Here is a 72,089-nt window from a genome sequence, read left to right as displayed (position 1 = left end):
TTTATGCACTTTTGCACACTGGGCTGTAACAGATACTGGTGGGTGTGGTACACCTGGGCATGTACCACACACCTCCCCCTGCTAGGAAGACCTTCTGCCCAAAATGGAGAGTACATTCTTCCAGGTCTACCTGAGCTGCAAAGCAGCCTTGGCCAGTAGCCCACATCTGGGGAGTGGTCAGATAGGTGTATATATATAGGTATACATGGCCTGGTCAGGATATATATAAAGACCTGAGGCAGGATACTCCTGGGCAACACTTGCCCCCAAACTCTCCACTCTCTTGGCCAAAGCTTCTTCAGAGCTACATCACAGTTCAGCTTCTTTCTCTGCTCGGTCCTGCTTCCTGCACCTTCCCTTAATAGGAATTGAACCCTAATAATATCTTACACTTCAAACCTTGTCTCAGCTTCTGCTTCTGGAGAGCACACATTTCGGCAGTTGGCTGTTGTTGGAGAACCACGCACATATGGATGTGTGTGTGAGATTTTTTTCACAGAGACACTTTTGCCCAACTTGACTTGGAAGTAAATCCTGATTAGCCTGTAGCAGTAAATCCTGATTAGTCTGTAGCACTAAGTAGTCAGTTCATGAGCCCATTCACCCCACTACTGACTGATTTAGGAAGGGAGTATGATCCACTCTTGACCAATGAGTTGACACATGAAGTCTGCTGAGAAGTCTCTAGAAGAATTTCCTCAATAATAATTTTCTTCTAATAAAAAGAGCTGGACAGGAACTATCAGTTCAGTTCAGTAGCTCAGTCATGTCCAACTCTTTGCGACCCCATGAATTGCAGCACGCCAGGCCTCCCTGTCCATCACCAACTCCTAGAGTTCACTCAAACTCACGTCCATCAAGTCAGTGATGCCATCCAGCCATCTCATCCTCTGTCATCCCCTTCTCCTCCTGCCCCCAGTCCCTCCCAGCATCAGAGTTTTTTCCAATTTAGCATCAGGTGGCCAAAGTACTGGAGTTTCAGCTTTAGCATCATTCCTTCCAAAGAACACCCAGGACTAATCTCCTTTAGAACGGACTGGTTGGATCTCCTTGCAGTCCAAGGGACTCTCAAGAGTCTTCTCCAACACCACAGTTCAAAAGCATCAATTCTTCAGCACTCAGCTTTCTTCACAGTCCAACTCTCACATCCATACATGACCACTGGAAAAACCATAGCCTTGACTAGATGAACCTTTGTTGATAAAGTAATATCTCTGCTTTTTAATATGCTATCTAGGTTGGTCATAACTTTCCTTCCAAGGAGTAAGCGTCTTTTAATTTCATGGCTGCAATCACCATCTGCAGTGATTTTGGAGCCCCCAAAAAATAAATTCTGACACTGTTTCCACTGTTTCCCCATCTATTTGCCATGAAGTGATGGGACCAGATGCCATGATCTTAGTTTTCTGAATGTGAGCTTTAAGCCAACTTTTTCACTCTCCTCTTTCACTTTGTGTCCATTTCAATGCCACAACTCTGCAGTCATCTTGGTACCAGAAAAAGGTACCAAGCTCATGGAGAAGGGCAAAATGGAAAGAATGTGAGACCTTGGTGATGTTTCTGAAGTGCTGGTTTTAGAACCCTCTGTCAGGTCTTCTTGTTAAGTAAGATGACAAATTATTCATATTGTTTATTGTTTAAACCCTTCTGACCTGGGCTTTCCATAACTTGCAGTCAAAAGCATCCTATCCAATGTACAGGCAATCAAGTACAGCCTAGTAGAGATTCTTATAGGGTCTTTTTTTGCTGAACACCTAAAAAATTTAAATACCATGCCAATTTTTTGGTATGTGAGGTAATAAAGGTTTGTCATCAAAACTAATGTAAACATGCCTTTGAAATTCCATTTTGCTTGTAGTATCTTAGAAGAATTTGCCAATTTCACCCCATACCTTCTAATTATAATAGATTGTCAAAGTATTTCAAATTCAAAGAAATGACCTTGTAATTAAGGCTGCCAGGCAATGGCAACCCACTCCAGTACTCTTGCCTAGAAAATCCCATGGACGGAGGAGCCTGGTAGGCTGCAGTCCATGGGGTCTCTAAGAGTCGGACACGACTGAGCGACTTCACTTTCACTTTTCACTTTCATGCATTGGAGAAGGAAATGGCAACCCACTCCAGTGTTCTTGCCTGGAGAATCCCAGGGACAAGGGAGCCTGGTGGGCTGCCGTCTATGGGGTTGCACAGAGTCGGACACGACTGAAGTGACTTAGCAGCAGCAGCAGAGCAATATCCAGCTTCCCAGGTGGCGCTAGTGGTAAAGAACCCACATGCCAATGCAGGAGACACAAGAGATGAGGGTTCAATCCCTAGGTGGGGGAAGATCCCCTGGAGGAGGGCATGGCAACCCACTCCAGTATTCTTGCCTGGAGAATCCCATGGATGGAGGAGCCAGGTGAGCTATGGGTCACAAAGTTGGACATGACTGAAGCAACTTAGCATGCACAGTACAATACTGCTGAGTCTTTGGATATACATTTATGCCCTGGAAGTCTATTGGGCTTTTGTGGTAGCTCTTATCCCCTTCATATCTCCAGAGGGCCATCTCTGGGCATAGAGTCACAATTCACTGACCAATTTCCTAATTATTCCATGGAAAGAACCTCTTCTACAAACACAGAGTAGCTCACCCCTGAGAGAGACACTGTCTCTGCTATATTTTACAAAGACAGAATTTGTTCATGACAAGCCATTAAACTACTTGCGGGCTAACAGAAAGCCAAACTCTAAATGGAAAGAAATGCAAATTTCTGCATGAGGCCAGGTGTGCAGGCCAGAGAGTCAGTTCACTTGTGATCTGGTTGGGTCAACAGAATTCCCGCTCTCTTACTGGACGTGGATAATCTGTCTTTGGTCTATACAGCTTGCAATTTCCAGCATTTGGGCTCAGAGACTCTTCCTATGCCAATTCCCTTTGGCAGGAAAGACACCTTCTGGCATCGTCATTGCTATTCCCAGTCCTTTACCCCTGCCAAGCTCCTCATGTTTTATCTATTTTTATTTGAATTGGTGATCAAGGGATTAACCCAGCTTATACAAATTCCATCTTCCAAAAGCGATTATGGTGTAGCTGCAATTGTGATATTTCACTCTCCAAATGAATCGAATTGGATTTTAATGACAGTAGACTCCATTAAGCAACACCTGATTGGGTTATTTCCTGGAAATTTTATCTTCATTGTTTTCTCCATTTGTGTTCCCAAAAAAAACTCAGCAGGAGAGCTATCAAGAACTGTTGCCAAGCTATACTGGATCATCCTTGAAATCATGGTCACATTTTCTTCCGTTTCTAACAAAGTCAGATGTCCCTGTAGTCCCCATTCATTCCACAGGACACCCGCAACACAGTGTCAACGTCTACTGAAAAGGGGGGAAAATGTAAGTAGTGTTTTGATAGGTTACTTAATAGTTGTGGGGGACTGCAATTCTTCACAAGAAGCTCTCATATGGGATTGTAATTTATATGTAATTTTCTATATTTATTAGAATTTATTTTTTTAAAATTACTTTTAAGGCATTTTTCTTCTTAGACTGGAAAAGCCAAATTGATTTTGTATTTTTTTATCTAACCTGAATTAAGTTTAAGTTAAACTGAAGAGCAACACAATTACTCTGTGAATCAGTCTGCAGATGTCTAATTTTTCCTCCGACACCACTAGGCTTTAAGCAGTTCACATCCTCTCTGTAACGGAGTTTATTTAAGATCTTGACAGCGCCCAACAGTACAAGTCCCTGAAGGGCTGGGTGTGTTTGTCTTGTCCCCACTGTAATTCTAGGCCTGCACAACTCCTGCCGTAATAACAGGTGATTAATTCAGACTTGGCAGAATGAAGAGATGAATGTCTGAGAGTAACTGAGGAGTGTCCGGGCTATGAATCAAGTACCCGGATGGTGAGTTCAGCCAATCTGCCATCCATTTTTCCCTAGTACTCAGTGCCTGTGGTTAGAAGGGAGAATGGTGAAACCATCCCGCATAAAGGGTCAAACACATATAAGAGAGGATGAGACAGATGAGAGACTCTAAAAGAAATAGCAGTTTAACCTTTTGCATCCTTATTCCAATCTAAATACCCTGATTTTGTTTCTCCTCCTCCAAATAAAATTTTTGTAAAATGAGATCTTGAACTGAAAATGAAATCAGCATTTTCAATTAACCAGAATTTAAAAATTCTTCCTGAAGATATAGCAAAACTACAAATGAATCAGGAGAGAGAAAACGTTTCTGCCACCCCCATCTATGCCCAAAGGCAATATTAGGGGCTATGTCCCTAGGTAGCAGATTTGAACCAATCCAATGCTAATCTGTACTTCTAAAAATTTATTTATTGAGCACCTACTGTCCGTAATACCCTTTAAGTACCACAGAACACAGAAAACATAGGCTTCAGACTTACACTACTTAAAATTTAGCTGAGAAGATAAGATACTTGTGAAAATAGCTGTAAAGCACCACAATGACTGATTCAACAAGGCAAAGCATTAAAACAGACAACTTAAGGGGCAGAAAATAAGTGCCCACTTTAGAAGACTGCATTATAAATGTCCCTCTTACTAAAGAGAGCAAACCAAAATGCAAAATATGTTCAAGAGAATCCTAAATAATAAATTATATTTTTAATGGGCAGCTGCAAAAGTAATCATAAAAAAGGCTAACTTAAAGGTATTAGCCATGAAAAGATAGATTCGAAAATTTCTTACAGAGGAGAGATTTTTCACCCAAAGCTGGTAAGTACTAAAGAATGTATTGTTTGCTTTTTATGTTAAGTATCTGTTCATGTATTACTTTTATAGCTTAAATAAATATTTTTAAAATATTTACGAACAAAGCCTGATTTAGTTTTCTAATTGCCTCCTGAAGTCTATTTGGGATCCTCTTTCAACATTCTTCATGTTAATAGAGCACATTAAATTGCATTTGGACAAATGTTCAGAATGGAATATTTGAATAATAACCTTCTTATGTTTTGATAAGTACTCATTCACATACGTAAGACAAAGCATTACAAGTTGGAATATAAATGAATTCTGACACATCAAAAGCATTTTCTTTCCTCTGATATTTTATCTGTTTGTGGTCTGGATTTTGAAATACAGGAGAATGTTATCATGAATTCCAAATATAATTATGTGTTTCTAGAAAAGAAACGTCATTATTTGATAGTACAAATGGCTTTGGTATGATATCCAATGCCATTTCCCCACTTTGTTCTCGTAAGTCATTCTAATTGAACATTTGGAGGAGACTCAGGCCCTGTCCACACAGGCAAAATCAGAAATGGCATTAAAGCCATGATAGAACATCCTACTAAAAGATTACTTCCACAGGATAATTAAATCAAAAGCCAGACTTAAAGGTGAGGGACAAATACTAATCTTATACTCTTCTACCAAAAAGAAAATGACATCACCCCAAAATACAAGGGTCTTTTTTCTCATTTACAAGATATAGAACAATTTAAAAAAAAAAGGATCAGGGCTTATGTCCTAATCTTCTTGATTTCACTCCAAATGGAAAACAGGCCTAGGGAACTCAGAGTATGGCAACATATCAGGTTAATACCAATTCACTCCTTCAACTACAAGATTAATACATGCACGCCAGGCAAAATGTGACATATAGAAAAATATCCCTGGGCACTGACTTTGTTTAAATAAGTATTCTACTTGGCTACTTACTAACACCCTAAACAGAGTTTGTGGAATGTTTTATATCTACTTGCATCCATTCTGGCTTTCACAGGGGTGCAAACAGCTGGAAAACAGGTGCCTCAGAAAGCTGCCATCTGCCTGGGCCTGTGACCAGCATACACATTCTCCCCTCTTTGAGCTGTAGGCTCAGGAACAATAAAAAGGATATTTTCCCATACCTGTTTCCTCCTTCCTAAACAGAAACTTCCCTCTCTTGGGGAAGAGCCATTAGCAGAACTGCCAGCAAAGGCCAGTCAAAAAGTGAGTTGAAATGGTTCCTGTAACAGTAACAGTAATGTAACAGTACTGTAATAGTCCTCACACTTCTCTCGCCGCCACAGTTCATAGGGACTCCTAGACCGAGAGAGTGTACTAATGGAAATCCATTCACCCCTGTCACTTTCACAGTGACATATACTCAGAGCACCCTCACCCACATGGGTTATAAACACCAGTATAATAAAATTCCACGTCCTCTTGGAAGATTGTGATCCACACCAACAGAGTTAAGCAAACCAGTCAAAACAGGACAATTTACAAGCAATGTCAGTGGGACAATGAAAGATTAAACGTAAATGATGCAATCCATACAATTATGTATCACAAGGTCATACTAGGGCCACCTCAGGAACAAATGGGGCATCCTATTCCTAGCTGATTTGAAGATCTTTTATCAGAGAACTAGACATTGGAATCAATGTCTATACACACACATACACATGGTGATAATGGCTAAAAGACCTGGAATTTACATCAAGGGGAAGAGACTAGAATCTAATGTCCAGTTTTGAGTCACAGATTCTGTGGAGGAAACACAGCAGAGAACCAGGGTTAGCAGTTTACTGTCCAGCCCTAAGAGGACTCAAGCAAATCTTTCTCAATAAAGTTTTTGTAGTGAAAAGAAAGAGGCGACAATGGAAGAGCCAGATGACCTAATGTAGGTGAAAACAGCAATTGCTGAATTAAAAAAACAAAGACCCAACTACATGCTACCTACACGAGACTCACTTCAACTTTAAGGACACACATAAACTCAATGAGATGGAAAAAGATATTCCATGCAAATCAAAATGAAAGAGAGTAGGGGAGACTATTCTATCAGACAAAATAGACCTTGAGAAAAAACTGTAACAAGAGACAAAGAGGGTCACTACGTAGTGATAAAGGGGGTCAATTCATCCAAAAGATACAACAGTCATTTGTGTGTGGGGGGGTGTGTATCTGCAAACATGAGAGTACCTAACTATATTAAACAAATGTTAACAGATCTGAAGGGAGAAATGGGCAATAATACAACAATAGTGGGGAACCTCAATGTCGAATTTTCAACAATAGATAGATCATACAGACAGAAAATCAATAAAAAGGAAACTTTGGGATTACACTACACTTTAGACTAAATAGACTTAACAGACATATATAGAACATTCCAACCAGTAACAACAGAATACACATATTCTTGTCAAGCACACACAAAACATTCTCCAGGATAGATTATATGACACAAAGCAAACCTTAGCAAATTTAAGAAGATTGAAATCATACCAAGTATCTTTTGACCTCAGGGGTATGAAACTAGAAATCAATACAGGAAAAGTAAAATTAGAAAATTCACAAATATGTAGAAACTAAACAGCACACTGTTAAACAACAAATGGGTCAAATAAGAAATCAAAATGGAAATCAAAAAATATGTTGAAATAATAAAAAATGGAAACACAATATACCAAAACTTAGGGAAACAGAGAAAGCAGTTCTAAGAAAAAAGTTCATAGAAATAAATGCCTACATTTAGGAAAAAACAAAGATATCAAATAAACAATGTAACTATACATCTCAAGGAACTAGAAGAAAGAAGAACAAACTAAGCTCAAATATAGTAGAAGGAAGGAAAATTTAAAAGATTAGAACAGAAACAAATGAAACAGAGATGAGAAAGCAATAGAAAGGTTCAATGAAATAAAAACTGATTTTTGAAAATATAAACAAAATTGACAAACTTTTAGCTAGACTGACTAAGGATAAAAGAGAAAAGATTTAAATAAACAAAATCAGAAATGAAAAAGGAGACAGTACAACTGGTACTACAGAAATACATAAGATAATAAGAGACTATTATGAACATTTATAGGCCATCAAATTGGATAACCTAGAAGAAATAGATATACGCCCCAAAACATACAGCCTAACCAGACTAAATCATAAAGAAACAGAAAATCTTAACAGACCAATAGTAAGGAAGGAGACTGAATCAGAACAGAAAAATCTTCCAACAAAGATAATCCCAGATCCAGAGGATTTCCCTGGTGAGTTCCAGCAAACATTTAAAGAAGAATAAACGCTGATCTTTCTGAAACTCTTCCAAAAGGCTAAAGAGGAAAGAACAGTCTCAAACTCATTTACTCAAGGCCAGCATTACTCTGATACTGAACCCAGGTAAAATACTATTAGAAAACTATTTTTAAAAAGATGTCCTTTTCATTATAGGGCACTGGAATGCCAAAGTAGGAAGTCAAGAAACACCTGGAGTAACAGGAAAATGTGGCCTTGGAATACAGGATGAAGCAGGGCAAAGGCTCGTAGAGTTTTGCCAAGAGAACGCACTGGTCATAGCAAACACCCTCTTCCAACAACATAAGAGAAGACTCTACACATGGACATCACCAGATGGCCAACACCGAAATCAGATTGATTGTATTCTTTGCAGCCAACGATGGAGAAGCTCCATACAGTCAGCAAAAACAAGACCAGGAGCTGACTGTGGCTCAGATCATGAACTCCTTATTGCCAATTTCAGACTTAAATTGAAGAAAGTAAGGAAAACCACTAGACCATTCAGGTATGACCTAAATCAAATCCTTGAGATTATACGTGGAAATGAGAAGTAGATTTAAGGGCCTAGATCTGATAGATAGAGTGCCTGATGAACTATGGAATGAGGTTTGTGACATTGTGCAGGAGACAGGGATCAAGACCATCCCCAAGAAAAAGAAATGCAAAAAAGCAAAATGGCTGTCTGGGGAGGCCTTACAAATAGCTGTGAAAAGAAGAGAAGCGAAAAGCAAAGGAGAAAATAAAAGATATACCCATTTGAATGCAGAGTTACAAAGAATAGCAAGGAGAAATAAGAAAGCCTTCCTCAGGGATCAGTGCAAAGAAACAGAGGAAAACAATAGAATGGGAAAGACTAGAGATCTCTTCAAGAAAAATAGAGATACCAAGGGAACATTTCATGCAAAGATGGGCACAATAAAGGACAGAAATGGTATGGACCTAACAGAAAAGAAGATATTAAGACGAGATGGCAAGAATACATAGAAGAACTGTACAAAAAAGATCTTCACGACCCAGATAATCACGATGGTGTGATCAATCACCTAGAGCCAGACATCCTGGAATGTGAAGTCAAGTGGGCCTTAGGAAGCATCACTACGAACAAAGCTAGTGGAGGTGATGGAATTCCAGTTGAGCTATTTCAAATCCTGAAAGATGATGCTGTGAAAGTGCTGCACTCAATATGCCAGCAAATTTGGAAAACTCAGCAGTGGCCACAGGACTGGAAAAGGTCAGTTTTCATTCCAATCCCAAAGAAAGGCAATGCCAAAGAATGCTCAAACTGCCGCACAATGAATCTCAAGTGCATTATGCTAAGTGAAAGAAACAAGACTCAAGGCAACTTTCTATATGATTACATTTAGATTCAGACATTCTGGAAAAGGCAAAACTATAGAGTCAAAGAACAGACCACCAGTTGCCAGGGGTTGAGGGTGAGACAAGAGTGCCTTCAAAAGCACAGCATGAGGGTAGGAGGAGTGACAGGACCACATCTTGATTGTAACAGTGGTTATATGGCTGCGGATTTGTCAAAATTCATTGAACTGAATACGAAAAAGAGTGAATTTTATTATATGTACATTTTAGAGAAAATTTTGTTTAAAAAACTGTGTGATCAGAGTCGATCAGAGTCTGAAGTCCAAAGACAACAGACCAATTAAAATAGAATCTCTGAAGGCAGGACACAGGCATCCATAGTTTTAAAAAACTCCCCAAGTGATTCAAATGTAAAATAAATAGGGAGAGACACTGTACCCAGGAGCCAAGTCACTGGGAAAGACCCTGATGCTGGGAAAGATTGAGGGCAGGAGGAGAAGGGGGCAACAGAGGATGATGTGGTTGAATGGCATCACCGACTCAATGGACATGAGTTCCAGTAAACTCCAGGAGATAGTTCAGTTCAATTCAGTTCATTCACTCAGTCGGGTCCAACTCTTTGCAACCCCATGGACTGCAGCACACCAGGTCTCCCTGTCCATCACCAATTCCCAGTGTCCATGGAGTCAGTGATGCCATCCAACCATCTCATCCTCTGTCATCCCCTTCTCCTCCTGCCTTTAATCTTTCCTAGCATCAGGGACTTTTCAAATGAGTCAGTTCTTTACATCAGGTGGCCAAAGTATTGGAGTTTCAGCTTCAGCATCAGTCCTTTCAATGAATATTCAGGACCGAGTTCCTTTAGGATGGACTGGTTGGATCTCCTTGCAGTCCAAGGGACTCTCAAGATTCTTCTCCAACACCAAGGGCAGGAAAGCCTGGCATGCTGCAGTCCATGGGGTTGGAAAGAGTTGGACATGACTTAGCCACTGAACAACTGTACTCAAAGCGTGGGCCCCAGATGTAGCATCAGAATCACCTGGACTCATGTTAGAAATGCAAATTCTTGGAAGCCAGGCCAACCCTACTGAATCAAAAACTCTGGGGGTGGAGCACCGCAGTCTGTGGTTTAACAAGCCTTCCAGGTAGTTCTGATTCTTGCTTCAGTATGAGATTGACATCTCTGTTTCCTGCAATGTTATGAGAATCCCCTCTGGGTGACCTCAGTCCTGACAAGGCCCCGTCTTCTTCTTCTTCTTCCCCATTGGAGCCCTTGATCCCCTGCCTGCAGGGCTAGTCCTGTCTCAGTATCCAGTCTAAGCCTAAACTTAGACACAAGAAATTCAAGAGTCCAACATGGTGGACCCTCACCAGCACTCCTATTGTGTAGCTCTGATCTTGAACCTCAGCTCCTAGTTTATATTTTGTTCATGCTTCCTGCACCCTCTCTTGGTGCTGTGAATCCTCTCTAGAACAAAGGCCTTACCTAGGTTTTCCAGCCCAAAGACTAGAAGCCTATTTTGAAATTCAGTCCAGCAATTAGAGGTTCTGGAGCATGCAAAACAGTCTCCAAAACTGATGGCAACAAACAACAGATATCTGCCTGGACTTCCAGGTACGCTCTGCTGCTACATGTTATCCACCTGTCAAGACCCCTTGCCATTTGTTTGAAGTCACCATCAGGCCATCAGTTTTGCCTAAAGACACTTCTCACAAACAAGTACATTCAGAGTCAAACATCCTTAAGTCAGATCAGCAGCAAGAGTGATCATCTTTTAAATCTACATTTCCTGTACTCCTCCCAGTTTTTTGTTTTAATAAATCATCAGGAACTTCAGATGTTATGATAAATTCAAAAAGATGCAAGTCAACATAACTCACTGTTGATGAATTATCCACTATCAAAGAAAGGGGAGAATGCCCAGACCATTCCTGTTCCTGTCATAAATTATGTTGAGTTCTTAAGTCTGATAGGAAAGAGATAGAAGGGAGGAGAGGGGAGAGGAGAGGAGAGGACAGAAGGAGAGGAGAGGAATGGGATGCAGATTGAAACTGATACAGATCAGCTGGCATTGGGATGGTGTCAATATCTGCAATATAAATACCATTCCTTACAATAGTCATTTAACAGCATATTAAACATCTCCTGGCCCCTCAACAAACAAAACTGATTTAACACAGTCAGATGGTTCTATTTGGCAGGGAGGAATAAAGAAACTTATTTGGGGGGATGAATAATAACTCAAGGCTACTAGTTTCCCTGGAGAAGGAAATGGCTATCCACTCCAGTCTTCTTGCCTGGAGAATCCCACGGACAGAGAAGCCTGATGGGCTACAGTCCATGGGGTCCCAAAAAGTTGGATGTGACTGAGCGACTTTAGCCCACATGTTCTTTTCTTTTCATTCTCATTGCCACTAGCCTAATCCAGACCCATAACACTACCCACTTGAAGAAGGTCACAGCAGTCCCTGGATGGTGTCCATGTTCTCTCTAGTTCTAATCCATCATCTTCTATCCTAGGACAATCTTCTAAAAGGCAGTTGGAATTGAGTTACTCCTCTGCCAATAATCATCTGATGCTCCCAGTTCAAGGCCCTCAACAATAAGATTCCAGGGACTTCCCTGGTGGTCCAGTGGCTAAGACTCTGTGCTCCCAATGCAGGGGGCCTGGGTTCAATCCCTGGTCAAGGAACTGCATGCCACAACTAAGACCCCATGCAGTCAAATAAATAAATAAATTTTTTAAAATATTTAAAAAACAATAAAATTCCAACCAATCTCACCACATACTACTCTTCTTCTCCAGCAACACCCAGCTCCATCCATCTGGCTTTTCTTCGCAGGGGTTAGAACAGCTTCTCCCAACCTCCTCCAACCCCTCCCCATTCCCCCACACAAGCATTTTTCCCAGTAAATCTCATGAATGTGTCTGATTCCGTTTTGGTGTCTGCTTTTCAGATCATCTCACATAATGCAGAGAGTGAAAATTAGAGCAAAAATTTTTCGGACAAGTTTGTAAATTCACCCTAGACTGTGAAAAGTTGAAAAGCACCTCCCCAAATGAAATTTTCCCACAGAACACTCCAAGATTCTCAAGTTGTCCAGAATCTAGCTAAATTTTCCCATTGATCACAATAGTCCCCCAATTTACAGATGGGAATACCAAGCCTCAAGAGTTTAAATAAGTTGCTGAAGGACATACAGATTGTTACGTGATGAAATCAGAGCTCTTGATCCGAAGTCCTAGAGCTCCTTTAACTATACTTTAATTGAAATTCAGGGAAATTGAAATGTCATATGTGTTGTAAATGGCATATCACCATCTAATAAAAGATTGTTATAAATCATCACCATCATCCTCATTTCTCCTTGAGGATCTCTGCAATTAAGCAAAAGCTGGGGCAAATCTGTCACAATGAATATGGAAGACAGCATAATGGTCCCCAAAGATGCCTATATCCCAATTCCTAAAATTATGTTGAACCTGTACCTATGTAACTTTACACAGCAGGAGACTTTGCCAATGTGATTAAGGACCTGGATTATCCCAGCGGGCTCAGTGTAGTCACAAGAATTTTTATAAGAGGAAAGCAGGAGCATTCGAGTCAGAGAAGATGTGACAGCAGCGGAGGTCAGAGAATCAGAGAGGTTTGAGGATGCTGCTCTACCAGCCTTGAAGATGGAAGGAGGCTACAGGCCAATTCATGCGGGCAGTTTCTAGAAGCTTGAAACAGCTAGGAAACAGCTTCTTCCCTAGATCCTCCAGAAGGAATCAGGCCAACTGACAACTTGATCTTAGACCTCTGATCTCCAGAACTGTCAACGCCTTGATTTTAGGACATCTGACTTTCGTGACTGTAAGAGAGAAATTTGTGTTGTGCTAAGCCACCAAGTTTGCAGCCATTTGTTACAGCAGCAATAGGAACCTAATACACCGAACACCCTAGACACTCGCTACTGTACCAGTCATCCAAAACACACCATTACAGAGTATACATATCATCACCTCCCCAAGCCCCAGGTCTTAACTGTAGTCTCTACCTGGATTTGGAGCCTCATGGTCCTTGCAGGTAGGATTGCCCTGAAGATCTCCTCCCAGTCCTCAGTTCTGTGGCTCTGATTCACTTATCAGTGGACCTGTGCATTTTTAAGCAATTAAGAGAAAAAAACCCAGATTTCCAGTTAAACCTGGAAATGCCACAGAGGGTCCTGATATGCAAGATGTAACGTGCATATCAAGACCTGCAAATATCACAGCTTCCTTAAAAATAAATACAAAAGTGAACATGAACTTTCTCCAAGGGAGCGTGCAAGGAAGGTTTATATAAAAGTAAACCATTCACAGGATCTTTCTGAGATGGATATTTAGAAACCCTCAAAAGAAGAAAAAAAAAAAAACCATCCCTGGCCTCTTTTGAAGCCACACCCCTGCCTTTGGGGAGCTTGGGGACTTCAAGTATGCCAGGACTTGTGTCTGGAGCATCTTTGGAACTTAATAAGGAGAGCAGAGACACCCCCACATGATATCCTGGATACAGTAACCATCTTTGACAGCTGTAGACATAACAGAAACTAAGGGACAGCTGACAAAATTCCAAAGATATTTCACAGGACCCAGCTTGAAGGCCTCAATGACAATATAGTATCTATTTACAGGATCACAGGAGTTAGTTGCAATAGTTCTGAGAAACTATCAGCCTCAGCCAACCATCCACTGCCCTCTTTCCAGTGCCTGGTTCCCACCAACCTCTGCGTGTGCAGTGCTGATCATTGTTAAGAAAAGGAGAAAATAGCTTCAGGATAGCCCTGGCAATCTCTACCTTGGTATCTAAACCCATCATTCTTCCTGAGAAGAAATCAGAGAATCTGTTGCCTTATGCAATTAAATGAATGAATTAATAAACCACCTGAGTGTAGGATGCTTAATATCTTATTGGAAAATTAATGTTTAAACTCCTTACTACATCTTCAGTTGGTGATCAGTTTTAAATCAGAAATATAGAGAACTGAATATTCATTGGAAGGACTGATGCTGAAGCTCCAATACTTTGGCTCTGATACCAAGAGCCAACTCACTGGAAAAAACCCTAATGTTGGGAAAGATTGAAGGCAGGAGAAGAAGGCGGCGATGGAGGATGAGGTGGATGGATGGCATCATTGACTCAATGGACATGGGTTTGAGCAAACTCCGGGAGTTGGTGATGGACAGGGAGGCCTGGAGTCCATGGGGCCGAAAAGAGTCGGCAGGACTGAACAACTGAACAGCAACAACATGAGAACTGAGAGGGAGAACCGTGCAAACTGTGTGTATATAGTCAGTGCTAACTTGCAGCTCTCAGAGATCCTTTTCCACAACTAAAGGAAAACAAAAATGTTTATGAAAGCTCTGGAAGAGAAATTACGTGGTAGGCAAAGGTACAAAGTATTCAGACAAAGCATATTGCTCCATATTTAGAGCTTCATAGAGATTTGATATCCTCTTTTTAAAAAGCTATAGGGAGGGGGCTTCCCTGGTGACTCAGTGGTAAAGAATCCTCCTGCCAATGAAGGAGACAGGGGTTTGATCCCTGATCTGGGAAGATTCCACATGCAGCTTAGCCCGAGCATCACGACTATTCAGCCTGTGCTCCAGAGCCTGGGAGCTGCAACTACCGAAGCCCTCAAGCCCTAGAGCCCAGGCTCCACAGCAAGAGAAGCCGCTGCAGTGAGAAGCCCATGCACCGAAACTAGACACTAACCCCAGCTCACCGCAACTAGAGAAAAGCCTGTGCAGCCAACAAGGACCCAGCACAGCCAGAAACACCCCCAAAACTATAGGGAGGGACTTCCCTGGCGGTCCAGAGGTTAAGAATTTGCATAGCAATGCAGGGGACTGGGATTCAATCCCTGGTCAGGGACTAAGATCCCACATACCTCAGAACAACTAAGTCCGTGCCCAGCAGCTACTAAGCCTGCATGCTCTGGAGCCCGTGTGCCACAACTAGACAGTCTGTGCGCCACAACAGAAGATCCCGAGTGATGCAGTGAAAATCCTGAGTGCCACAGCTAAGACCCAGTGCAGCCAAATAAACAAATAAATATATGAATATATATATATACATTTTTTTAAGCTATTTTTAAAAAATATATAGGGAATTCCTTGGTGAACCAGTGGTTAGAACTCTGAATTCTCAGTGCCAAGGGCCCAGGTTCGACCCCTGGTCAGGGAACTAAAATCTCACTAGCAGTGTGGTGCAGCCAAAAAAATAAAAATTAAAAAATTAAAAATTAACTAATTTTAAACTATAGTCCCCATAGTCACAATATCAGAGAATCATAACGGATAAAACTTACAGACTACACAGGTTCTTTAACTTTTTAGGTCAAAGATATTAAATAAAATTAAAACATACACTACAAATGGGGGAAATACTTGCAACATATTTGACAAGCAATAGGTTAATCTCCTTACCATACGAAGACCTGTTTACTCAACAAGAAAAAGAAACACCACTCTAAAATTAAGTAGAATGAATGATAAATATATGGGTACATAAGTAATGGTCAACTTTATTAATCAAGAAGTACAAATTAAAGCAATATGTTTTTCCCATCAAATAAGGCTTTTAAAATAAGCAGAGATTTTCTCACAAGCTACTGGTAAAAATATAATTTAACACAATGTTTTTCAAAAAAAATTCAGGAAATACACTAAAACCCTTAAAATATGCATTTCTTTATACTCAATAATCACTTGTAACATTAATAATCTCATGTAATTAATAATTTATGAATATGTTTTAAGGAAATAATCAGAGATGTAGTCAAATACATGGAAAGTATTTTTAACGGTGAAAAATTGGAAAATAAATATTCAAAAAGATGTAAATATCCTTAAAAATGATGCTGTGAAAGTGCTGCACTCAATATGCCATCAAATTTGGAAAACTCAGCAGTGGCCACAGGACTGGAAAAGGTCAGTTATCGTTCCAATCCCAAAGAAAGGCAATGCCAAAAAATGTTCAAACTACCACACAATTGCCCTCATCTCACACACTAGTAAAGTAATTCTCAAAATTCTCCAAGCCAGGCTTCAGCAATACGTGAACTGTGAACTTCCAGATGTTCAAACTAGATTTAGAAAAGGCAGAAGAACCAGAGATCAAATTGCCAACATCCACTGGATCATCAAAAAAGCAAGAGAGTTTCAGAAAAACATCTATTTCTGCTTTATTGACTATGCCAAAGCCTTTGACTATGTGGATCACAATAAACTGTGGAAAATTCTTCAAGAGATGGGAATACCAGACCACCTGACCTGCCTCTTGAGAAATCTGTATGCAGGTCAGGAAGCAACAGTTAGAACTGGACATGGAACAACAGACTGGTTCCAAATAGGAAAAGGAGTACATCAAGGCTGTATATTGTCACCCTGCTTATTTAACTTATATACAGAGTACATCATGAGAAACTCTGGGCTGGAGGAAGCACAAGCTGGAATCAAGATTGCTGGGAGAAATATCAATAACCTCAGATATGCAGATGACACTACCCTTATGGCAGAAAGTGAAGAACTAAAGAGCCTCTTGATGAAAGTGAAAGAGAAGAGTAAAAAAGTTGGCTTAAAGCTCAACATTCAGAAAACTAAGATCATGGCATCCTGCCCCATCACTTCATAGAAAATAGATGTGGAAACAGTGGAAACTGTGGCTGACTTTATTTTGCTGCTGCTGCTGCTAAGTCGCTTCAGTCATGTCCGACTCTGTGTGACCCCATAGACGGCAGCCCACCAGGCTTCCCCATCCCTGGGATTCTCCAGGCAAAAACACTGGAGTGGGTTGCCATTTCCTTCTCCAATGCATGAAAGTGATAAGCGAAAGTGAAGTCGTTCAGTCATGTCCGACTCTAGTGACCCCATGGACTGCAGCCTACCAGGCTTCTCCGTCCATGGGATCTTCCAGGCAAAAGTACTGGAGTGGGGTGCCATTGCCTTCTCCGACTTTATTTGGGGGGCTCCAAAATCACTCCAAATAGTGATTGCAGCTATGAAATTAAAAGACACTTACTCCTTGGCAGGAAGTTATGACCCACCTAGACAGCATATTAAAAAACAGAGACATTACTTTGCCAACAAAAGTCTGTCTAGTCAACACTATGGTTTTTCCAGTGGTCATGTATGGATGTGAGAGTTGGACTATAAAGAAAGCTGAGTGCCAAAGAATTGATGCTTTTGAACTGTGATGTTGAAGAAGACTCTTGAAAGTCCCTTGGACTGCAAGGAGGTCCAACCAGTCCATCCTAAAGGAGATCAGTCCTGGTGTTCTTTGGAAGGACTAATGCTGAAGCTGAAACTCCAATCCTTTGGCCACCTGATGCACACAGCTGACTCATTTGAAAAGACCCTGATGCTGGGAAAGATTGAAGGCAGGAGGAAAAGGGGATGACAGAGGATGAGATGGTTGGATGGCATCACCGACTCAATGAACACAAGTTTGGGTAAACTCTGGGAGTTGGTGATGGACAAGGAGGCCTGGCGTGCTGCAGTCCATGGGGTCACAAAGAGTTGGACATGACTGAGCAACTAAACTGAACTGAAATATTCAAAATAGGAAAGTGTTGAATAAATTATGATAAATAATGGAGTATCAGGTAGCTATTTAAAGAAATGAGGCAATGGTATATTGATTGGCACAGGGTGATATTCATAACATATTTTCAGAGGAGGAAAGGAAGTACAGATAGGGTATACTGTACAAGTTCATTTTTGTGAGATAGATGAAGGGAATAATGAGGGGATGGGTGGATGGAGGGATAGATGGATGAGTGGATGGGTTAATGGATGGATGGAAGGTGGATGAATGGGGGCTGGGTGAATGAGGCAGACAGATGAGGGAGTAGGTGGATGAATGGATGGATGAGGGTGGGGTAGCTGGACAGACGGATGGATGGATGAATCGAAATAACCAGGAGATGTTATATCTCTGTTAGGAGAGAAAACCTTTACTCCACCCCAGGTTTGCTTGAGGAGGGATTATCAATAAACTCTCCTGGTCTCTCGCCATCCCCTTTAACTCATTCCATCTCTGGGGAAGAGGAGTGACTTATCTGACTGTAAGTCTGAGAAGAATAACAGGCCTACCTGGCTTGCTTCTCCCTTCCCGCTCCTGGGAGTGATCTGGCTGCAGTGAACAGTTTCCACTGCCCCCTGGGCCAGAAGTCCCACCCAGTTCACTGCCAGCTGTGTCTGGGTGGCTGCATCTGTCTAAATCTGGGGTTCAGTTTGCAGCCCCATGTGGCTCTCACACTAGATTACATCTCCAACTTTTCCTTTACCTACAGTAAAGAAGACGTCCTGGCCTCTTTCTGTACTCTTGGCCGTATTTCTGGTTGTTCTGCAACCAGTTGGGAAGTAGGGTGGAATTCACTGGATCTCCTCAGAGGTCCCAACATCACTCAGTCAAGGCTCTCAGTGAAAAGCAGTAAAACCTTATCCGATGAACTAAGGCAAAGAGGACTTTATTAAAAGAATAACTAGCAGGCAGGGGGTTGCCAACTGTTTCTAGATTAGACAGAACCAGATTTAGGGGAGGTCAAAGAGAAGAATGTTCAACAAAGAAGTTCTAGGAGAGTCTGGCCAGCAGCCAGCTTTTCAATGACCCTTCCAACCTTTCCTTCTACTCATGCATGGTTTGCTCAAAACTGGAAGTCTGAGGAAATAATGTCCAAATGGTCAAAGGGGGCCTGCCTCACGTCCACCCCCCACTTCCCTTTCCTAACCAAGCCCAGATTTTCAAGAGTCCATTGCTTCTCCTCTCATTTTTTAGGGAAAAGGGATCCCTCCCAACCTTGACTTATCCTGTTTCCCTTATCACAGTTCAGGGGTGAGCAGGCCACAGGGGCAGGGCCAGTCAGGGGACGACTTGGAATGCCAGGTGGAAACCCTTCTATCTCTGTCCCTCGGACACAGGTGGGAAAGCATGTGGCTTTAGGGGTTGTGGGCTGACTTAAAATGCAGTGGATACAACAGAAGCCTAAACAGACAGACAGACTGACAGTCACTCAGTCCAACCCACCTGAAGCCAGATGGGATGCTGAGCAAGCCCAAATGACCAGCGTGCACTGGTTATGATGGCGGAGACAATGTGGCCAGATTCAGACAGCTTGGGCTTGGATCCTCAATCTGCCACTTTTTCACTGGGTCATGTGAGCCTTTCTGATCTCTAAAATCAGGATAACAACAGGACTTTCTCCTCCAGTTACCAGAGGATGAGATGAGGTCATCGGTGTAGAGCACTTTGCACTGCACCTGGCTCAGAGTAACTGCTGGATTTACAGGTTTTTTGGGAAATGATAGATGGACCAGGTGCCTCTGGCGCCACTTCAGGCTCTCTCTTCCTCACCTGTCTCTTAGTCCACTCACACCCATCCCTACAGCACCAAACTCAAGCCCACACGGATCCTCTTTCTCTGATTTTGCAGTGATGCACCCTCTGGTGTTCCTGCATGTATGACCCAGAAATGCACACAAGGAAGAGTTGCCTTAGAGCAAGTGTTCCAACAGCGGGAGATGAAAGCCAGTGAATAAGCGCCTCCCTCTTTTCCCCTAGACAAGTGTCCCAACATGGACTTCCTATGCCCCAGGCCCCTCGAGCAGTCAGAGTGGCTTAAGCTCCCAGGTGCCCTTAGCAGTGGTCAGAGCCAATGTGCACCCTTCTCTTAGCTTCTCTTCCTTGTTTCGGTCCCCAGTCCCTGGCTTCCACTTCCTCTCAGGCTTTCATTCTTGACAGACCAGGCTTGACCTCGGAATATATCTGGGCAGCCCATTTTCATGGTTAGTGTTTCTTTTTCTCCCTTTTCCTTACCTCTGTGTGCACTTAGTCACTCAGTCGTGTCCGACTCTCTGCAACCCATGGACTGCAGCCCACCAGGCTCCTCTGTTCATAGGGATTCTCCAGGCAAGAATACTGGAGTGGGTTGCCATACCCTCCTCCAGGGGATCTTCCCAACTCAGGGATCGAACCCAGGTCTCCCACATTGTGGGTGGACCCTTTACTGACGGAGCTACCAGGGAAGGCCCTTATCTCTATTTTCTAACTATTCTTACAATAACCCTTTCTACTCACATGATTTTTTTAAGTTCTTTCTACCCAGGAAGTGGGGAGCAGAAGGCAGGAGCCCTCCTCCAGGGGATCTTCCCCACCCAGGGATCAAACCTGTGACTCTTACATCTCCCACATCTCCCACATTGGCATATGGGTTCTTTACCACTAGCGCCACCTGGGAAGCCCCTTAGCACAACACAGTCTTCCTAGGAAGCCAGGAGCAGAAAGCAGGAGAGGGGGTGTGATTACTCTTCCTGGATGTTGTACACCAGCTCTGAGATGGTTTCTCAGAAAGGGGGGGAATCCTGAGGAAAGAGGAGATGGGGGACAGGGGAGGGAGGGCATCAGCCCCCTTTGTTCTCCAGTGTGGCTCCTAAGAAGGAGCAGGCCCCCCTGTTGCAGACCTTCTGTCCTGCGAAGGTGCTAACTGGCTGAAAGAGAAGCCGAGAAGGCGGGAGGGGCAAAAAGCTAGGTGTGAAGGCCCCTCACAGAGCTGCAGAGAGCCCTCTGCCTGTGGCTCAGATGGGTGTTCACAGAAGACAACTGAGCCACACAGCTCTGTGTAAAGGGACAGGAATACAACTGGGCAGTCTCATAACTGAAAAGCAGGAGGCTCTGCAGAAAAAGGCAAAAAAACCCACCTTGCCTGTTCATATCACTAAGTGGGACCTGGGTTCCCTACTGTCTCGGAGTCTGTCCCTTTCCTGAAGACCAGAGTCCTGGGTCCCAGGCTGTGATCCAGGCTCTATGCAGCTACCCTTCCTCCCGCATTAGCCTGGCAGAAGCAGGGCAGGCCGGCTGAATGCCAGGCTGAACTAGAGGTTCAGACAGTGTGGGTGATCCGATTTCAAGAATTTGATAAGAAGGTTACCTTCTGAGACAAGTAGGTAAGATCCTCAGAAATCAGCATGAAACAATGAAAGAGAAAGGTCACTGAGCCCTGCCTCCTAAATCCAGCGAAGTCTGTAACCACATGGACAACTTTTTCTTGAGTGTCCGTGCGTGCTAAGTCGCTTCAGTCGTGGCTGACTCTTTGCAACTCTATGGACTGTAGCCTGCCAGGCTCCTCTGTCCATGGGATTCTCCAGGCAAGAATACTGGAGTGTGTTGCCAAGCCCTCCTCCAGGGAAATCTTTCCCATCCAGGGATCAAACCCATGTCTCTTCTGTCTCCTGCACTGGGAGGCGGGTTCTTTACCACTAGAGCCACCTGGGAGGCCCCAACAGATCTCTAGAACCATTCGTCTTGCAGAATTGAAACTCTTCACACATCAAACAGCAACTGCCTCTTTCCCCCTTCCCCTGCCCCTAGTAATCATCATTCTACTTTCTATTTCTAAGAGGTTGACTACTTCAGATATTTCATATTAACTGGAATCATACAGTATTTGTCTTTAGGTAACTGATTTACTTCATTTAACATAACGTCCTCAGTAATCTATGTTGTTGCACATGACAGATTTGCCTTCTTTTTAAGGCTGAATAATATTCCACTGCATATAAAACAGGCAATTTTGCTGCACCATTTTGCTGGTGAGAGGTGAAGAGGAATGGACTTGTGAAAGTAAAGCTGTATTGATACAACTCCTGCCCAGTGTGGGAAGGACAATGCCTCTGGTTGGCTCCAATAGCTGAGGTGGGTCTTTCATCTGTTCATTGATTTATTTATATATCAAGATGTATCAAAACCTACCACATCCAGGGATGCTGGATATGTGAGAGAAGACCAAAATATTGAATGCCTACTAGTAAGGCCACCTTATATATCCTTACTGTAAATGTTCTTTTCTATTTGAGCTTGTTTGAGGAAGGTTCTGCTATTTGCAACCAACAAAAAGATCCTAATGAAGATATAGCATTTTAAGAGGGAGTGCTATCAAGATGACTCTCAAATTAGTCCTAATGCAATCTGTATATTGAATAAGCAAGATGCCTGGATTACAGCAATCATATGTTGGTGACTTCCCTGGTAAGCCAATGGTTAGGAATCTATCTGCCATTGCAAGGGACCCGAGTTCAATCCCTGGTCAGGGATTGAAGACCCTACATGCCATGGTGCAACTAAGCCCATGTGCCACAACTAGAAAGCCCATATGTTACAACTACTGAGCCTGAGCAATCTGGAGCCTATGTGTTGCAATAAAGACTCAGGGGAAAAAAAAAAAAAAAAACTATCATTGCAGTCTCCCACCATCCCTTAAATTTTACTTAGAGAAGCATTAACCCTTTTCTCAGATGAAGAAGCCACTGATATTTTTGCCCACTCGTAGGTCAAAGACAACCCTAAGTCACTATAAATCCTAAATACAGTCTCAACTCCAAATCAAGGATGTTGTTTAGTTGCTCAGTCATGACTCTTTGCAACCCCATGGACTATAGCCCACCAGGCTACTCTGTCCATGGAATTCTCCAGGCAAGAATACTGGAGTAGGTTGCCATTTCCTTCTCCAGGGGACCTTCCCAAGCCAGAGATTGAAACTGGGTCTCCTGCATTGCAGGTAGATTCTTTACTGACAGAGCCACCAGGGAAGCCCAAATCAAGGATGCCCAGTCCCTATCATATTTGCAACATACTTATACAAAAAAAGTATTCATTGTTTCCATGAAAGTCAAGCTTAACTGAGCAGCCTGTATTCTATCTGACAGTCCAGCTACAGGGCTGCTTAAATGTCTTCACAATGTGGCAGCTGGTTTTCCCCAGAGCATATGACCCTAGAGAGAGAGAACAAAGAGGAAACCACAACTCCTTTTCCGGTCTAGTCTTGGCAGTCTCACACTTTTACTTTCACCATATTCTATGTTCATTAGAAGCAAGTCAGTAAGTCTAGCCCACACTCAAGCAGAGGGGAATTAAGCATCATCTCTCAGAGTGAGAAGCAGTTAAAAAAAAAAAAAAACTTGTGAATGTGTTTTTAATCTTTCCTTTCCAGGCAGCCCCCTATCTGGTCCTTAAGACACAATCACACATCCTGTGCCCTATACAACCCTGGGGTGTAGGAACCAGTAGCCTCCTCTGGCCCCTTAGGTTTCCAAGTAGGGGTCCATACGCTACCTTGAGTCAGCACTGCTTCTCTGCATCTCCCCCATGGGAAGCACTTTTCAAAGTTCTCCTAGTATCTCAAGCCAAGGATTAGAAGAAAGCACCTCCACCTGTCCCCAAAAAGGGATGCTGGGGGCCCAGAACACAGTAACAGCTTTCTCCAAAGAAATCTCTTCACACAATCTTGTTCTTTTATCTCCTCACTGACTATTTTTTAATCACATCCAGTGGTCAAGAAGCAGGTTCCCAGGGATTTCCTTTGAAGACAATGCAGAATCTCTCACTCAGTTTGCCAGGAAAAGCCTCAATCTAACATCTTCCATGAGTGAGTGTTAGTCCGACTCTTTGCGACCCTATGGACTGTAGCCCACCAGGCTCCTCTGTCCATGGAATTCTCCAGGCAAGAATACTGAAGTGGGTTGCCATGTCCTTCTCCAAACATCTTTCATATTGGTATATAAAAGGATTTATTTCAGGATACAGAAAGTGTCACAAACCAGGAAAAGGGATGGTGTATTCACAAATCATGCAGGCATGATTAGTTCTTGGATTTGAGAAAATCTTTATATATTCACTATGCATCATACACAAAAAATTAATTTCAGATATGTTAAGCCAATGAAAAAAGAAACAACTTAAAAACTAGAAAACTTTTAAACAGTTAACTGATTTTGAAATAATAGAATCTTCTAAGTCTAAAGGTAACGGGGAATGGGGCACAGAGGAAAAGATAATAGTTCTTGGTAGACATTGAGGGCTTGCCACAAAATTGAACCTCAGAAAATCCTTTTCTAGTATCAGAGGCGGTAAAGACTCCAAAACATCAATCTACATGTTATATGACAAATCCAAAGATGTCTTCCTGTAATATTCTGCAAGTCACTTTGAAGTGAACCTAATATAACACATTCAAAACTCTAAAGTGAGATGGCTGTTTTCCATCGAATAAATATTATATTTACAATTGACACAGCCAGACATCATGCTATATGTTCATTCATTTCACAAAAGCTATTATGACCCCAGACTGTGCCCAGCACTGTGGCAGGCTCATGGGACCCAGAGGTGAACCAGACCATGGTCCCCTCAAGCCTCATGTAGTTTGCCTTCTGTGGAGGCAGAGGAACAATATATAAGTATACAATTTAATCAAAGTTGTCATATTGTGAAAAGTTACATCATAATATGAAGTCATATTTTTACTACCCAGAATTATTTTCATTGAACTCTGAAACTCCAGTACTTTGGCCACCTCATGCGAAGGGTTGACTCATTGGAAAAAACTCTGATGCTGGGAGGGATTGGGGTCAAGAGGAGAAGGGGACGACAGAGGATGAGATGGCTGGATGGCATCACTGACTCGATAGATGTGAGTCTGAGTGAACTCCAGGAGTTGGTGATGGACAGGGAGGCCTGGCGTGCTGCGATTCGTGGGGTCACAAAGAGTCAGACACGACTGAGTGACTGATCTGATCTGATCTGATGTTTTCACCACCTTTCAAGTGGGGTTCCCACTTGAAAGCTGTGATTCTCAACCTTGGCTGAACTTTGGACTAATGTGGGAAGCTTTAAGTCTTCTCAGGTGGCACTAGTGGTAAAGAATCCTCCTGCCAATGAAGGAGACATAAGAGGGATCCCTGGACTGGGAACTATCCCATGGAGAAGGGAATAGCAACCCTCTCCAGTAATCTTGCCTGGAGAATCCCATGGACAGAGGAGCCTGGTGGACTAGAGTCCGTAGAGTCACAAAGAGTCGAACACAACTGAAGTGACTTAGCAAGCACACACGGGAAGCTTTAAAAATACTGCTGCCTGGGTCGCACTCCCAGACTCTGGTATCATTTGTCTGGGGTGCCACCTGGACACCAGGAATTTTTTAATCTCCTCAGGTGATTTTTCTGTATAGCCAGACTGAGAACTACAGAGTTCAGCTCAGTTCAGTTCAGTTCAGTTCAGTCGCTCAGTCGTGTCCTACTCTTTGCGACCCCATGAACCGCAGCATGCCAGGCCTCCCTGTCCATCACCAACTCCCGGAGTTTACCCAAATTCATGCCCATTGAGTTGGTGATGCCATGCAGCCATCTCATCATCTGTCGTCCCCTTCTCCTCCTACCTTCAATCTTTCCCAACATCAGGGTCTTTTCAAATGAGTCAGTTCTCCGCATTAGGTGGCCAAAGGATTGGAGTTTCAGCTTCAACATCAGTCCTACCAATGAACACCCAGGACTGATCTTCTTTAGGATGGACTGGTTGGACATCCTTGCAGTCCAAGGGACTCTCAAGAGTCTTCTCCAACACCACAGTTCAAAAGCATCAATAATATCGGGCTCTCAGCTCTCTTTATAGTCCAACTCTCACATCCATACATGACTACTGGAAAAACCATAGCCTTGAAGGACTAGAGTGGAACTTATAAAAGAAAAGACCACTAGATGTCGCTGTCCCCAAAGGTTTGAAGAGAAACAGCCTTCCCATAGTCTGACTAAATTCCCTCCCTCAAGGATGAAGACATGTTTTTGCCAGATTTGAGGCCCAAGGAAGAGCCCAGTAAAAATTATTCCTTTATTTCTCTTTGGCCTGAATGAAGTAAGTCACACAAAACCCAAGTATAGTAGCTTCCTAGCGTTGTCATAATAAAATAAAATAACAGAAATTACTTTACTCACAATTATAAAGCTAAAGGTCCAAGATCAAGGTATTAGCAGGATGGGTTTCTTCTGAGACCTCTCCCTGACTGGCAGATGGCCACCTTCTCACTGATCCTGCACATGGTCACCCTTCTGTCTGTGTTATCTATGTCTTCATCTCCTCTGCTTATAAGAAAACCAGTCATATTCAATTAGGCCTACCCGTATGACCTCATTTTACCAAAAATCACCTCTTTAAAGGCCCAATAAAGGCCTAAGGCGCCAATATACAGATACTGAGGGGACACAATTCCACCAAAAACAGCAAGAAACCAAACTCAAAACAAATCCAGTTGATAAACAACAAGGACCTACTGTATATTCAAAAAGAAGATATATATGTATGAAAAAAGTGCAAGTGTTAGTCGCTCAGTCGTGTCTGACTCTTTGCGACCCCATAGACTGCAGCCCACCAGGCTCCTCTGTCCATGGAATTTCTCAGGCATGAACACTGGAGTGGGTAGCCATTCCTTTCTCCAGCAGATCTTTTCAACCCAGGGATCAAACCCAGGTCTTCTGCATTGCAGGCAGATTCTTTACCGTCTGAACTACCAGAGAAGCCCCATATATATGTATACATTGGTTCCCAGAAATATCCAGGTTACCATTTACTTCGGATGTATCCTTATTCTATGTAACATGTCTCCTATTATTCTGTTAGGATTCCATTCCTTTTTTAACTGAAGTATAGTTGATTTACAATGTTGGGTTAATTTAGGATGTACAGCAAAGTGATTCAGTTATACCTGTATATGCAATACAAAAATATAAATGGTAACCTGGATATTTCTGGGGACCAAATAACAGATAAAAGCTCTCACATCAATAACAGGGATTGAATAAACTACAAATGGAAACTTTGTGAGAATTAATATAAAACTGATATACGTTTTTAATCAAGAAGTCTCAACTGTAGTAAAGCTTATTTGCACTGGAGAGAGGGGAAAAAGAAACCAATCCAGTTGATTAACTGCAAAAGAACAGTTTCCCAGACATCCACGGCTCAGAGATCTGTCACACGGTAACTATGAAGAGAGTTGCTTTTTTTTTTCTTTTTAGTCTTCTTTCCAAATGCTACACCCATTATTCAATTCTAATTTAAAGTTTTCTCAATAGCCCATACAAGGATTAGAACTCAAGTATTCATTTGGTCATGCATGGCAAGCCACTCCAGTGTTTTTGCCTGGAGAATCCCCATGGACAGAGGAGCCTGGCAGGCTACAGTCCATAGGGTCGCAAAGAGTGGGACACGACTGAGTGACTAAGCACGCACACACATTCATTTAGTCATTTAACCCTATTTCTTGAATCAGAAACAAAGTTCTGTGGTGATTACTGTGGTAGTACATTATGTTCCCATTATTATTTTTACAGCATAAGTGATGCACGTTCACTGAAGAAACACCAGGAAACACAATACAAAAGATTACTTAAAATCATCCAAAATGCCACTAACCAAATTAGCACTTAGACTAAATCCATCGAGACTTTTCCTCACTGCCTGTGTGCATGTCCTCCAAAAACGAAACATATGATTTTGTGACCTCCTTTTCTTCACATAACAAAATATCCTGAGCATCTTTTCATGCCAACTATAATGCCGTGAAGGCTTGAGACAAGGGAATGGATCATCATTTTATGTATTTATATAGATGAAAGTTATGCGTGTGTGTACACAATGGAAATTTCAAACCAGAGTGGAGGGTATAATGAAAAGTCCCCTCCATTCCCATCCCCACCCCCCAAAACTCTTCTTTCCAAGGCAAAACAGTAATATAGAGCTATTCCGGAGCAATGTGATTCCCGGCTGTGGGAGAGCTGGGTGTGGAAGACAGTGGTGTAAAGGTAGCCAAAGGCTCTGCCCCACACACACAGAAAGTGAAAAAGATGCCAGAGCTGACGTCTGAAGATCCCACCATCAAGTCACCCTTTAAGAGCCTCTACAGGGCTGTTATGACTCTGGTCCCGGAGTCATGATTCACTTGACAGCTAACACACCCACACACATGCTTTTTTGTCTAGTGAAATCATTCCTGTCCATTGGACTCCCCCCAAGAGGAGGCATGGAAGCTGAGCCCTCCAGGACAACAGCCACGGGATGCCTGTGGCTGCTTACATTTAAATTAGTTAAAATGAGAAAGTCATCAAAATCATAAAGTCTGGCACCCCCTCTCCTGTACCCCCTCAATGTCAATGAGCAGCATGTGACTCCAGGCACAGACCCCAGGACAAAAGGCCCTGCTGTCCAGGGGCTGAGGGACTGGGGGGAGGGGTGCTACAGAAGCCCGGGGTCCTAGCACAGTGCCTGTGGTCGGCTCAGCCCCGGACTCTGTCTTTGAAACCAATCTGCCACCTCTGCACTCGCTTGTTTTGTGGAAGCATTTAGGAGTCCCGGGCAGGTTCCTAAATGTGGAACCATTCAGGAGTCTAGAGCAGGTAAGCAAGGCTAGCAGGAAGGGATGCCTGGGGCAGGAACGCCCACCTCCAAATTCCAAACCCACTTCTCCTCCGCAGTCTGACCCTCAGACAGCTTTCAAGGACCTGATCCTCGTCCCCTAGAAGCTCAAGACCTTCTTCCCCTCAGTCCCAAATCCTAGCTGGAGTCACATGCTCAGACCAGAACTGGATACGCCCACCTGCTGGAGGCACTTCCAGGGACCCCCAAGTCCCTGGGTACCAGCAGCCCTCGGAGAAAACTGGCTTTATCACAAAAGTCACACTGAGCTCTTAGGTGAGGGATTAACTCAGAAGAGAGGGCATCAGGCACTAAAACCAAACTCAAATAGCTTCAGAACACACCAGCAGCAGCAAAAGAGAAATTACCCCAGGTTTCTCCCGGCGGGAATGTGACAGGGGTACCTGCACTGGGTCCGAAGCACCAATAAGGCAGCAGCTCACTGGAGTGTAAAGCTGCCACAGGCTGTAAGAGAACAGGGGAAACCAGACGGATACCTCTCACAAAACCCAGAGCAACCCAGTGCCTCCTCCAGCAGCTCACACACACACACACACACGCCTACACTCAACAGAGAGTTTGTTTTTGTGGCAAACAAAACACACCCTGGGAAAAGTTCCACGGAGAAATTCTCTTCTGAGTTTCAGCACAAGCCAAGCAGGTTTCAGAGAAGGTGAGGAATCAGAGAAGCACGTTTTTGCCATTTTCTGCTTTTTTTCTGAGACGGGAAGAATAGAGGCAGGGCACAACCATTAAAAGAATGACGCAACCATGAAGAACACTGAACAACGAAAAACCCATTATAAGCTACTAGGCTTAAGATGGCAGAATATCCAGCTGCTGCAACCTTGAGCCTCATTATACGGACACTGTTAATATATTAGCTAAAGGACATGCCCACAGGCACCAGGAGGGATCTGAGGCTGACCACAAAAGGCCAAAAAGTGAGCGATGCCCCCAATTCCCAGAAATCCCCGTCTGTTATCCAAGACAGAATATTCCTCCCACTTATTAGTGTATGAAATTACCCAGCCTGTAAAAACTGACAACTCCATATTTCGGGATGGCTCCGACTTTCTGAGAGAAACGCAAGCCCTGGAGCCACTTCTCACCTTCTCAGGCCATCTATAGAATGTGCCACTGCTGTGCTGTACTCAGTGGTGTCCGACTTTCTGAGACCCTGTGGGCTGTAGCCCGCCAGGCTCCTCTGTCCATGGGATTCTCCACGTAAAACATACAGCGTGGGTTGCCATTTCCTACTCCAGGGGATCTTCCCGACCCAGGGATCGAACCAGCATCTCCTGCATCTTCTGTACTGGCAGGCAGATTCTTCACCACTGCAGCACCTGGGAAGCCCTCCGTAGAGTGTGTATCTCCCTAAATAAATCTCCTTTCACTTTACTATGGCTAGCTCTTGAATTCTTTCCTGCAGGAGGCCAAGGACTCTCACTTGGCAGCCTGTCCCAAGGACTCACCTGAGACCTGAGATATAACCATCCTCTCATACCCCGTTTTTCCTACACATCCCCATTTTCCCTCTTTCCTGTCCTGCCTGCCATCCTCCCAGCTCCAAGCCAAGTGAATTGCACCAAAGGCAGCTTGGATGCCTTTGAAAGCTCAGGGTTCACTAACTCCACAATCCCAGAGCTGTCTGGACTGTGGAGAGAAAGGAATGCGACTCACAGTGCTGCTCAGCATCGCAGGGGCCAAGGTAGGCATGCTCACCCCGGGTGCAGCAAGGTGTGTTCGTGCCAAGTCACTTCAGTCATGTTTGACTCTGGGCGACCCTATGGACTGTAGCCCACCAGGCTCCTCTGTCCATGGGGATTCTCCAGGCAAGAACACTAGAGTGGATTGCCATTTCCTAGGAGCAATTAAAGAAGATCTGGGAGCGTCCCCTGCTTCCCCTTCCTTCCCCCTTGTCCTGGTGGTGGCCAGTGAGGCTGGGTCCCTGGGGATAGAGAAGCCTGTGGGAGAGAGCCTACAAGGTTCAAGATGCTGAATGCGATGATTAAAAGTTACCAAAAGTTCAGATGAAGTTGAAGTTTGGCGCCCCCGTATCCCAGTTCACGCACTAGTTCCCAAGACTTTAAGTCAAAGCACTGGCTTGGGTGACACTGGGAACATCAGCCTTCTGTTGGGCAACCAGGGGGAAACAAGACCCAAGGGTCTGTCTGTCCATCTGTCTGAATGGAGAAATCAGCTCTTGGCCAGAGCAATCCTTGCCAAGGAGGTTGAGTACAGAGGCCATTGGGTGAGTGTGACTCACAGATGCATTTGGTTTGTCTGATTGATAGAGTATTGATAGAGTATTTTAAAATTTGAATCAGTTGCCAGCCATTTAAAGATCAAAAAATCTTACCAAAGAAAACTCTAATTTGAAAAGATACACGCACCACAGTGTTCAGAGCAGCACTGTTTACAATAGCCAAGACATGGAAGCCAACCAAGTGCCCATCAACAGAAGATTGGCTTAAGAAGATGTGATATATAGATATATAGATAGTAATACTGCTGCTAAGTTCACTTCAGTCGTGTCCGACTCCGTGTGACCCCATAGACGGCAGCCCACCAGGCTCCCCCGTCCCTGGGATTCTCTAGGCAAGAACACTGGAGTGGGTTGCCATTTCCTTCTCCAATGCCTGAAAGTGAAAAGTGAAAGTGAAGTCGCTCAGTCGTGTCTGACTCTTAGCGACCCCATGGACTGCAGCCTACCAGGCTCCTCCATCCATGGGATTTTCCAGGCAAGAGTACTGGAGTGGGGTGCCATTGCCTTCTCCGATATATAGTAATAAATATATATATATATACAGTAATAATATATACATATTATTCAGCCAGAAAAACAGAATGAAATAATGCCATTTGTACAACATTGAAGGACCTACAGAGTTCTATACTAATTGAAGTCAGTCAGACAGAGAAAGACAAATACCATATGACATCACTTATATGTGGAATCTAAAAAGTGATACAAATGAACTTATTTACAAAACAGAAACAGACTCACAAACATGGAAACCAAACTTATGATCACCAGAGGGTAAAGAAGGGGAGGTATAAATTAGGAGTTTGTGATTAGTAGATACAAAGCACTATATAATATAAAAATAGGTAGACAACAAGGACCTACTGTATAGCACAGGGAACTATATTTAGTATCCTGTAATGAACTCTAATCTGAAAAAAAAATTTTTATATATGTATACATGGTGGTGGTTTAGTCGCTAAGTCGCGTCCGACTCTTGTGACTCCATGCACTGTAACCTGCCAGGCTCCTCTGTCCATGGGATTAAGCAGGCAAGAGTGGGTAGCCATTTCTTTCTCCAGCAGATCTTCCCAACCCAGGATCAAACCTAGGTCTCCTGCATTGCAGGTGGATTCTTTGCTGACTGAGCCACCAGGGGAACCCATATATTTCTATATCTATATCTGCACCTTTGGGTTCACCTGCTGGCTAGAGAAGTGGCTGGCACCTTGTAGCTGTGCCTGTACCTCCACAGCCCCCTACTCCCTCTGACTCCCCAGCTTGCAGCTGCTGTCAAGGCCCTTCATCTCAGCTGTGGCTGTGACTTTAACACTCCCAGCCGGCTTTACTTGTGCGTCATCTCTCTAAGCAATGGGCTGTGCCCCTGTCCTAACGCATCTGGGTAGAGGCTGCACCCAGGGCATAAAGAGGCCATGGCCATTTCAAGACAAGACATCTTGTTTTCAGTTTCTTGGTATTAATATATGGGGCCCAGAGATTCACAAATTCTTTTATGTTTTCCTCTAATTTCCAAAGTGTCCATTACTGGGGAGGGGGGAATATGTATCTTCTCTTAAATTGCTTGCGTTTGTCCTGGAAAGGTTGTGTTTTCACATCCAAAAGTTTGGATCTAGCATCGAACCTGGGCCCCCTGAGTTGGGAATCCAGAATGGTAGCCACTGGACCACCAGGAAAGTCCCTCCCTTCTTATTCTTGAAGACATAGCCCAGAAGTTAGACGGTATGGGAAGCCTTCTCTGACAACCCTCTCAGAGTACCAGGCAGGGCACTAGGCCTGGGGATGCAGAGGAGAGTTAAGCCACAGTCACTGCCAGAGTCAGGTAGGCTGATGGTGAGGACAGCCACAACAACTGGCTGGCAGAGTACAGAGGGATCAGCATAATAAATGGGGTACAGCCTGTGGGCTGGGGGGCACATGAGAGAATCATCTCCCCCTGTTGTGGGAGACTTCCAGGAGGGCCTCCTGGAATAAATGACCCTTTAGATAAGACCAGGAAGACAGGCCAGATTTAGCCAAGCAAGGATGGGTGCCACTGGCCGGGACTTGTCCAGTGTCCTACTAGCCAGATATGTTCAGATGTGGCAAAATCAAGGACCACATGGCACAACCATAAAAGCAGAACAAGCCGAACACTTGGTGCCTCTCACCCACGACAGGCTGTATTAGACACACTCATCATGCCCATTCCGTCCCCTCCTGTGGGTACTGTCCTCTGCACCCCCATTTCTAGTAGGAAGAAGAAGGAAACACACAGACCAGCGAAAAACCCTGGCCAGGCTGAGTGGCCTCAAGGGCTGGTTGATGGCCGTCAGGAGCAACCACCGGTAGGAAGGACCCCAGAAACCAGGCAGCCCCAGGACCCCGGGAGGCTGGTGTTCCTGGGTTCGAATCCCTGCCAGGACCAGGAAGCTTTGACTTGACCCTCCCTCTGGATCATTCTGCTCTTCTTCCCACCATGAAAAGAGAAAGAGATCCTCAAACAGATTGTTCCTTGTAAAATTCCCTGGTGGAAAGGCACACACTAAAACTGTCAGCCAAAAATTGGTATTTAATTATCCGCACTTTTCAGTTATTTATTCTCCACTCCCCGCCCCCTGCCCCAATGATTCTCATCCGTTCTGCAGTACTGCACACAGCAAAAGACACCTCTCTCTCAGAACAGACTTTGCAGATCACATTTCTTGGGGCCCTTTCCATACAGTACTCCTGCTGCTGCTAAGTCGCTTCAGTCGTGTCTGACTCTGTGCGACCCCATAGACGGCAGCCCACCAGGCTCCGCCGTGCATGGGATTTTCCAGGCAAGAGTACTGGAGTAGGTTGCCATTTCCTTCTCCAATGCATGAAAGTGAAAAGTGAAAGGGAAGTCGCTCAGTCGTGTCCGACTCCTAGCTACCCCACAGACTGCAGTCTACCAGGCTCCTCCGTCCATGGGATTTTCCAGGCAAGAGTACTGGAGTGGGGTGCCATTGCCTTCTCTGTCGTGGAATTAAAATTATTCATGAAATTCTACAAGAAGTATGTCTAGCATTTGCCAATTTGCCAATAAGTAGAGCAACCTTTCTTTGTGCATGTTTTCTCCCCAATCTCCACCAGAGGGAGCCAGCAGGTCCTGTTTGGACAAGCTGCTCTGCTTACACCCTCATGGACGCAAAGAGAAGTTGGAATTAGAGTCCTGGGCCCAGTAAACTAAGCTGGCAGTTCCTGAACTTTCTGATACGCAGAATTCTGAGGAACACCACAATTTGGGGAAAACTTATTTCAAGGAAACAGGAGGTGACCACCTGTTCTTGAAAAAAATGAGATGTGGAAAATGAAGTTTTCTATTCATTGCCATCTATAATTCCACCGAATCTATTTATTGAACACTTTCATTCTGAAAGGCTTCCCAGGTGGCGCAGTGGTAAAGAATCCGCCTGCCTAAGCAGGAAATCCAAGAGACTCAGGTTCCTCCTGGGAAGGTCCCTGGAGGAGGAAGTCACAACTCACCCTAGCATTCTTGCCTGGAGAATCCCATGGACAAAGGAGCTTGGCAGGCTATAGTCCATGTGGTCGCAAAGAGGCCATGTGGTCGCACATGACTGAGTGACTGAGCATGCACACACACACACATTCTGAAGGCTATGATAAAATAATAATTCTTATCAATACATGGTAACCAGAAATTGTGGTATTTTAAGGGACACGTCAATCTGATTCAGTTATTTTTAAATATTAGGTGGCTCTCGTTTTGTGTTCAAGAGGTGGTACTTAATGCCACGCTGAGAGGCATTGAGAATAACCAGGTTAAGAGACCAGAAGTCCTAAGTATTTTTAGACCAAGGAATTGTATGGACCATAAGGAAGATTTACTTGGTGGCAGAGTGCTAGCTGATCTTGAACGGGGCCTTGGAGACAGGCCAGGTGGGGAGCTCTGGTCGTCTTCCAGTGGTGGAGAGATGAGGGCCTGACCTGGCGGAGAACAGCAGGGAAGGAAGGGCGAGATTTATGAAGGAGTAATTGACAAGGCCCAGTTCCTACTTGAAGAGGTGGAAATGGGAAGGGATGGGAGCGAGCCAGGAGACAGACTCAAAACTGTTTGTGGTTTGGGACAGGAGTGGCAGGGGAATAACAATTCACTCTGAATTCAGCACCTCAACTAATCCCCATGGTTTAATCACAGCAGCACTCACATACATTTGAAAAAGAGTAGAATGTTTATGTGTGAAATATTATATATTTGGTCTACATCAAGGCTTGTTGCATAGGTCACAGGCCCCTTGCAATATTTCTGTAGCATCTTCTGCCCCACTATAAGCTCTTTGTCACAGAATGTGAAGAATATAAATGTGTGATGATAAAGAGACATTCTATGTCTTAAGTACTTTGGCCATCTGATGGGAAGAACTGACTCATTTGAAAAGACCCTGATGCTGGGAAAGATTGAGGGCGGGAGGAGAAGGGGACGACAGAGGATGAGATGGTTGGATGGCATCACCGACTCAATGGACATGAGCTTGAGTAAACTCTGGAAGTTGGTGATGGACAGGGAAGCCTGGCATGCTGCAGTCCACGGGGTCGCAAAGAGTTGGACACGACTGAGCAATTGAGCTGAACTGATGCTTTAAGTCTATCAGCAAAGGAATTGCCCAGCAATCTTGTTCCACTGTAGCAGAAATGGGGAGCATCCCTATGTGGGCTGAGCTGGGGTTGGGCTGACCCAGGCAGCCTTCGAATTCTGTGCCTTGGGTAAATTCATATCTTCAGACTTTTCCATCTCCCATAAGTCCAAATTCCTCATGTGAAACAGACCTTCTCACTCCACTGAACTCTTGTGGCCTAACGTGTAATCAAGGGGGGTTAGAATGACGGGACTGTGAGCCACACAGATGACTCTCCTCCTTCTCCAACACTGCCTTGCCAGGACACTCTGGCATAAGAACTACCCCCTCAGCAGGGCTTCCTGAGGCCAGATGTGGGGGATTTTCTGCAGAAATCTGCAATCAGCCATGAATAATCACAATTGAGCAAGAGGTGAGCTCCAGACAGTCACATCTGAGTCCATCTCAGTAACTAAAACAAGTCTGCTTCTTGGCGTGGGAAGCTGCATGCATGAGAAACCAGGAAGCCTTCGGGACAGCACCAAAGGCCAGCTAAAGTCACCAGGACAAATCATAGCACAGGCCTCATAGCAGAAGTGTGCCTCACTCCAATGAATGTGAGCATTTGTTGAGAACAAAGATCATCAGGCACTGTAGATGGTGCTGTGAGGGTCTGAGAGATACACCTTCTTGGCGAGAACTTTCACCTAGGAGCAGAGAGAGAGGAGCCCAGCCATCCTGTTGTCTCCCTAACTGTCTTAGCCATTCTTTGGCCTCCCGCTCAGCCAGCCACTGTGTCTGGCACACAGACGCTCCCCAAATGTCTGGTGTTTATTACACATAAAATGCAAGAGGCAGTCATGCTGTTGCCCTGCTTTGAGGTCCATTTCCAACAGGGTTTCTCAGCAGTGGTGGTACTGACCTGTTGGGCCAGATTGCTCCTTATTTTGGCTGTCTTATGCACCAGAGGGCCCTTAGATCCCATTACATGTCAGCCGTACCTCCCTTCTCAGCTGTGACAACTAAAGGTGTTTTCAGTCATTGCCCAACGTCACCCATTGGGAATCACTGGGCTACAGGCTTTACTTCATCATCCCAGCACCTCATTGTTCTTCCAGAGCCCTGTGTTCTGGGGTTTCTCTACCCTGTTTCTTCTGAAAACTATGCTTCCTGAAATCTATCACTTCAGAACGTTATTCTCTGTTTTTCAAAAGGCTGATCAATGAATAGGAGTGAATTCAAATTAAATTGTTCATGGATACAGGTGTCGGTGGCTCCCTCACCCACACTCACTCCCACCATCCTTCATTTGTCACTGAAACATCTCAGTAGGGACCACCTGGGGTCAATCATATGACACGCTGAGCTTCTCACAACATAAATACCCGGATGGCACAAGGGGGCCACAACAAGGGCCCCTGAACAAAAGCGCTACAGTAAGCCCCTGAGCCCTTGAACTACGGCTCCCCCAACCAGCCTGTTCCACCTGCCAGAAACACAGGGCCCAGCACCACGGTCTAGGCCACCTCACAGAGACCATCTACTCCTTCCAAGACCTTAACTCCATGACTTAAAATGAGGGAATTTTTGGCTACCTCTTGACCTGGCCCTGAAACCCATTTTCCAGATTCCTATGTATTCTGCACCTCACCTCCTGCTGCAAGGGCCAGCCTAGTGAGCTAAAGTGGGCTATGTGAGCTCAAAGCCCCAAACTCTGATTTTCAAGCATTTCCACTGAGATCCACTGGATGATGAGGTGAGGATGACTTCAACATAGCCCTATTGTTGGTTTTGGTGGGGAGTTGAGGGGCGGGGGGTGTGGACTCTGGGGTCAAAAGAGTTGGCCACAACTTAGAGACTGAACAACAACAAGGGCTCCTCGTTGCAGTTCCTAGGCTTAGCTGCCCCGTGGTACGTGGGAACTGATCAGGGGTCGAACCCGAGACCCCTGGGTTGGAAAACAGGTTCTTAACCACTGGACCTCCAGGGAAGTCCCAAAGTAACCCTATCCTTCTTCTAAAAGGATAGAGGGATGGGATGGAGAGAAAAGGGAGTGCCCCAGGTTTGCAGAAATGACTCTCAGAAAAGCCAAAGTGCAGGTTCCCTTCCAGAGTTCTGTGCGTTTCTCCTCTCCCCAACATTGACTGTGACACGGAGCCATCTCTCAGACCCTGTCCCAGTTACTGACAGTGAGTCAGCTCAGCCCAATGACTCTAATTCAAAGCTTATTCACAAATTATAATTTTAGTACAATAGGGCACAGCTTTAAATAAGAGTTATGAGAAACCCACCCACCTATGACACGCCAGCCGGCTGCTCATCTCCCAACTTTGGGTGGACATTCGGTTAGTCATAGAGAAGCATCTGGGCCCAGCTCACTCCTCTCCCTATTTTTTGTATCTCTAGACATTTTACCAAACAGACACTGAGTCAGAATAAGTGCGTTTAGCAATTAAAATCCGCGTGGAGGCTGCCTCGAGAAGCATTTGGTAGATTTGGAAATAAATATTCCTCCAGGGAAAATCAAACATTCATTGTAAAAACCTGAATGTAATATCTGCATGAAGACAAGCTTGAGCTATTACCGCATCATCTCTTTCTCCTTCAGCCAGGGGCATAAAGGACTTCCATTCACCTGGAGGGAAAGCTGAGCAACTTAAAGACCTCTAAGACATCCTGCCCAAGGAAGCAACAATTTGCTTCTGAATAAACGCATTTCCATTGGGAAATTTGTTTGCCACAGAGCACCTCCAGACACCTGTCTCATCCCACTAAACCCAGGGTGTCAAAACAAGGAGTCAGGCAATCTGAACACCTGATTGCCAGTGGATATGCGCCTTCAGTCTCTGAGAGCTCACACCTGAGATGTTTCTGTATTCTGAATGTCGCCATGAGGACAAAGCAGGTAGTGGGAAGCCCTATGCAGAACCTTCTCCCAGCACAAGATGTGGGGAGAAACCTACCATTGTGCCCAGAAGTCGTTCCTCCAGGACAGGGAGCTCCTATAGCTGCCAGCTTGCTTTAGCAGGAGGTGGTTAGAGCCCTGTAATAAGATGGAGGCGGTCCTCTCTTTAGATGAGAATTACAGGAGATCTCTCTTCGTAAACTTCCTGGACCACAGACTGCACCTCCCACCCCCAGCAGCTGGTGCCAACATCTGCCACCCAGGATCCAGGCAGATCAATCCACGCACTCACATACACACCACACACACACACACACACACACACACACACAAAACACACACACCCAGAAGCCTTGTTACAGAGGCTGCCACAGCCTCCTGCTGGTGTTACAGCTCCCATCTAAGACTGTGGGTTGACAGTCCCAGGTGGAGCAGGGCCTGTAGAGAGGATCTCTGCCACCACAAAGCCACATCACTTCACCTGTCAGTCTTGACAAGGGATTTCTCATTCTTCCGTCTACATGTCCAGAGTGGCACTCCAGGCTGGCAAAGGGTCTGGGCTGGGACTGGCTCCAGCTCTCGGCACCGTTTCGGTGAGGCCCTAGGAGACTCAGAGGAATGCATGTGTCCCCACGTGTCCCAGGCTGGTTGGACTCCAAACCAGTGGTTCCTAACGTGTTTTAAGATCACAGACCCCTCTGTGAAACTGATAAAAACCAAGACCTCTTTCCTGGGAAAAATACACTTTTGCACAAAATTGATCAATATGGTTTCAGAGCGTTCACAGAACCCCTGAACACACCCTGAACCCCGAAAAGCTTCTTCCCTGGTCACTGAATTTCAAAGCAAGAGGGCCTTGACTAAGCACCTTGCAGCGGCCCAGCTCCAGGTGGCTTCCCTGAAACCATGCCTCTCGTTGGGGTAAAGCAGTTGTGTTGGCCAAGGGGGAGGGGAGGCCTGCGTGGAGCAGGAACTCTGGGTCACCTTCGTCTAGTGTGTGCAGTGGGTTACGGCTGTGACAGCTGCGCATGGAGTGCTTACTACATGCCAGGCCATGAGCGCTCTCTGAAACATCTCATCCCTCACCTTGTGCGACAAGCCTATACCGCAGGATCATTGTCTCCACTTTACAGGTGAGGACACCGAGGCTCAGAGAGGGTGAGTAGCCTTCCCAGCAATATCCACCTGCTCCCAGTCAGGACTGCCAATACCCTTGGTGCCCATGGAATTGCCCCAGGCCCAGTCAGCCTGAGCAAATGCCTTTCATTTTTTTATAAAATTTTTTGTCTTTAAATTTTATTTAATTTTTATTTTTATTAATTTTTAAAATTGAAGTATAGTTGCCATACAATGTTATATAAGTTACAGGTGTACAATATAGTGATGCACAAATTGTAAACATTATGTTCCATTTATATTCATTATAAAATATTAGCTGTATTTCCTGTGTTGTACAGTATATCCTTGTGGCTTATTTTATGCATAATAGTTTGTACCTCTTAATCCCCTACCCTTATATTTTCTCTCCCCACTTCTCCCCACTGGTAACCGCTAGTTTGTTCTCTATACCTGTGCATCTGCTTTTTCGTTGTTGTTGTTATACTCACTAGTTTATTGTATTTTTTTAGATTCCACGTATAAGTAATATAATTTATTATTTTTCTTTTTCTGTCTGGCTTATTTCACTTAGCATAATACCCTCCAAGTTTACCCCTGTTACTGCAAATGGCAAATTTTCATTCTTTTTTATGGCAGCAAATGTCTTTCTAGAAACTAGTAGGAACAAACTAAAATCCCAAAGCACTTGGTGAAGGAACTGCTATGAATGTTGGCTCCATTTGTTTGCTTCATTTTCATGTGCCTTTTTATTTCTTGTTTGGAGATGAAAATAAACAGGCCACTTTTAGGAGGTGTATGGCTATTAGCATTACTGATGCCATTGTGGGCCCATTCAGTTCCTCTTGTCCTTCGACTGACCCCACCTTAGGGCTGTACTGTGTAGTAAATCTCTTTTCAGTCATCTAGGGCTTTGTAGTTAATAGATATTGTTTAATGGTCATTAGATCCAGGTGGCCTCTATGCTCTGTTAGTCTGCAAACAATGATGAAAACATTTGTTGACCTGTTCTCAGCACCCACAAGACTAGTTACCCATTCATAAATCTTGACTTAGGAATACACGTCCTGTTTCTAAGCACACACCCCCATACCCTAGATTAGCTATAAAGTTGCCCCCATGACCCCTTAGCGGTGGGGAATGCAGTTGTAAATGCTTCCAGACCCCACCTGTGAGTAAGTAACCCCATAATAAACTGACCCTTTGGTTATATAGAGCTGCCTGCTTCATTTTTTTGGTCTCAAGATTGGTTTGATTTGCACTTCCCTCCACCCTGCCAACAGCTGACTCAGTCTGAATTTGTGATGGAACTACAGAAAACACCAACTTATTAATATCTTATACAGAGAAGATGTGGATCTGATGAACAACAAGAACTTAGATCAATATGGAAGTTGATTACTGATAGAATATTGGCTATAGTTAGAATCTAACATCTGCAGGAATTTTTGGAGGGGACCATGACTTGCAGTTTCTGACTGGAGATGGAACCTGTGCCCTCCCCAGGGAAAGCGAGGAGTCCTAACCACTGGACTGCCTGGAAATTCCCTGTGGGAGTTTTCTATATTGAAGAATAGATTTACAATATTGTGTTAGTTTCAGGTGTACAGCAAAGTGAGATAAATACACACACACACACACACACATACACAAATACACGGGCTTCCCAGGTGGCGCTAGTGGTAAAGAACCTGCCTGCCAATGCAGGAGACATAAGAGATGTAGGTTTGATCCCTGGGTTGGGAAGATCCCCTGGAGGAAGACATGGCAACCCACTCCAATATTCTTGCCTGGAGAATCCCATGGACAGAGGAGCCTGGTGGGCTGCAGTCCACAGGATCGCAGAGTCTGACCCAACTGAAGCGACTTAGCTTGCATGCATGCATGCACATACATACTCACAAATATAGATACACATACACTTTCAAATATCAGTTACCAAGCAAGCTTGATGAGGTCATTAGAGGAACAAACGTTAGAGGAGTGACTCCTCTGTGCCTGGCCCTGTGCAAAGCCCTGGATAGACAGAGATGAATCAAGCAAGGTCTGGTCTACCCTGAACACAGCATCTGGCAGCGGAGAAGGGGAAGGCATAGGATTCACTGGAATAACAACGTGATAACTGATTTACCAGTGAAAGGACACAGGTGCCAAGGGCCAAAGAGCAGGAAGTGAGTGATGCCAGGTGTCCAGGATTCAGAAGGGGCTAAGACAGGGCATCCTGGGCAGGGGCCCAGGGCAAACTGAGACCAGAAGGTGACCTGCCAGGAGCATGGACTGGCTGCTGGGCAGGAAGACCTACAGGTTTAAACTAGAAAAGGAAGGCAGGGACCAGATTATGAAGGCTTCTGTTATCTATGAGAAGTCATTAAGAGATTATTTTGGTGGGAAAAGAACTTGATCACATTTGCATTGTAGGAAGATGACTTTGGCAGCAGCATGAAAGGAATCTGACTGGAGAATCAGGAAGCAGAAAATGGGATAGAAAATTGCTCTGACCATTAAGTCAAGAATGAGGAGGCTGCATTTCAGTTCCAGGCGGTCTTCACAAATGAACATTCATACAGAAAGCCAACAGGGTCTGACAACAGGTTGGATGTTGACAGACAAGGCAGAGAGCAGAAAAAGAAATATCTCTGAGGTTTCTAAGCTGAGCAGTTGGTAGATGGTGATTCGGCTCAGAGAGAAAGGAGACAGGAGTGGAAGAATCTGTTCTGGTGAGGAGACAGGGAGGGTGAGTTACATTGCGGATAGGTTGATTTGGAAGTGACCAAGAAAGGATTAGAGCAGGTAAGCCATCTGCAAATCACAGCTTTAGAGGTTTGTAGGTATGAAGCATGAACAAAAAGAGGCAAGAACTAAGGAGAGCAAGAATGTCAAGAATATTAGTATTTAAAAGGCGTTCAAGGAAAGAAGAGCCAGCAAAGGAGACCTGAGTGTGAATAGTTAACTGCACGTTGTGGACAAGACACCTTCCAAGAAGGAGAGTCAAGTATTGAAATCTGCCAAGAGAAGGACAGACCTAAAAGGAAGTCCCTGGATCAGGCAGTTGGAAGTTCCTGACTGACTCCTCCATTTCAGCAGAACCTCATGGGATTGCGAGTGGAGGCAGAAAGTTTTCACTACTCTCTAAAGGATGTTGGCCAAAAACAGGAGAGTGGTCACCCACCCTCATGATAGAACTTTTGCTTTTCTGTAATGTGTGATCTAGTACATGGCAGGTTATGTGACCCCACCAGACTCACCGGCTGACACGTGTTAGAGCAAGGTGAGAGAAAGAGGCATGTACACGGCAGGGCTGACATCCAGAACTTGCTGATGTTGATGCTGATGGCCAGTATTCCCAAGTATTGTAGCTAGGGACTTAAGCGATCCTGAGAGGTGGGGTGTAGCCTAAACGGTCAATATGAAGAGGAGATCAGTCTGCTAGGAAACAGGAAACCAAGAGTGAAACTGGCAAAGGTTCTGTTACTATTAATTTCAACAATACCTAGTTGGAGGTTCTGGGAAGCACGCATTTTTAGACACATCTGATGAGGATTTAAATTGAAACAATCATATCAACAAGTAACCAAAACAGAACAGATAAGCCAAAAACACCTTTAAAAGCTTGTGTGATGTTGTGATTTATACTGGATGGCATCACTGACTCGATGGACATGAGTCTGAGTGAACTCCGGGAGTTGGTGATGGACAGGGAGGCCTGACGTGCTGCGATTCATGGGGTCGCAAAGAGTCGGACACGACTGAGCGACTGAACTGAACTGAACTGAGTCTTTGGTCAGTTCCTGGCACAGAGCTGCTAAACTCCTTAGAATTTCCTAAGTGTTGAGATAGATCCTGATGTCATTTCTTATATTAGTGAGTGTCCTGTGGAAAGCTTCTAGGTTATCTAAGCACCCAGGCTAGTTACCAGGGGAACCAACCCTGTGACTAGAGAGGAAACCTTCTGGGAGGAGAGAGGGGCTGGAGGTTGGGTTCAATCACCAATGGTTGATGATCTAATCAATCCTGACTAGGTAATGAGTCCTCCATAAAAACCCAAAAGGACAGATCTTTCAGGTTGGTCGTCACCTGGAGGTGTTGTGAGAACATGGAAGCTCTGTGACCATGCCCTAGGCATCTCTTCCATCTGGTTGTTCCTGAGTTATATCCTTCTATAATAAACTGGTAACCTAGTTCAGTTCAGTTCAGTTGCTCAGTCGTGTCCGACTCTTTGGAACCCTATGAACCACAGCACGCCAGGCCTCCCTGTCCATCACCAACTCCCGGAGTCTACCCAAACTCACGTCCATTGAGTCGGTGATCCCATCCAACCATCTCATCCTCTGTCGGCCCCTTCTCCTCCTGCCTTCAATCTTTCCCAACATCAGGGTCTTTTCAAATGAGTCAGCTCTTCGCATCAGGTGGCCAAAGTATTGGAGTTTCAGCTTCAACATCAGTCCTTCCAATGAACACCCAGGACTGATTTCCTTTAGGATGGACTGGTAGGATCTCCTTGCAGTCCGAGGGACTCTCAAGAGTCTTCTCCAACATCACAGTTCAAAAGCATCAATTCTTTGGTGCTCAGCTTTCTTTATAGTCCAACTCTCATATCCGTACGTGACCACAGGAAAAACCATAGCCTTGACTAGACGGACCTTTGTTGGCAAAGTAATGTCTCTACTTTTTAATATGCTGTCTAGGTTGGTCATAACTTTCCTTCCAAGAAGTAACTGTTTTTTAATTTCATGTCTGCAATCACCATCTGCAGTGATTTGGGAGCCCAGAAAAATAAAGTCAGCCACTGTTTCCACTGTTTGCCCATCTATTTGCCATGAAGTGATGGGACCAGAATGCCATGATCTTCGTTTTCTGAATGTTGAGTTTTAAGCCAACTTTTTCACTCTCCTCTTTCACTTTCATCAAGAGACTCTTTCACTTTCATCAAGAGACTCTTCTTCACTTTCTGCCATAAAGGTGGTATCATCTGCATATCTGAGGTTATTGGTATTTCTCCCGGCAATCTTGATTCCAGCTTGTGCTTCATCCAGCCCAGTGTTTCTCATGATGTACTCTACATAGAAGTTAAATAAGCAGAGTGACAATATACAGCCTTGACATACTCCTTTCCTGATTTGGAACCAGTCTGTTGTTCCATGTCCAGTTCTAACTGTTGCTTCCTGAACTGCATACAGATTTCTCAGGAGGCAGGTCAGGTGGTCTGATATTCCCAATCTCTTGAAGAATTTTCCACAGTTTGTTGTGATCCACACAGTCAAAGGCTTTGGCATAGTCAATAAAGCAGAAATAGATGTTTTTCTGGAATTCTCTTGCTTTTTTGATGATCCCACGGATGTTGGCAATTTGATCTCTGGTTCCTCTGCCTTTTCTAAATCTAGTTTGAACATCTGGAAGTTCACAGTTCACATATTGTTGAAACCTGGCTTGGAGAATTTTCAGCATTACTTTGCTGGAGTGTGAAATGAGTGCAATTGTGCAGTAGTTTGAGCATTCTTTGGCATTGCCTTTTCCAGTCCTGTGGCTACTACTGAGTTTTCCAAATTTGCTGGCATATTGAATGCAGCACTTTCACAGCATCATCTTTTAGGATTTATCATTTTAGGATAAATTTTAGGACATTTTAGGATGTATCATTGTAGACTTTTTCTATTTAAATGTATGTATACTTTAAAAAGTCATTGAAAAAAATTTTTTTAATTTTAGCTAAAGTGGAAGACTAGATCAGAGGTCAGCAAACATTTTTGGTAAAGGGTGGGATAGTAAATATTTTCAGCTTTGTGGACCATCACTGTTGCAATTATTTAGTTCTACCGCTGTAGTGTGAAAGCATCAGTAAATAATATGTAAACCAATAAACAGGGCTGTTTTCCAACAAAGCCTCATTTATAAACAAATAGTGGGCCAGACTTGGCTCATGGGCCAGAGTCTTCAGACCCCTGGACTTAGGTGAACAAATAAACAAACCAAAAAATGCCAGCTTCCTGAGCATGCTGGCCAAAGAATACAGCTTATTTGGTTCCTGTTTCATCAGCTTCAGTTCCAATGCCCATGTTTCTGGGTTGCTGTGTACTACTTCTTCCTGTTCAACATCAGTCATGATCATTCCTTTTTACACACTGAGGTACCTGCCTTCAACCTGGAGTCCACATAACAAGTTCCACCCATCCACTGCTCATATCCAGGCTACCTGGATAAGGGACTCACACCAACCTACTGGAATCAGCCACCCTGGTAACAATAACTGAGTTCCTATGGCGTTTGGGGCACTATGCTTCTATTCCAACCTTATAGTAACTGTGATCAGGGCCCATGTCTTGTTCAACTCTGTATTTCTAGTGCCTGGCACATACAAATCACTAGAGTTGAATAAATGAATGACCTATAAGCAAGTAAGGATCTGACTCTCAAGTATTGTGGCTTGGAAATGAACAAGATACTGACACATAGCACATAGTCAACAGAGATGTGTCTCCTTAGCATCTGCACACAACAAATTGGATAACAGCAACTGCAAGTGCCACAGTCATAGTGCTTTAGACAAATGTTCTTCAAAGTCCTATGTGAATTTGAATCACTTGAAATTTGTATTAAAATGCAGATTTTTATCCCGGAGTTCTGGATGGGGCCTGAGACTCCATGTCTCTAGCAAGTTCCCAGGGAGGCCAACTTTATTGGTCCAAGTAGCAAGGTTACATCTCATAAGTAGGGGTTCCTGGTCTGGAGAGAGAAACAATATGTTTTTAAAAATGTATAGATAAAGCAGATACAATACGGGGAATACTAGGATTTTATCCAAAGCCTGGAGTTTGAAATAATGTGAATGACGCCATTCAGAGAATTGAGTCAGGGATTGAGTCACAAGAAATACAGCAACTCTGGGGTTGGAACCAGAAAGATAAATATTACATTCACCAATTCTAAGAGTGCATTTTTCCACATTTTAACATCTCTAAATCAGTGTGTCATGCTATCACTGGTGGCCAGGTAGGTGGGTAATCATATCACAGTGTCATTTCCTGACACCATCAGGCACAGTTAGAAAAATGTTGGCATCAAAACTTGCAGAACGGATGTCAGTAGCTTGGGAGAAAATTCCAGAGACTACAGTGAAGCCCTCTTAAGACCTGCAACAACATCACAAAGGCAACTGATGGTGGAGATGGTGATGCTGTGTGGAAAACTAGAATTAAAAAGTGATCAGGCGCTCTGCGCGCCGCACGGTGGCCAGGAAGGTGAGGAGGGGGCGCTCGAGGGCAGACTCAAGGAAGGTGAGGTCAAGGGCCAAGGACCTGGTGAGTTCCAGAACCAAGGAGGAAGGGAGGGCCAAGAAGGAAGACATCAGGCCCAGATCCCGAAATGCGAAGAGGCCAAGCTCCAAGGCCAGGGAAGAAAAGAAGCAGGACCCGGGGAGGCCGGTGAAACGGACCGTCCAGAGGCCAACGGTGAAGACGTGCGACTCGAGGGCTACTCGCACCAAGACTTCTGCTAAAGCTGAAGGTGCTCGGAGCGCGACCGGGAGTCCATAGTGTGGGAGCCACGACCCTTCCTCCAGGCACAGATGCCTTTCCCCCCATAGGCCCCAGTGAGAGCAGCCCCCCACACTTGTTGGAATGAACAAAATATATACAAGACCTTTCCACTGCAAAAAAAAAAAAAAAAAGTGATCAGAGGAAATTCCCTGGTGGTCCAGTGGTTAAGACTCCAAGCTCCCAATACAAGGGGCCCAGGAAACTAAGATTCCCAAGTGCTGCAACTAAGAGTTCCTGTGCTGCAACTAAAGATCCCACATGCCACAACTAAGACTCAGCACAGTCCAATTAAGTAATTAATTAAAATAATATCTTTTTTAAAAGTGATCAGATTAAAACATCCTGCAATTCAGTAGTGTTGATGGCTGCACAACCTCGTGAGCAAACTAAAAACCACTGAACTGTTCACTTGAAAAGGGATGAACTTTACAGTGTGTGAATTACAGCTCAATTTTTTTTGTTAAGTGGGGAAAACATTTGGGAAGATTGGAAGTACTCTGGAGATGGATGATGGTCATGGTCGAACAACATATGAATGTACTTAATGTCATCTAATTGCACACTTAAAGTTAAAAAGGTAAATTTTATGTTATGTATATTACCACAGTCAATTACGGAGAAGGCAATGGCACCCCACTCTAGTACTCTTGCCTGGAAAATCGCGTGGATGGAGGAGCCTGGTGGGCTGCCGTCTGTGGGGTCGCACAGAGTCGGACATGACTGAAGCGACTTAACAGCAGCAACACAATCATTAAAAACTGGAGGGGGAAAAAAATCCCACTGTAATACTCTTCCCCATCTACACACAAAACCATGTAATGACTCAGTCTTCAATCAAGAGTTCTATGCACAGTCTATGTGTGAGGATCCCTTTGTATTACAGGTGATTTAAGACTGAAAGGGGAAGGTAATCATTACAAGATAATCATTACTAATCTTCCATGATAGAGACTGGGAAGTAAAGGTAGATGCCAATTCTCTGTTGTGGCAAAACTCTAAAATCCGGGGTTGACCAGGAGAAACTTTGCCTGATAAAGCACCCCAGCTGATGCTGAAGGCAGAGTATGTGGCCCTCAGAAGACTCCTTTTACCTCTTCTCAAATTCTCTGTTGGCTCAGACAGTAAAGATTCTGCCTGCAATGCAGGAGACCTGGATTCAATCCCTGGTGGGGAAGATCCCCTAGAGAAGGGAATGGGAACCCACTCCAGTATTCTTGCTTGGAGAATTCTATGGACAGAAGAGCCTGGCAGGCTACAGTCCATGAGGTTGCCAAGAGCCAGACAACTGAGCAACTAACACTTTCACTTTTCTTTCAAATGACCATAGCAGGGGCCACACGCCAGAGCCTAAAGGCCAGAAAGACCAGCCAGTAAGTATGATAGGGACAAAAAGCAGGCTTACAAAGGACTGGTCCCAGGTCTTCCTTCCAGAAACTGAGGACTGATTCCCCAAGATCCCTTCTTTGAAGGGTCCATACAGCAAGCTTCTGGAATATCTTTACAGCCAAATGGAGATAGGCATTCCCTCCCCAGTATTAAAACAACAGAGTTCCAGCTTGCATGTCCACCTGCAGTGAGCTCCCTACCAAACCAAGAACCAAGGTGAGAATGAGTGATGCTCACCAAAGAGACCAAATCATGCAATTCCCCCCAAACACCAGAAGATGAAAGTTTTTTTAGTAAGTAAGTTAACCAAGATCAGAGTTGTCCGTTTGAAGTTACCTGTGGGTGATAAATCTTCTCCAAGGACTTTATACAGCTTGATGTTTTAAAGTGTGCTAAATAGGCACTTCCCTGATGTCCAGCGGTTAAGAATCCACCTTTCGGTGCAGGGTAAATGGATTTGATCCCTCATCGGGGAACTAAGATCCCACATGCCAAGGGGAAAATAAGACCCCACACAGCGACTACTGAGCCTGTGTGGTCCAGAGGCCACATGTCACAGCTAGAGAGTCTGGGCACCACAACGAAGATCCCACATGATGCAACTAAGACCTGACACAGCCAAATCAATAATTTTTAAAAATATAATAAAATGTGTTAGATAATAGGAAGGAGTGTTACCAGGTCCCAGAGTCCACAAACAGCACTTAGCCTCTGCTTTGTAAGCTGCAAAAACAACCTCTCTACATCAACCATGGGCTGAACTGCTAGCATCTCTCCAAGGAAAATCTTTCCAGGGAAGCTGCCCCAGAAATTCCTATCAATTCCATAGATAACCAAGCTTAGGGCCTCCTGAGTTTTTTTGAGGCAATGAAATATTTATATTGAGTCTCACATTTCACAGGTTACTAGGTGGCATTTATAATTTTCATTTCTCATGTCCACTAATCTGGCTACACTTTGTTGATGCTTGACTGAAATAGACAGGTTGGTCAGTTTGCCTGTCCTAACCTTCACCCCTTTTTCAGAGGGTTGGTATGATGCTCATTCCCCAAAATGTGAGATTTTGACACATAAACCCCAGCTAGTCACAATTTAAAGTTTTACATTTTTTCTTGTTAAATTTTTATCTCAGTTTAGGCTCATCATTCTCATTAATAGTGTTCAATATCTAGTATATTAGCCCTCCCTCCCAACATTGAATCATCCAGATAATTGATCAACATATGTCTTCATCCAAATGACCTATGAAAATGTTGACTGTAGTAGTTAACAAAGAAAAAGGAAGTTATAGAAAAAAAAAAAGAGAGAGGTAGATTGAATGTAAATAAGTTTGGGGACTATTTCAATCAATTTATTACATTGATATGATTCCTGTTTTGAATGCATAAGTTTTTTATATATGATATTTAAGAGGATATCTAAAAGTTCTTTTAATAAGCATTAAAAATCCTAAGTGACTAAAAAATAACGAGATCACTTAATTAGCATCTTTTTTTTCTTTTATTGGTACAAAACAGTGATGTATCTTGCATTTGATTGTCTTAGATTCAGTGAAATCTAGTAGGAGTTTGCCAGGCAGGCTCAGTGGGGTGAAACACTAGAAGTAGAGAAGGATGAAGTGCAAAGACATGGACCTCTCCAGGGGGCTGCCTGTTGATGCAGAGGCAATGTGACGGGAAGGGGTAGGTGAGTGTGGAAACGTAGGAGAGAATATTTCTCTCTCTCTCTTTTTTTTTTTTTAGGAGAGAATTTTAAGAAGCAGTAGATCCCATACCATGAAATGAGGATTTTTATTCAGTAATGAAAATGGAATTGCAAATGTTTGTGTAAGAGAGTAATGAGGTAAGATAGATGTTTTCAAAAGATCACTCAGGTTCTGTGTGGGCAATGCTCAAACCTGCATCAGACAATTACAATGGTCCAGGAGCTGGACTCCTGGTGAAACATGCTAGGGATCCAAGATGAGGCAGTGATGATTGCAATGTGAAGGAACAACTCATTAGAATTGCCAGGAATAGGTGGCCAGTTAAAAGTGGGAAGTGAAAGCCAGAGAGTTCTAGATGACTGAAGGTTTCCAGTTAAAGGTTAGAAACTGGGGCATCCTGACTGGAAGTCAGCGTTCTCCCCCTTGAGACCAGACTTGGTCTTTTCTCGTCCTAAGAAGTAAGAGCCCACACTTACTTGAGGGCTGAGGGCATCTTTATGCTGATCACACTGGTTAGGGTAACTATTAAAGATCTCAGTCAACTCGCTGAAGCTTCATTTACACTCCAGAAATTGTCCGTTGGAAGGAGATATGTGAGCTCCTTGTTTTTGCACCTCAAGCACAGCACACTGGGCTTCTTGGAAATCAGTATTTAGGATTGGCTTTGTCGGGTTGGCCAAAAAAAAATTATTTTTTGGCTGCACCCTGTATGGTTTTCAGGATCTTAGTTCCCTGACCAGGGATTGAACTCAGGTCCGGTAGTGAAAGTGCTGAGTCCTAACCACTGGACCACCAGGGAACTCCCCGAGTCAAATATTCTCATAAACACTTGTTAACTTTTTGCCCTTCAACCCTAAAGATTCTTTTCAGGTCAAATTTCTACCACTTCAAGATGAACACTGTCTTTCTTCAGGTCCAAAAGGAGAGCTCAGACTCACTTCGCTAACTTCAGAAGAACTGCAAAGAAGCAGAGGGTGTGGCTGGTAGCTGACACCCCTCATCCATCCTCCAGGAGAAGAAGGCTCCTCTCACTCCCAAACCAAGCAATGGTGAGTTTACAAAGTGCGAGAGGGTTAGAAACAGAAGGGCAGAGTTGGATTTTGGAGTCTAAGAGACCTACGTCTCTGTTCTGCCATTTAACATCTGTGTGCCCTTACATCTTCAATTTAATCTCCAAGCCTCAGTTTGTCTTGAATAACACCCACTGCACAGGAGTTCTTGTGAAGATTAAATAAGGGCACACATATAAGCTGCTTAGCACAGTGTACTGGAGAAGGCGATGGCACCCCACTCCAGTACTCTTGCCTGGAAAATCCCATGGATGGAGGAGCCTGGTAGGCTGCAGTCCATGGGGTCGCGAAGAGTCGGACACGACTGAGCGACTTCACTTTCACTTTTCATTTTCATGCATTGGAGAAGGAAATGGCAACCCACTCCAGTGTTCTTGCCTGGAGAATCCCAGGGACCGGGGAGCCTGTTGGGCTGCCTTCTATGGGGTGGCACAGAGTCGGACACGACTAACGTGACTTAGCAGCAGCAGCAGCAGCACAGTATACGCAAAAAAAAAAAAAAATGTGTAATAAGATTACTGTACATTGTTAATCAATTACACCCCAATATAAAATGGTTTTGTAATTTTAATGTTAAAAGTTAAAATTACAAAAGATTACCTAATCATTTCAGATGAGGTGAAAGTGGGCAGAGTTTGACAAGCTTCTCCATCTCCCCGACAGCAAGTACACCAGAAGGATATGAATAAGGCAGTGTTTTTCTAATATTTGAAACAATCCTTATAAGAAATACTTTCTACTGTGATCCACAACTCATAAAGTGACATAGTTAAGACTGAAATAAAACCAATTTTAATCAAACAACAGTTACCTTTATTCTATGCAACATGACATGTACTCCGAGACTTTCAGTTCTTCATGAGTCTATTTCATTTCATTTATTTATTTTTCAAAGTTTTCAAACCTACAGAAAGTTGAAAAAGTGATACAAAACACTATTCATGGAAAGCAGGATTTCTTGACCTCAGCAAAAATGACATTTGGGGTCATAATTCTTTGGAGGGAGGCTGTTCTGTGCATTGTGGTATGTTTAGCAGCAACCCTAGTCTCTATCCCCTGCACCCTACCTACCCCCCCACCACCACATGCCCAGCTGTAACAACCAGAAATGTCTCTAGTCATTGCCAAAGTGTCCCCTGGGGAGTAAAAATCACTCCCATTGAGAACCAATGACCCAAACCTGCCAGCAGTTAACACTTGGTCGTATTACATCATCTTTCTCTCAATACACACTCATGCATACACAAACATATTTTTTGGTTGAACTATTTGAAAGTAAAGTACAGACATCATGACACTCAACATAAATAGTTTAGCATGAGTCTCCTAAAACTAAAAACACGCCTTACACAACCACATTCCATACCGCACGTAAAGACTTCACATTAACTCAATCATTTCTTTTCTTCTTCTATGTCGTTTGTCACCCACTAGACTGATTTCCTGGTGGGTCAGTGGTAAAGAATCTGCCTGCAATGTAGGAGCCACAGGAGACATGGGGTTCGGCAGATCCTCTGGAGAAGGGAATAGCAGTCCACTCTGGTATTCTTGTCTGGAGAATTCCATGGACAGAGGAGCCTGGCAGGCTATATAGTCCATAGGGTTGCAAAGAGTCGGACACGACACACAGGCAGATTGAGTTCATGTTCTACTGATGGGTCATGACCTACAGTTTGAAGATTAGAGAAGTAATACATTGTCTCCCAAATATCTTTAGAACAGAAGCCCATCCTTGCTAGCAGAAAAGATGCACATGAAGTCAGAGAGTCAAGCAGGCATTTACAGGGTTTTTACCAACATACTGCTGTTTTCCCCTCCCTGGCTGTTTTCCACCTCACATCCGCAGGGCAGCACGGGGAGCAGAGACCCAGCCAGCCCCACCCTACAGGCGACCCAGGAGCTCTCGCAGGCGCCAGCGGTGTGTGCCCTGGCCTGTCTGCCAGGGGTTGGCAGGGCCTGCCGAGTTGGGTGCACAGTCGCCTGACCACATCACAGGCCCTGGGCTCCGGCTCAGGCTCAGGCAGGCCGCCCCCCACCCCTTCCCTGTTTGCTAAGGTCCTTTCCTTTACCTGCACTGGCTCCAGGACAGTGGTTACAAGTGGGCCAGCAACTGCCAACGGGCAAGGGCTGAGACACATGAAAGTGTGTGAGTCACTGGCCGTCTTTGATTCCCCTGACCTTATAAATTTGGCCTTTGAATCTAGCATCAGGATCCAAAGAGCCGCAAAACTTAAAAACTAACACTACCAAATGCAGACGGAGCGCTCACCACTGGAGCCCTCTGCACAATTCCCCAGGAGGTCTGGAAAGGGGCAAGCATAAAGGAGGGCTTCTCACACAGGCCCTGGGCAGCATCTTCCATCATCCTGACAAGGAGGCCCCTTTGTGTTTGCTCTTGCTTTTATTCTTTTATAAAGACTTGAAACCTCTGGGAGCCAGACTTCCTTGAAAGTCAAGAATTTCTCCCTCTTGAAGATTAGAAGTGGGGGTATTAGATCAGCTTTGGTATTGGAGGAGAAAGAAGAATTAACTACAGCCTGAAAAGTCAGGGCTAAGCTCTTACAGGAACTGACTGTTGAGTCTTGAAGGCAGTCGCTATGACAATAACCCATCACCCCTGATAAGACACCAGAATATGGGTTGTGCATCCCTAAGCCAGGAGAGATGTGTTTACTTGATGGGGAACAAGACACACATGAGGAAGTTCAATGATGGGACCACAAAGAAATGAATTAACCCCAAAATGAAGAAATGCCATCTCCGTGGCCTCCCCTATGCAGCTCCAGTGAATCAGCACGCAAGTAAAGAGTACATTCCCAAAGCCATACACAGAGCAAAGACACAGAACAGAAGTAGCTATGGGTCGGAGGACCACAAATACTTGTTGCAAGTTACTTTCACCTACTGTTATGCCTACAGTGTCTTCAAAGACTCTGCTGCTGCTGCTGTTGCTGCTGCTAAGTCGCTTCAGTCGTGTCCGACTCTGTGCGACCCCATAGACGGCAGCCCACCAGGCTCCCCTGTCCCTGGGATTCTCCAGGCAAGAGCTCTGGAGTGGGTTGCCATTTCCTTCTCCAATGCATGAAAGTGAAAAGTGAAAGTGAAGTTGCTCAGTCGTGTCTGACTCTTCACGACCCCATAGAGTGCAGCCTACCAGGCTCCTTCGTCCATGGGATTTTCCAGGCAAGAGTACCGGAGTGGGGTCAAAGACTCTACTACAATCCAAAAAAAGTAGCTCATTTTTTTTCAGTTTGTTTTCTGTCTGTCTTCCCCCCTGGATTATAAGAATGTGAGAGCCTTGGCTATTTGGCTCACCATCATAGCATCGCTTCTGAGAATGATGCCTGGAACAACAACCAACACTCTAAAGATACTTGGTGAGTCAGTGAGTGAACACGGGCTCTCCTCAACTATAGCAAGACAAGTACAATCCACCTCACTTAACAGAGGAAGAAAGTAAAATACAGAGACGTCAAGTTCACCCAGCTAATCAGTGTCCGCCTGGGCCTTACAACCAGAACTCTTCACGCTAATTTTCACACTGCCTAAAACCAGCAGGAACATAAACATCATCTTTATCCCTGCTCCTCTCATCTCCTCGAGTCCTACAGTTTGGCACAACTATCAGGACAATCCCAGGGATAATGTTCATCAGCTAGAGTCTAAAATTAATAGGACACTTTCCCAAATCGTGGAAAACTTTCCTGAAAGAAGCCAACATCCAGGTTGGTAACAATCTTCTGTATTCAGAATAGTGGGGCTGGCTGGTGCTGGAGGAGATGAATTAGATAGGTAGCTAATTTCAATTGGGCTTCCCTTGTGGCTTAGCTGGTAAAGCATCCACCTGCAATGCCAGAGATCTGGGTTCAATCCCTGGGATGGGAGGATCCCCTGGAGAAGGGAAAGGCTATCCACTCCAGTATTCTGGCCTGGAGAATTCCAAGGACTGTATAGTCCCTAGGGTTGCAAAGAGTCAGACTCGACTGAGTGACTTTCACTTTCAAATTTTAAGAGGCCTAGAGGGATACAGAGACTCAAACAAGGACACAAGTGTGTTGGCCAGGACGAACTACCTGGATGTGTAATTAAAGAAAAGGCAAACAACAGGAAGGGATGGAGGGAGGGAAGGATGGATCCCCAAAGAAGGAAAAACTGTCCTGTGGTATTTCAAATTAGTATATAAGAGAAGAAGCACATAGGGACATTTAGGGACATGGGGACCTCCCCAGAGCTTCTCTCACCGTTGGCCCAAGAAATCAATCCCCTCCCTCCCCCAGCCAGCTATGACTTCTTATCAACGAATCCTACTCTCTCTTAAAAGCACTAAGGACTGTACTGATTTATCCACCACCGAACCCAAGTCTCAGACGTCACAAGGATGGTTTACAAGGATAAGCCAAAAAACATAAACAAACTCTGGTTCTTCCCTCAAAATCCCTAAATGTTGGCAGACACATACCTGTGCACACAAGCACACTTTGCTTCCCCAGCCCCACTCCTGGCACCAGCAATTCCCACAGCCCAATCTAGAGAGTCACCTGCAGAGGGTGCTCCCTGGGGATTGAAAACAGCCCCAGCTGAGTAGTTGAACCTTGTGTGGCTCTGGGCACCTCCACCAGACAGAGAAGTAAAGTGGGGCATTCTCCGCTGATATCTTCTCTCCCAGGTGCTGGCTGGCACTTTACAAATGACATTTAACCTTCCCAACAATCCTGCAAAAATACCCTTTTAACAGATGATTAAATTAAATCTCAGTAAAATGAAGTACTTTGTTGAGAATTGCAGCTAAAAACCTGACTCTGAAATTAATACTGCTCTTTCCGTTAAACCGAACTCCCAGCTCACCATTCTTATTTATTTCCAGCTGCAAATACATAGCTTTCTATTCTCCAAAATAAAACTGACCATATATATTTTAGACTAGAAAATGAAAACTTAGAAAAAAATTGATCACAAGTAATATTAAAATTACAAATTATGGTAAAAAGCAAAGGGCAAATGATACAATTTTTATCTCAGTATAAAGGGCATTCACATAGACAAGAAACTCTCAGAAAGAGCCAGAATGTTATTATTTTTCAAATCTGGAAGAATCCCTGGCCCTCAGCAGAGAAAGATCAGGCCAGTGTAGAATTAGGTCCTTCAAAGTTTGTAACTACAGCCTCCACACTCTGGGTTGTGAGTCCATCAGGACAACGCATGGCAGAAGGAAAACATGCTTTGCAAAGATTGATTCTTCTCGTTACAAACTGAAGAGAAGATTCAGGATTTCCTCTGTATGGATACATCCTAATATGCTCCCCTGAGTGAAAGAAGGTGGCACAGGGTTAGGACCAGTGTACTGGAGCTGGATACAACTCAGGGAACTTGCATGGGGTGAACTCGACCATCCAATGTTTCACTTACTAGAAGTAAAAAGTTGCTGGCCATCAATTCACTGTCCCTGAAACTAACAGAATATTGTAAATCAACTATAGTTCAATAAAAAAAAAAAGTTACTGGCCATTGGCCTAAGAGCTTCCTAGTAGATAAGGATAGGACCACCAAGAGGATTTTTCATCGGTTAAAGAGACTCACTGAGGGGTGAGCAGGGCTGAAAGATGACTTCATTCTACTGAAAAGGACCCAAGCCTGAGGTAGACACCAGAATGCGAATATATAGTAACTCCACCTGGGCCCAGATCTCCCATGTCAGCATGGCTGCATTATTCACTCTCCATGCCAGCTATTTGAAAAGCTGTATCCTAAACTGCTGGAAGAGCGCATGGCAACCCATTTCGGTACTCTTGCCTGGAGGATCCCATGAACAGAGGAGCCTGGTGGGCTACACTCCATAGGTGGTGAAGAGTCGGACATGGCTGAGGTGCCTTAGCATGCACACCCACACACATCCTAGCCTGCAGCTACTTTTTAAATTTCCCATGAGCCAGCCAAGTCACAAAGACCAGAAATGAACAAAATCTCTACGGTCAGCACTTTCATTGTAGAAGATCCACTTTCATTGCAGGAGAAGATGGCTTGGTGAGCAGGCATCAGAGCAAAGCTGATGTGATGAATCAAAAGTTTAATGGCTCACATTAAAAAGAATGAAATAATGCCATTTGCAGAAACACAGACAGACCTAGAGATTATCATCCTAAGTGAAGTAAGTCAGAGAAAGAGAAATATCATATAATATCGCTCATAAGTGGACTCTAAAAAGAAATGATACAAATGAACTTATTTACAAAACAGAAAAAGAATCACAGATTTAGAGAACAAACTTATGGTTGGGGCAAGGAGGGGGAAGGATAGGGGGAAGGGATAGTTATGGAACTGGGATCAACATGTCCACACTGCTATATTTAAAATGGATGACCAACAAGTTCCTACTGTATAGCACAGGGAATTCTGCCCAATGTTATGTGACAGCCTGGATGGGAGGGGAGTCTGGGGAGAATGGATACATGTATATGTATGGCTGAGTCCATTTACTGTCCACCTGAAACTGTCACAACATTGTTAATCAGCTATCAGTTCAGTTCAGTCGCCCAGTCATGTCTGGCTCTTTGTGACCCCATGTACTGCAGCATGCCAGGCTTCCCTGTCCATCACCAGCTCCCGGAGCTTGCTCAAACTCATGCCCATAAATTGGTGATGCCATCCAACCCTCTCATCCTCTGTCATCCCCTTCTCCTCCCGCCTTCATTCTTTCCCAGCATCAGGGTCTTTTCCAGTGAGTCAGTTCTTTGCATCAGGTAGCCAAAATATTGGAGTTTCAGCTTCAGCATCTGTCCTTCCAATGAATATTCAGGACTGATTTCCTTTAGGATGGACTGGTTAGATCTCCTTGCAGTCCAAGGAACTTTCAAGAGTCTTCTCCAACACCACAGTTCAAAAGCATCAATTCTTCAGCGCTCAGCTTTCTTTAGAGTCCAACTCTCACATCCATATATGACTAGAAAAATTATAGCTTTAACTAGACAGACCTTTGTCGGCAAAGTAATGTCTCTGCTTTTTAATATGCTGTCTAGGGTGGTCATAGGTTTTCTTCCAACGAGCAAGTGTCTTTTAATTTCATGGCTGCAGTCACCATCTGCAGTGATTTTGGAGCCCAAGAAAATAAAGTCTGCCGACTATACTCCAGTATAAAATTGAAAGGTTTTAAAAAAATATATCAATATACAAAAATCAGTTGTATTTCTATACACTAGCAATGAACCATCCAAAAAGGAAATTAAGAAAATTCTATGTATAATAGCATCAGAAAGAATAAAATACTTAAGAATAAATTTCATCAAAGCAGTGAAAGACCTGTACACTGAAAAGTACAAAATTGGTTGCTAATTTCTGTCAACAGAAAATAAAAAAATAACGTTTAATGGCTCAGCCAGAGAAAAGCCTTACGTGGTTTGCTCCCTTAGTGCTGTCTTGCCATGAAGCCTGGCGATCCATTTCCTGTCCATTCCTGCAGTGCTCTGAGGCCAGAAATCCTCTAGGAGAGCTTAGTGAAATTCCTCTCCCGCTTGCAAAGCAAGGATGACACCGCTGGCATTTCTCTTCCATAGTTGACAAACCCTGCTTGAGAACTACTTTTTCTTTAGATTCATCAGTTCATTTGATCAGGCTACAGGTAAGTCTAGCCTGGCAGGCCTCTTGTCTCTTTCTAGTAGCTTCTCTTGCTCTCATCCAACAGCAGTGACTCCCACAGAAATAGTTTAACTTCCTAAGGTTCAGCTTAGCCCCACCAAGTACTGAGAAGAGTAGTTTCACAAAGCATAAGAGTTTGAAGCAAGTTTTGAAAAATGTCCTCTGGGGCCTGATAATCAAAGTAAATCTGTCCAGATAATCAAAGTAAAATTTCTGTAGTTTACCCCTTTGAGTAGAAAGTTTCAGTGCTGTTATTAAGTTACAAGCTTGGCTGCTCCGAAAGAGAGCATAATTTAAACAAGACAGAGTGTAATTTTCCTTTTATGTCATAGTCTGAATATAAACAATTCAGGGATGACATCATGGCACCCAGGTTTGGGGGCCCAGGCTCTTCTATTTGGTTGCTCTGCCATCCAGAGGCATCGTCTTTATCTCCAAGTCTAGGATGTCTCATGGTAACGTCCATGCTTCTGTCACCAGTGGCAGGGTAGAGGATGGGGAAGTTCAAGGTAAGTTCCCTCCCATTAAAAGTGCTATCTGGAAGGTACATGCATCACTTTTGCTTACTGCACCCGGAACTTAGTCTGCATGGGCAGAACGTCCTGCCATAGTCTTTAGCAGAGCAGCATTATGTTCAGCTAAGGTTTCTATTTCTATGTAAAAATGAGAGGATATATCTTATTTCTGCCCACCCACCAATATTCCTCTTTCCTTTTGAAGTCAGATTGTTCCACAGCTCTTTAATAAGAACAATTAGAGACTTGGGCATAAAACTAGATTAGAAATATGCTGACTTCTTGAGAGTATAGATGTCAATATTATGGATTCAAACATATTAACAAATCAAAACCCAGCATTTGCACGGTATCATTCTAAAGTTTAAGACTGGCAGTATTCTTCAGTTAATACACAGATGTGGGGACTAGGTCTGCTTAAGAAATAATTTCATGTGGGAGAAAAGTGGCAAATAGGGTTGGAAAAGGAATTTGAGTTTGGTTTGTTGTTGTTATTGTTGTTTAGTCACTAAGTCATGTCTGACTCTTTTTTAAACTATAGCCTGCCAGGCTCCTCTGTCCATGAGGTTTCCCAAGCAAGAATACTGGAGTGGGCTGCCATTTCCTTGAGTTACCATTGGGAAGGACCAAATGGATAGACTAAGGAGAGAATACTTATTCTCTCTTTTTTCTGGATTTTAACTTTTATTTACATGTTCAGGTTTATAGAACTTAATTGTGTTTCTCTATAAATGTGAGACATGACTTAATAAGTTGGACACAACTTAGTGACTGAAGAACAGCAAAATAAATAACTAGGGAGCACATAGCATTGGGTTTTCATAGACGAAATCTTTAGATAGTTTTGAGGGTCAGTTTTATGCTCAACTGTCATAGACCAAAGCCTGTATCCTGATGGCCCACTAACAAGGTCATTCCATTAGCATACCTCCCTCTATTCTCTGTCTATTATCAATGAAATGTCCTGTCCTGTGTTTAACCAAAAGGAAAATCTCTGAGCTCTTGAAAAATAAAAGAAATGAAAATGAGATTTAATTATGTATGGTTGTACCCATAACCATAGGGTTGGTTGGTATAAATGTTGCAATATTTTATTGTTCAGCTTCTGAAACACCACATGAAACATTTTTTTTTTAATTTCAAACACTTCTCCCCACCTCCCTTGGCTACATAAACATTCTAACCATTGTTTCCAATGGACAAGAAGATTTTTTTAAACAGCATCCAGATAGAAGAGAGGGATTTAATTAGTACACTGTTGACTTTTGTTGGAGGAGAGGGGGCATTTATGGTGCTTGCTTTAATATAAGCTCCAGCTCCTTGTTCTTGCCTGGAACACTTCACTTAATAATTAGCTGAACTCTCTCTGCAGCTTCATACATGAATTGGCTGCCTTTCGAAGTACATGAAACAGGGATAGTAAAGTGTCTATGCAGTCTGAGAAAATTCAGTTTCCCAATTTTATTCCCTGAGTCCAAGTGGATTCGGGTAGCCTGAGATGTTCTTTCAACAAAAAAATACTTGTCCCTCCCCAGTGTAAAAATCCATCCAACAAAAACGTTTAACCAAAGAACAGAGAAAACTAGCTCCAGCAAGAAGGAAGGAAGGGAGGGAGAGAGGGGGGAAGGAGGGAAGTAAGGAGAGAAGGAGAGCTGGGAGAGAGGAATTAAATGAGGTTCCGCATAAAAACCCAGACTGAAAGCTCTCCATGGGAGTACAAAGGTTACCCTCCTTCTCATAGTAGCCTCTGAAAATACTCTCCTCTCTTGCAAATGGATATGATGTCGACTTTCTTTTAAAAAATATCCTTCCATGAAATAACACATGTGCCTGAAGTTGGTCAACAAAAAAAGATCATTTCTGAGTTGGTCAGGCCCTGTTTGAAGAAGCTGCAGACGGAAAGACCCTGGAGGCCCAAGAAGGGAACTTCTGCCTCCAAGGAAAGACGAAATTCAAGCCAGCGATTCTTGGCCTTGTTTTAATAGCACATAGAAGCCTCAGAGTGTTGGGAGGGAAAAGAAAACAAACAGCTGAAAAATCAACTTTTTTCTTTCTCCCTCCTTAGACTTTTGTGAGTTAAAAAAGAAGAAAAAAAAAAACTTGAGTGCTTTACAAGGTCTTCAGACTTCTAAATATTTATAATTCTATAAGCAAATCAACTTGTTTGTCGTAGAGTAATATATTCTTAAATTAATAATGACGTGTTGGGAGCTGTAAAGATACACTTTTTTTTATGTTGTACACATTCAGATTTTCCCAAATTTTACACATCTAGCAGTACTTCACATCGTTTCTGATTATGCAATATTCAGTCAGTAAAAATGTATTATTATACCTGAATCAATGTAAAGCCTATACTTCAATTTTTAAAAATGTATTATTGAGTTTCTGCTATGTGCCAGGCACCATGCTGGAGTCTGAGAATAAAACAGTAATTAAATAGGGACTTCCCTGGTGGTCCAGTGGCTAAGACTCTGTACTCTCCATGCAGGGGGCTTAGGTTTGATCCCTGGTTAGGGAACTAGATCCCACAAGCTTCGACTAAGACCCAGTACAGCCCAATCAATCAATAAATCAATCATCAATAATACAATTAATAATACATATGTTTTAAAAAAAGTAATTAAATAAAGACACGGCCTCTGTCCTCATAAAATTTGCAGTCAAACAGAAGAGATGGGCTTTAAGCAATAATTAAACAAAGAATTCACTTTTTCTCCCATTGATCTTAAACCTCAAATCAATTTGAGTCTGCCTTCATATGAACATGTCACTGGCATGCGATATTTTATTATGGAGATGGGACCTCACACAGGCAGGCAGACAGGGGAAGGGGTCATGAGTATGCTCTAGCAGAAGCTCTCAGAGTCACATGCATTTCCCCTCTCCCTTTATTCCAAGGCAGCTGCCCAATTTCCAATTGCCAACCTGCATCTTTTAGCTTAAAGGCTTTTTCTATCTATTGGAAACTCTACCGATTCCTTAACAGCTGCCACCTGCAGTGACCCTCAACCAACTACTGACAGGAGTTGGTGTGTAAATATACCAGCTCCCTCTCCTCTTGAATAGCATAGGTAGGAAGTGAGTTTTGTACACTGGCCTCCAAAGCTCTTGGATGCAGTGTGGCTCCATTTACACATTCTACTAACTTACTTAATAAAGTGCCCTCTCTCAGCTGCCTTCCCTTCCTATGTCACTTCTCCACTTTGCTGTAGTTGTTTCCTAGAATCGTCTCCTAAATAATTCACTTGCACTCAAATTCTTCCTTTGGGGTCTCACTTTAAGCCATTTCATAGAATCTGCCCAATGTGTGCTCCATTATTAAATCAATCATCAGTTAACAGTACCTACTGAGGCTTTTTCTTATTTTTAATTTTCTATCTCTTTAAAGGAAGAAAGACAGGAATGTCTCCTATGCAAAGTGAGGGTTTCTAAGCTCTCAAGGGAGCTAATTACATAGCCTTGTTCCTCTAAGCCACCATATTATCACTTATACCTATTTTCTATTGCTCTGTTAATAGAGAAAATAAGTTTTAAAATGCCATTTTAAAATGATACAGGAGCACACCACTTTTCACAAAGACCGTGTACGATCCATGTTTTTCATTCCTGTTTGGAACTCATGGGATCTAACCACACTTCCGTTGTTTGCCTCTACAAAGAGGCAGCTACCAAGAGGTCATCAAAGCTCTCAGCTGTTTAATTTAGCCAAAGTCAGAAACAATGGTCAACTTAAGTCAAAGAGGGAGCCATGGGAAGGATACAGGGCAATCTCACAGAACAACCAGACTATGCAAGAACAGAGATATGTTGGGTCCTGGGGGAGATAGAAACCAGCCCCTGACCCCCCTCAAGATGAAATCTACTTTTCCCTGCTTGCTTCTTCTCTCTCATTAAAGACTAGTTTTATTCAAGTCAGGGTTCTCAGTTTTAGGCAACAAATGGCTTAAGGAGACAGGGACTTTCAAAAGGACATCGGTTGTCCTCAGGCTGACATTCAGGTGGCGTGCACCTGTGGTCCGACTGGCCGCTCACAGCCACTTCCCTTTTGACTGGTCACAGCATCCTTGCAGGTCAGTCAGTGTCCTGCTCTATTACTTGTTAAGTATGTTGAAAACCACTCCAGCTGAACTCACTGTGGGAGTAGAGAAATAGGCTTTAGGCTGAACTTCCTAGAGCAACGCTCTGCTGCTGTTAAGTCACTTCAGTCATGTCCAACTCTGCAACCCTATAGATGGCAGCCCACCAGGCTCTCCCATCCCTGGGATTCTCCAGGCAAGAACATTGGAGTGGGTTGCCATTTCTTTCTCCAATGCATGAATGTGGAAAGTGAAAGTGAAGTCGCTCAGTCGTGTCTGACTCTTAGCGACCCCATGGACTGTAGCCTACCAGGCTCCTCCATCCATGGGATTTTCCAGGCAAGAGTACTGGAGTGGGGTGCCATTGCCTCCTCTGAGAGCAACGCTCAGAACCCAGCTAAAGAACTAACCTCATAAGGGAGCCACTACCACTCCAGAGCCCACTGCCTCTCCCACGTGCCCACCCCCACCCACACCAGCAAGATGGCGGCCACTTAGCCAGGCCAATTCCTCACGTGTGCCCTCAGTCTTTCAGTCATGTCCCACTCCTTGGACTGGGACTTTTATCCCATGGACTTCAGCCCTCCAGGTTCCTCTGTCCATGGAATTTTCCAGGCAAGAATACCAGAACGGGTTGCCATTTCTTTTTCCAGGGGATCTTCCCAACCTAGGGATTGAACCCACATCTCTTGCATTGGCAGGCAAATTCTTTAGCACTGAGCCACCAGGAAAGCCCAAAGATTCCTCACATATATTTGTCAAAACTCATCAAATTGTGCCCTTGACAGTGGTGGATTTTATGTTCTGTGAACTATACCTCAATTAAACAGACATCAATAAAGAAAAACAAAGAGAAAAAGTCCTATTCACCCTTTCCTGCCTTTCTGAAGCCCCCTGTTCCTGCTTATGCTTTGTATGAAGCATGGGGTGTCCTTTTGTGAGGCTGTTTTTTGTTTTGTTTTGTTTTTAGTCCCAACTGCTATTTCCATCATTCATTTATCTAGCTAAAACTGCACATTCTGTAAAAAGAGGGAGCTACTGAAAACTGATGTCAATTTGGTTCTTTTTGGTGAAAACAGTAGCCACTGAAGAAGTTGGAGAAGGTGAGAATTAGCTGCTTCCAAACAGCCTCCCTGCCCTGTTACATTGCTGGGAAACTTCAGGTCAAATTCTATCATATATACAAACATTTACTAAAAAACAGCTTACCAACAAGCAAACACAATACTGTTTATAAAGCTTGTTCCATAAGCTCCATGAAGGGTAAACTCTCTACCTTTGGAAATACTCTGCCCACCACCTCATATGAAAGATTTATCTGAGACTGACAGGGACCTCCCTGGTGGTCCAGTGGCTAAGACTCTGCTCTCCCAATAAAGGGGGCCCAGGTTTGATCTCTGATCAGAGAACTAAATCCTACATGCCACAACTAAATATCCTGTATGCTGCCAGTAAGACCCAGGCAAGTAAATAAATAAATATCTGAGACTGACAGGCAACATTCCAGAAACAAGATTCTGTTGCACACATAGGTGACAATTCTCCTAAACCATTGGCTGGATATGGGACCGTTTAGGAATCCATTGTCTGTTGCCTGGGCTTCCCTTGTGGCTCAGCTGGTAAAGAATCCGCCTGCAATGCAGGAGACCCTAGTGGAGAAGATCCCCTGGAGAAGGGATAGGCTACCCATTCCAGTATTCTTGGGTTTCCCTGGTGGCTCAGACAGTAAAGAATCCCCCTGCAATTCAGGAGACCTGGAGTCGATCCCTGGGTTGGGAAGATCCCCTGGGGGAGGGCATGGCAACCCACACCAGTATTCTTGCCTGGAGAATCCCTATGGACAGAGGAGCCTGGCAGGCTACAGTCCATGAGGTGGCAAAGAGTTGGACACAACTGAGTGACTAAGCACAGGACAGCAGTCTGTTGCCTACCCTAAGAGTTCAGGCTACAGACTTTGCTAGATTCTTCTACCCTGTTTATCCAAGTGCCTTTGAAATATTTCAGCCCATCCCCACATTTGGAATATATTCAATTTCATTAAACCAGGAACCCACTTTCACTGTGCAAGTACTACTATTTTCAACAATAAAACCCCTTTCTGACATTCACTGTGCTTACTATGAAGCATAAAGTATTGGCCAAGCTATGAATAGGGTTAGTGCTCGTAGGGGAGAAGGCAATGGCACCCCACTCCAGTACTCTCGCCTGGAAAATCCCATGGACAGAAGAGCCTGGTAGGCTGCAGTCCATGGGGTGACTAAGAGTCAGACACAACTGAGTGACTTCACTCTCACTTTTCCTTTCATGCATTGGAGAAGGAAATGGCAACCCACTCCACTGTTCTTGCCTGGAGAATCCCAGGGACAGGGGAGCCTGGTGGGCTGCCGTCTGTGGGGTCGCACAGAGTCAGACATGACTGCAGCGACTTAGCAGCAGCAGCAGCGGTGCTTGTAGGAGCTGTCCGTGCTTCCTGAATAAAATGAATATGGCTCTGGACTGTGTGTTCTTGGCTAGAGATGCTACCGTTGGAGATGGAGCTTGAACCAAATAGCACAAACTCGAGTTTCTCTGTCTATGCTGAACTTTTTGAAAGTAAATTATAAACATCTGTCCAAAAACATATCCTGTCTTGTTTTAAACTCTTCATAAAATTTTTTACTTGTAATAGATGTTTAGTAGCATTTATAAATGAGTATGAGCCAAGCAAACTAAGAATGGAGGGTTTTTAAGGAGGAAGGGAGGGAGGGAGGGAGAGAAGAAGGAAGGAGGACAGAAGGAAGGAAAGAAGAATGGGTGCAGGCTTCTAGCCTCCTGACCCTCCTTGCCTCTGAAGGTATAGACACTCAGCTCTGAGCTATGCCTCAGCTTCCAGCACTGCTTTTTGGGAGGCTCTGGGGACTGGTGGTTTTCTAAAACAGATCCAAAAATAAGGAAATGATGTGGTCTGTGAAAAGGCTAAGTCACCCTGTATAAATAAAACTGGAAAATTTCTGGAGTGAAAAATAATTCCCAAAGGCTAATTAGCAGCCTAAAATTAGTCAAATTAGCCCTTGGAAGCCAGTTCCTCTAGGTCACTGAGTTTGCCATTTCAAGGAAGCGCCAGTCCCCCACCCACTGCAGTCACCTTTCACAGCCTTGCATCTACAAGCCCAGTTCTAGTGGTCACGGAGCTGGAGCCACTCAGAGCTGAGCTCAAAGGCAGCAAGAAGTGGTGGTGTGACTGGACACGGGGCCAGACATATACCACCCTGCCACCTGCCATCCTAACCACATCTGGTGTATCTTAATGGCTGCCTGACACAGCTTTGGAATTCAAATCCTGGTCAGATAGTCTCTACGTCCATGGCCTTGGGCAAGTTACTTAGTCATTATGAACCTCAGATTCCTCATGTGTGAAAACAAAAGCAACAGTAAAAAATGAGCAAGCAAACAAAAAACAAGCAAGCAAACTTCTTATAGCAGCCATCCAGTATTCTTCCTTGCCTGCTATCCATCTCCCTGCTTGTAACACATCTATTCATCTTTTGGGGGACATCTCCTCACTACTCTAGGCCTGTGTGGTTCTAATGAACCCACCTGCATTGAACAGGTTGGCACACCACCAAGATCTGACCCATCGGCATACCACAGCTCAGTTATGACTCCATTACTCACTGAGACTCTGTCCTGAGACTCACGTAGGAACCGCTGGAAACAGATTTTCTCTCTTCTAAACTTGAAGTTGATAATGTGAGCCTAACAGTTCTGGGGTCACCATGGGGAGAGAGGCTGCCTGGGAATGAAGCCAAGGCAAGAAGAAGACAGAGCACCAGATCCTAATGGTCTCAGTACTTGGACAGAATCGAGCCAGAATGAAGGCCTTACCCAGGGACTGGTAAGAAGGGAATACAATACGTTCCACTCTTAGCTCAAACCAGTGTGAGGTGGAGTCTCTTGTCGTATAAAAAGGAAAATACCATGGACTCTGAATCATATGCCTGATTTAAGTTGTGACCCTATGACTCATTAGCTCTGGGAACTTGGGTAGTTTATTTAATATCTGTGTCTCAATTTTCTTACTAATAAAAAGGACAGCAAGGCTACTGTGAGGATTGCATATGAGTGAATATACATAAAGTACCTATAACAGTGCCTGACACCCTGGCATGTTAAAAATATTGTATTGGTGTCAGCTATCTTAAAATAATAATAATAATGTATATTAATTATATAATAATGGCAACTTACTATTATGATTATTTTTATATCATAGGTTTTTAGCATTTGGGGGAACATAGCCAATGAGCTTGAGTCAAATCAAAAATTGTTCTGGTTAGTCCTCACAAAGGAAGCAGTCTTAAATTTCATCCAACCCAACCTAAGGTCCGATTAGCCTTACTGTCTTTTTTGCTAAACTGACTACACTGATAGGGTGGGGTCATGTTAAAGAAGTATTTAGGATATACCTTAACAAAAGACAGAATTTTGTCAAGACCCTGATGATGTCTATATAGGTCTATATAGATAAGATATATATAGATAAGATTAAGAATTCTGGGTCAAGGGACTTTCTTGGTGGCCCAGTGGCTAAGACTCCACTGTCCCAGTGCAGAGGACCCAGGTTCGAGCCCTGGTCTGGGAACTAGATCCCACACGTCTCAACTAAGAGTTCACATGCTGCAACTAGAGATCTTACATGCTGCAACTAAAAAAGAAAAAAAAAAAAGAAAGCAGGTCAAGTTTAGGCAAGCATATTTGACTAACTAAGCCTCCACAAGAAGGTGAGATTTGAGCATGGTTTTGGGGAGTACTAAGCATTAGTTTTGAAGTAGTTACAGAAATTTTTCCTGGGAACAAGGAACCTTCTGCACCGAGTCTCACCTAGCATTTAGGAAGAACAATTGGATTAGAGTGAAGGAAGGTGATTACTGTGGGAGATTTGGGCAGGGAGGCCAAACAGGATCAGCTCTTGTGGAAGCCATATACGCCATGATAAAGACTTCAGTTTTTGCGTTGTGTGAGGTGGGGACCCAAGGCAGATTTGGTATTGTGAGTAGACTGTCAGAGAGCAAGGGTGGAGCCCAAGAAAGACAAGTCAGGAAGGTGGTCCATATCCAGGTGAGAGATGATGCTTCTCTGAACATACTGGTTTTATCCTCTTAGACTAGTTTTCCCCTAATGAATAAATTATGTCTCCTGACTGCTTCAAGGCTCACATCATCACAGTTTACCACTAGAGAGCAAATGCCTCCTTCCCTTTCAGTTCACTTAATTCCCTTAAAAACACATAAGGGAAGTCCAGAGAAATGCATTGCCCTTCTACACTGCACTTGCCACTCTTTCCCAGGCCCAGCACACAGTTGGCACTCACAGAATGTATTTTGGAAAATAAATGAGAAGCATATAAAATCTTCTGCTACTTGATTGATTTTATGGGGTGGGTTGTAAGGCACCATTTACATCCTCTGGCCTTGTCTACTTTATGACCAGTGGCCATATGTGCAAAATGACCAGATGAATTTCATAAAGGTGGCCAAGGGCTATGAAAAGCATGTGGTTATACCCAGAGAACCGAATTCCTGGTTTCATTAACATCTTTTCATTGAGTTATTCTTCCCTAGACAAGTTTGAATCTTAGGTGATATGATAACACCAATGAAAGAAGCCACTTTTAAATATCTTACCAACATTACTATTCAAAACAATGAGTACAAAACCATCAAGGAAAGTGCAGAAGAGAACAAGAAGCACATGGGAAAATGTTGAGCATTTAAATCAGATCCTGAAAACCAGAAGCCCAAGAAGCAGACCTGACAGCATATATTGTTTGGGCTGCAGAATAGCGATCCATTTATTGATTTTAATTTTTTTTAATTAGTGGCTCATATGTAAAAGTTGAGATATTTCATATGAATTCAGATCTCTAATTTTTCATTAAAATGGTATGCTATGTGGCAATGCTGAAACACTTCCTTGAGGGCCCTGGATTTCCTGTATCAAGTTCCATCACTCCCAACACATGTTCCACTTCTGAAATTTACAATACCTCTCTAGTCCCCATTTTAAAAATTGAAGCATCAATCTCTACTTCTTTTTTCTTTTTACAATCTCTACTTTTATTTGGCCATTTTTTATTTAGTTAGCTAGTTATCTATCTATTTTTGGCTGCACTGGGTCTTGCAACAGCAGCTGTGGCACATGGACTTTAATTGCACAGAGCAGGCGATACTCTTCATTGAGGTGCATGCACGTCTCATTTTGGTGGCTTATTTTGCTGCAGAGCATGGGTCCCAGGGTGCTTGGGCTTCAGTAGCTGTGGCTTCCAGGCTCAGAAGTCATGGAGCATGGGCTATTTGCTCCACGGCTTGTGGGACCTTCTAGGACCAGGATCAAACTCACATCCCCCGCGCTGGCAGGCAGATTCCTAACCACTGGACCACCAGCTGTTGTGGCTTTGTTGTACTTAGTTGCTCAGTCGTGTTTGACTCTTTGCAGGGAGGTCCCCAATTTCTACTTTTAAGTGCATCTTCTGAGGAACATTGCATTTTTCAAAGCAAAATCCAGAATAGTGTTCTAGAACTAACATGGTAAAAGAACTCTCAAAACACGGAATGCAAAACTTACGAGTTAGAAGAGAGAAGTTTTAAATTACAGAGCAAGAATGAAACAGGCTAACGTGTTAATTTTGGCACATCTTCCACAAGTGGAACCTTCAGCCATACCAAATCACAGAGATAAATTTAGAATTATTCAAAGGCATTAGGATTATTAGTTCGTACATAGGAAAAGCAGGATTAATAAACTCCTGCCTGTGCAGAAATCAGTCCTCTGGCCTATGTCTACTATTCTAAACCGTAATTACAAAATTCCTACTGTGGATACATCATAACTAGGAACTGGAGGTGGCCCAAGTTATGAACCAAAAATTGGAAGAAATCACACTAATTTGTGAAACCCAGTACTGAACTGAAATAAAACACTATTTTTTCTAAATTGTGGACTCACCCAAAAAGATTTCTATGAAAACCAATAAAATCCTATTAAATGCATATGAACAACAATTGAACCAATGTTTTCTAAAACAATTGAACCAGAACTTTGGAATATTATCTAAGCCAAACCAGCATTTTGTTCTGTTTGCACCTCTTCTGATAATTATCTTTAAAGACCTGCACATTCTTGCTCTGGTTATTGTGCATATCAAAAGTACAGGAAACATTTTAATCAATTAGTAACCTTTTTCAATTCTGGCAGACACGCTTTTCAATTCTTGCCAACCAAATACCCATAACACCCTACTTCTTTAACAAAACCCAGATTTATCAAGAGGACAATATACCCAATTTTCTTTTCTTAGCCTCCCTTGGAACCAAGTGGGACCATTTGTCTAGGTTTCAAACTGTGAGATTTAAGCAAAAGTTGAGTGGAACTTCCAGGAAACTTTTTTGCCATGGACCCATTCAATATTCTTCCATCTTGAAATTCAAGTGTATGGCTAAAGCTCCAGGGCTATAAGACCAATTTCAGGATGGATGCTGTGCACTAAGGAAGACAAACAGAAATCTGGAAACAGAGCTATCATGCTAGGGACTTCCCTCATGGTCCAGTGGTTAGAAAGAAGAAAGAAAGTGAAGTCGCTCAGTCCTGTTCAACTCTTTGCGACCTCACAGACTGTAGCCCACCAGGCTCCTCCGTCCATGGGATTTTCCAGGCAAGAGTACTGGAGAGGGTTACCATTTCCTTCTCTGTGCTTTCAATGCAGGGAACATGGGTTTGATCAGTGGTCAGGAAACTAAGATCCCATGTGCTTCACAGTTCAGCCAAAAAAAATTTTTTTAATTTAAAAAGAGTTATTGTTGACATCCTAAATGTCCATCCCAACTCCAGATTTCTTTCACATGAGAATTTAATAAATCTTCATTGTATAGGAATTGTTGTTTTGAAGATTTTCTGTTATATGTAGCTAAACCTTACCCTAACTTATAAAGTACACTAACATCATAGAAAAAAACTCAGTACATCACTTTATTCAACAAATATTCATTGATTATCTACTCTGCCTCAAGCATTGCATTAAGGATACTGATGTATTTAATGCTTTCATGGAACACAGAAGAAAGAAAAGTTGGCTAGGCAATTACATCCCAGACCCAGCCCTGCTATTAACTAATGAAGTCTTTGAACCTTGAGAAGCCACTTCACTTTTCTAAGCCCCAGGCCCTTCCTATGTAATACAATGATGTCTGACCAGATTATTTTCCAAGATCATTTCCAGCTCTTCCATCATATGATTTAGCCCTCTTCAATAGAAAGCCAATCATTTCCTCACTATCCATTGAACCTTGCCACAACCCAAGTTCCCAGAGGACAGTAAATGACCCCAACTGACTCTCTCCAACCACAGTTGATGAGATCAAAGCTAGACAATCACATTCTCCCTTCTGGGAATCTCAAATAGAAACACTGTGACGTTGAGTCAGTTCCACGGTGCTGGGCACTTGAATGAAGAGTGTAGAATAGGGTAGAGTGTAGAATGTGTAGACTAGGGGTAGAGCGAGTGCCATGGCAAACCAGAGTCCTGAGTGAGCCTGTGTTTGGGGAGCAGGGACACGAGGAAGGAGGGAAAGTTGCCTGCATGATTGAGCAAGAACATGCAAAGGAGGAAAGCCCAAAGGTACCAATTGGGCAGTCCAACAAGGCAGATAAAGTCTTAGCTGAATTT

The sequence above is a fragment of the Bos indicus genome, chromosome 11 (genome assembly GCF_029378745.1).
Source record: "Bos indicus isolate NIAB-ARS_2022 breed Sahiwal x Tharparkar chromosome 11, NIAB-ARS_B.indTharparkar_mat_pri_1.0, whole genome shotgun sequence".
In the NCBI taxonomy this organism is placed as follows: Eukaryota; Metazoa; Chordata; class Mammalia; order Artiodactyla; family Bovidae; genus Bos; species Bos indicus.
Note: the sequence above shows the minus strand (reverse complement) of the source record.